This window comes from Notamacropus eugenii, chromosome 7 (assembly GCF_028372415.1).
Source record: "Notamacropus eugenii isolate mMacEug1 chromosome 7, mMacEug1.pri_v2, whole genome shotgun sequence".
Taxonomy (NCBI): domain Eukaryota; kingdom Metazoa; phylum Chordata; class Mammalia; order Diprotodontia; family Macropodidae; genus Notamacropus; species Notamacropus eugenii.
In genome coordinates, this window is record NC_092878.1 from 1,766,991 (window position 1) to 1,839,079 (window position 72,089).

General features: G+C 39.2%; 1 protein-coding gene across 1 annotated transcript; it reads left to right on the top strand.

Annotated features, from left to right (window-relative positions):
* Positions 1 to 18,302: 18,302 nt before the first annotated feature.
* On the top strand, positions 18,303 to 44,844 carry CYP19A1 (cytochrome P450 family 19 subfamily A member 1). Its single transcript, XM_072625029.1, has 9 exons — positions 18,303 to 18,603; positions 21,795 to 21,945; positions 31,819 to 31,973; positions 34,173 to 34,349; positions 36,377 to 36,491; positions 39,025 to 39,139; positions 40,940 to 41,102; positions 41,531 to 41,772; positions 43,879 to 44,844. Exons 1-9 carry the CDS (start codon positions 18,459 to 18,461, stop codon positions 44,122 to 44,124), a joined length of 1,509 nt encoding a protein of 502 aa, XP_072481130.1. The 5' UTR covers positions 18,303 to 18,458; the 3' UTR covers positions 44,125 to 44,844.
* The last annotated feature ends 27,245 nt before the right edge of the window (positions 44,845 to 72,089 follow it).

The following is a 72,089-nucleotide window of genomic DNA, read 5'->3' on the forward strand; positions in this document are numbered from 1 at the left end:
CTTCTACAGAATGAGTGTGGTATGAGGTGACCCTGACTTCATTTTTCAGATGAGATCCAGTGTAATTCAGTGGTTTTCCATCAACATAAATGCTAGTCTATAAGCCTCCAGAACTCAACTCAATTCAATTCAGTTAACATTTATTTAGCATTTACCATGTGGCTGGCAAAGTTCTCAGTAATGGGGATACAATGATGAAAAACAGAGCCCCTGCCTGCGAGGGGCTTCCAGTCTAATAAGGGGCAATGACATATACACAAATAACTGTAAAAGGTAGACTGTGATGGGGCAAAGGAACGATCCAATATGCTCTATGAAGATTTGAGGAGATGAGTTAGGATATGTTGTAGTGGATTCAGTTTCATGACTTCTCCCAGTAACTACGATGGCTGAATGGAAAGAATACTAGATCAGAACCTAATTTGCCCTAAAGCTGTGAGTGGCAAGATTCGAATTTCTGCATCCACACATGCATATGCCTCAGAGGGCTCCTCTGTAATGGGCTGCACAGAGTTGGAACAAGCAGCTTGTGCCATCGGTGTTGATTGACCAAAGCCATCAAGATACCAGCTCTTGACTTAATGGTTAGGCGTTTAATACATATTTGATCCATAATATTAGCTACTTTACACTTTCAGGTTCACAAGGCACATCAAATACATTATCTCATTTGATCCTCACCACAGTCTTGCAAGGTAGCTACTCTTATTATTCCCATTTTACAGATTATGGTATGTAGAGAAGTTGTGACTTGCCCAGGATCATATAACTCTTAAGTGTCTGAAATAAGATTGGAAATCCAGTCTTCTTCACTCCAAATCTAGTGTTCCATGCACTCTTGCAACCAGCTGCTTCTGTCCATTGACAGAATGGACTGAGAATAATTCTGAAGGTGGAAGGGGGTAGGGGAAGGGAAGAGGAGAAGTCCCAAAAGCTAAGACAAGGTCAACATAAAAACCAGAGACTGAAGCAGCTGACTGACATCTACCCAGTTTTATGGAGAGCATTGATTTGTCATCCCTAGGACCATAATTTTGAGTAGTATAGTTCCCGCGGTGAAAAAAATAACTATTTCCCGAAAATCTATGTGTGTGAATGGAGAGCTCCCTGGTAATCACACCACTGCTCATTAAACAGAATTTTGCCTCCAGGGTACTTTGCTACGAAATCATTACCGATATCCTATCTCAGCAAACCACCGGTTAACCCTCTGTTTTCCTGAGTGACTTTCTAAGACTTCTTATGAAGATACAATGGAGAAATTGATGTGACTGGAATAGGCGAGTCAAAGATGACTTTGGATGATGGTTCTATACCACAGGTTAGGCTACCTTTCAGAAGCAGGGATACAAACTGCTAACCTCTATTCTTCTGCCTGCCCTCCAGTAGAAATAAGCAAAGTTTTCTGAATCATACGAAAACCAGGGATATTTTTTTTTTGGCTTATGTTTGGGTTTGGAACTTTGCTTTCTGGCTCAGGCTTCATAGTCCCCAAAGCAGTGGCTTATTTCTGGAGCCCTGGAAATGGAGGAGAGAAAAGTTCTGACCCAGCTCCTCTACTTTCAGGAAGTAAACATTACTCAGCTGTAGGGTTGAAGTTTGCTTTCAGACTTTCTGAAGAGCCAATAAATCAGGTTTCAGCCTAAGCTACACTTAAAAACCAGTTCCTGGTAGCATATACTCATGGCCTGTGACCTTCTAGGTCCAACCCTGACTCCAAGTGTGTCTGAAAGTATAGAGGACAATCATAGCCACAAAAGGAAGACAAGGACCAGCCCTGGGCAAAAGCCTCAATCCCATCTGCTGGGGCATCCCCAACCTTTTTTTTTTTTTTGCATCTACCCAAGACACCTATCCAATGGTGAAAATATTTGCTCTGACAGGTCAGTCGGAAAGGGCTATGTGGGCTAAAGAGAAATTGTGGTGTATTGGAAGGAATGTTTAATTGGGAGTCAGGAATCTTGGCTTTGGGTTCTAGATTGGTCACTACTTCACTTAACCACTTTGGGCCTCAGTTTCCTCATATGTAAAATGATGACAGAGGTACTGGATGATCTCTAAGATATCTTTCCATTCTGACATTCTAAGTCTATGAACTCATATTGCACAGGTAGCTACATTTTCCATATTGCTTCCCCAGGAACAAGACCGTCAAGCTATTCTATTATACTATATTCTAGTCTAATCAATAAACTTTAAAAAGTGTTTACTAAGTGCAAGCCACAGTGTTAGAGACTAGGAATACAGAGATGAAAAAAGAAAATAGCATAGTTTCTGCCCAACTAATAAGGAGCATGACGCATACCCAGATAAGTATGGCACAGTACATGAAATTGGGGGGGGGGGTAGGGTTTGACTGTAATGTCATTGACATAAAGAACTCCTCAGGAGGAAACTCTCTTTATCAATACAGACTGAAAAAGTACTTTGCAATTTATAGTCATAGAGGGTTGTCTGGGACAGTTAAATGACTTGCTTATGGTTAGTTACATGGCCAATATGTATTAGAGCCAAGATCTAAAATCATGTCATCCAGACTTTGAGGCTCACCAACCATTATACCATGTTGCCTCTCACGTAGTATGTACATTGCATTGTAGGTACTTAACAGATGTTTTTGAAGTTGTATATTTTTTTTCTCTAATGATAAAATTTATATGGGATGAGGGCAAAAGCATTCTCTATGCAAAGTATTTTAGCGAATGAGAAAGGAGCTCTCATTTTCACTGGGGGGATCCTTTCATGAATTAGAGGACACCTAAGCTAAGGCCTTTAAGGAAGAGAAGGATTTCAGTCGGCAGTAATAAGGGCAGAGAAAGCTGTAATTTTGGGGGAAATGATCCATTCAAATACATTGAATCAAAGAGGGCAGGACAAGATCAAGGTAGTTTAGTCTGGCAGGAGCATAGGATAGATGAAGAGCAGTCTGAAATGCAGCTGGAGAAATAGTCTGGAGTCAGATTTTGGAAGGCCCTAAATGCTAAACTAAGTCTGTATTCTATACTAGAGACAATAGGGAGCCACGGAAGGTTGAGGGCAGGGGGTGACATAGTTATAACTATGTTTATTTTTGAAAGCTGTGGAGGACAAAGAAGAGAAAGAGGAGGCAGAGAGACCAGTCAGAAGGCTACTACAATAGTCCAGGCAAGAATTCTGAACCAGAGTGATAGCAGTATGGCTATAGAGAAGATGAACTCAAGAGATACTATAGGAGTAGACATCAGGTCAATGAGTTGAGTACTTTCCTCTGTGCCAGTTACTGTACTAAGTGATGAATAGGAGTTGGCATTTTCCTGCATATACAAGATGTGGGAAAAGGAAGATTAATTAATGACTGAGGTTCTGAGCCTGGATGACATTAGAAATCAGAAAGTAAAAGAGTTTAGGCAGGAAGATGCTGGGTCCATTTTTGGACATGTTGAGTTTCAGTTGCTACTTGTACATAAAGGTGAAGATAGTGAAAAATGCAGGGCTTCAGGGAATAAGTTGGACCTGAATATTGAGATATGCAATTTATACATAGAGGTGGTCATTGAATCCATATCACCAAGATTCTCAAGGGCAAAAGTGTAAAGAGAAGGGAAGGCTAAGGATAGAAATCTTGGGTGGGTGGGGGTATACCCATACCAAGGAGCTGTAAAGTGTAAAAAAACAGGAAAGGAAGGTGAGAAAGCACAGTTAGATAGATAGAGGAGAACCAGGACTAGGGTAATATGGAAGAGGAGTTCCTCCTTGGTAGAACAAGGAAGCAGGAGTGTGAAGGACTGTATAGTCAACAACAACAACAGTAATAGTAATTACAATAACTCACCTGGATAGAAGCAGAAGATGGAAAAACAAATGGGTGGGAAGAAAACAGAGGTAACCAGAAGAGCACATAGTTTCTTAAATTTAGCCAGGAATGGGAGGAGGAAGCTATAACAACAGATTAATGGGAAAGCAAAGTCAACAGAGATCTTTTCAGGTAGGGGAGAAAGATTTGAGTATATTTATGGCCAAAGGGAATGATCCAGTACAAGACTAAAGATGAAAGCACTCACTGTAGCAAAATACTTAGAGAAAACAGAAGAGAGAGCAGAGGGCACAATTATAAGGGTTAGTGGTGGCAAGGAGAAAGGTCTCATCCTCTGAGACCAGAAAGACAAGAAAACAATGATACAAAGAGGCTATGAGGTACGATGAAGGAGAAATGAAGATATTGAAGACCAAAATAGCTTCAGTCTTCTCAGTAACGTAAGCAGTCAAAAGATCATTAGATCAGACTTGGAAAAGACCAGAAATTACATGGTTCTTCCCTTTCATTTTACATAAGAGACAACTGAAGTGACTTTCTCAAGATCATGAAGAAGATATTAAGTAGTAGAGTTGGGATTTGAACTCAGATCCTCTCACTTCAAATCCAACAATCTTTCTACTACAAGTCCTAGAGCATTTCCTGAGGCACACAGAAGCTAGGGGACTTGTCCAAAATCACATGGAAAATTAGTGTGAGAGAATTCCAAGTAGGTCTTTCTGGCTGTAAGCTGAACACTTTATTCACTATTTCTCTGTTACCTTTCTGGCAACAAGGTCATATGATGGGAGAAAGGGTTTAGGACTGGGATTGTGGAGCTTGAGGTGAGAGTTTTGGAATAGACATGGTGAGGAATACAGTACTGAATAAGAGACAAATAAAAAAATTTCTGTATATTGGTGAAGGCACAGTTGAGGTTAGCCAGGATGAATTTTTGGTGAACCTAATAGGTTGAGTTTTGTGACTTCCTCCCCTAACAATCTCAGGCTTAGCAGATGGTAGAGTTGGCTCCAGGCTGGAGTTTAGAAGAGCAGGAAAACTGGAGAAACAAGGGATTTTGAGAAGCAGGGAAGGAGGACCATACCCTATTGGAATGCCTCACTAAACAGTCAAATTTCTGAAAGAAGAAAATGGAATAAAGTGCAGGAGTGACAAATTATGAGAACATAGAGTAAATAAAGACTGGAGCTTCCAGTGAGATGGAACATCAAGTTCATTAGGGAGATGACAGAAAATTCTGTTCAGAAAGAGGAATGCCACTGTTCATTGTATCTAAAACAATGAGTCTTCTACAAATCCAAGTAAAAACCATAAAACTTTCTCTTTTTTGCATTGTGGGCAAGGGCTCCCATGCACTAGGATTGGGTATTCAACATGGGAGAGATATGGTACACTGGCTCTGGAGACAAAAAACACGGGTTCAAAAGCCACCTCAGGGGCTTACTACCTATGACTCTGGGCAAGTCCCAACCTCCCTAAGTTTTAGATTCCTCACCTACAAAATGAGATGGTTGGATCAGATAACCTCTGAGGTCTCTTCTAGATGAAAATCTGTGATCCTATATGATTATTAAAGACAGGGAAGCTTTGTTTCTTTCAAGTACTAGGGTTGAACATAAAGTCATTTAACTGGCATAGACAGTGCTAAGAAGTATGAAGTGACCTTCCCAAGGTCACAGGAGTAGTGATTAACAAACCAGGATTCAATCCCAGATCTTTTTACTCCATATCCACTACACTACACATATTAAATAATTAAGTTTAGATCTAATAGTCATTTCTTCAGGGTTTTTAAGAAGGAAAGAGTATGTATATTAACAAACTTATAATTATATTCTTTAAAATATAGATTGTGTTATGTACAAGTTCATGTGTGTGTGTGTGTGTGTCTCAATGGCTACAATTATATATGAAGACCTGTCTGGAATATCCTCAATGCCTATTAAAATTCCAACCTTTCTACGGGGCAGGAATCACCTGCCTATATGATATGTGGTGACTACTTTATCAACACCCTTCAATTTTCTGTCACCCAGATGTTTCACAGTGAATGAAATTCTCCCACCTGGTCCCACACTACCAATCTTTCCAGACTTTTCCCTCTTTATTCTTGTATTCAAATCCCTTGTTGCAGTCGATCCACATAACATATTCATTCCTGCCTCCTTGCTTTTGCTCATGCTGTGCCTTATGAAGCTAGTCCTTTCCAAATGTGAATGCTAAATGGTATATTCTAATGATCTTCCATCATGAACTATGTATGAAAAATTTTAAGTTAAAGTTTCTGATAAACAAGATTATAAAAATTTTATTGGTAGGAAAGTGCCTTAGCAATAGCTCTTAAAGCCTTTTTCATTTTGTTGTCTTTACCCAAGGGCTCAAAACCATCCTTTACATATAGGTACAGATATACTAGAGCTCTCAAGAGCAAATTTTTAAATTTTCAGCGAGCATTTTCATGTCAGAAATCGGCAAACACTCTAGGTTCAGGTCTGACATTGTTTTGTTGATTATCTAGACTTAAGAAAGTGATATTAATAATGCAAATTAAACTTAAAAGAGTGTCAGGGGTACAGTTCCCCACCTAGAGATCTGGTTGTTAAACATTTGCCATCACACAATCTTTATAGGCATCTCTTCAAACATATTTCTTTTGCTTGGACTAATAAACTAATAGAAAATAGGAGTAGAAATGAAGTTGAATGTTAGAAAATTAGAATTCCACTAGACCTTAAAGATGCTCTCCCCTATTTTATGATGAGGAAACTTACGCAAACAGGTTACGTGACTTGCCCTCAACTAGTTGAAGGTAGAACCAAAGCCTAGGTCTCCCAACTCCTAATCTAGTACCCTTTCCATTATTTACCTCACTGCTTTTTATATATATGGAATGCAGCATGGTGTAGTGGAAAGAATGCTGAGTTTGGAGTCTGGGTTCAAATCCCAGTTTTGCCACTTATTATCAGTACGTCTATGAGAAGACGATTTTTCTGCTCTGGGCCCCAGTTTCTTCATGTATAAAATGCTAGAATTGGCCTCGCTGATCTCTATATCTGTGACCTCTATATTTATGACCCCATGATAAATGCTACTAAGTGCTCAGAGAAAAGAGAGAGCTCACTTGGACCTGAGATAAGAGACAGCTTTTCAGGAAAAGTGAGATTGGAGCTGGACCTTGACAGATGTGGAAGGTCAGTTGCACAGACAGTAATCTAGGAGACTGTAGGAACAAAGTTTAACTGTGAGGAAATATTGTTTGTGTTCTGGGAGCAGTCCAGGTAAACTGGAGCCCATGGGGTTATAGCAGAGACAAGCCTGAAAAGTCAGGTTGGAATCAGATTATTAACAGTTATCAATGCCAGGTAAAGGAAGTGGGATTTCTTAAAATATACAATAGGGATATACTGAAAGGCTTGATCAAAGAGGTGATATGATTGGAGTTGTACACTATGAAGATTTATCCATCATTTGTGGGTTGAATTGAAGCGAGGGAAAGATGGAGGTGGAGAGAATGGTTAGGAGGTTAGTGCAGTAGTCTCTTTAGAGCCAATGGTGGGGGATCTGTGACCTTGAGATCACATGTGGTCTTCTAGGTCCTTGGGTGCAGCCTTTTGACTGAGGCCAAGTTTTGCAGAACAAATCTTTTTATTAAGGGGATTTGTTCTATGAAGTTTGGATTCAGGCAAAGGGCAACACTTGAGGACCTAGAGGGCCACAAGTGGCCTCAAGGCCACAAGTTACCCATCCCTGCTAGACAATAATAATACTTTTGACTGGTGACCTCAAGTATGCTGAAATTGTAATTTAGAACATATCAGTCATATCTGACTTTTCATGACCCAATTTGGGATTTTGTTGGCAAAGATATTGGAGTAGTTTTGTCATTTCCTTCTCTAGCTCCTTTTACAGATGAGGACACTGAGGCAAACATGTTTAAGTGACTTGCCCACACAGTTAGTGTCTGAGGCCAGATTTGAACTCAAGAAGGTGAGTCTTCCTTGCATCACCTATCTGCATTCTTTTATTTCCTGAGTGTGCTACCACCAGGTCTTGAGCAATGGCTCTGGTCCAACATTTGTAGGCCTCCAGGTCTAACTTCCGAGGGCTTGAAATCTATTCTTCACCTGCTATACTACACCCAAATTTGAATACAAGGACTTCTTCCTCTTAGTGTAAGGCTTTGATCCCCATTAAAACATAAATCCTCCTTGGGCATTTTATTAAGCTGTCATCAGTCCTATAGATTTCATTCAAGTTTCAGATCCTCTTTTGGACAGATTTCTTTTTAAAGAAAGCCTGAGATCTCTGTACACTTGAAGGGAAGTGGTCAATCATGGGAAGAACTGGGAGTATAAAGCTAAATCTTGTTCATTTAACAATTAATTTAGATGCCTTTAGAAACATCTAGGTGGTGCAGTGGATTGAATCCTGGGCTTAGAGGCAGGAAGACCTGAGTTCAAATCTAGCCTCAGACACTTATTAGCTATGTAACCTTAAACAAGTCATTTAACCTCTTTACTTCATTTTCCTCAGTTATAAAATGGGATAATAACAGCACCTAACTCTCAAGGTTACTGTGAGGCTCAAATTAGATAATATTTTTAAAGTGTCTGGCACATAGGTGCTTATTATGTTTCCTTCCTTGGTCTAAAAATGCCCATGGGGGCTACTGAGAGATAGAAAGCATAGGAATGAGAACAAGTATAAAGAAAATAAGATAGGAGAAAGGCAAGTATAGTTAATAGCAAAAAAGGGAAAGAAGAGGAAAAGGGACTGGGGATGTGGCTTATTTGACTTGGAGAAGTCCTGCATGATTGGAACCTTCTCCGGAACTTCATCTTTAGAGAGCTGTCTCGAGCAATGAGAAGTTAAGGCATATACTCTGGTCCATACAGCCAGTACGAGCAGGAAGGACTGGAACCTAGGTCTTCTTGGCTCTGGGGCCAGCTCTCTATCCACTATACCACAGTGTCTCTCATGGTGTGAGGGAAAGAGACAGAAATAAAGAGACGACAGAGATACAGAAACAGAGAGGAGAGGAGAGATAAACGTGGCAAATGGTAAGGTGCCCCAAACACTTACATTGTCTCCTTCGCCAATGTATGTCATGGGTTGTCTGCCTACCCCTTGCCATAATACTTCTATCTGGCCTCACACTGTTCATTAAACAAGAGATAAACCAGTAAGGAAAGGCTGGAAACATCTGCAGCTTTATCTTACTGTTTGGGTGGTGGCTATGGGGGCAACTGTGTTTCTAGGACTCAGGATTTGTAATGTCAGATAAAATGGGGAAACGTTTGTCTGAGGGTATGTGCCTGTATTACTCTTCAGTGACTAGACAAACTCTAATTGGAAGTGCTAACTCCTAGCATTTTAGAATGGTTATGCATATATATATGTATGTATGTATACGTATACATACATACAATACACATATGTATTTTTTAAAATAAACTAAGATAATCCTATAATAGTAATAACCCAATTATTGCCGAACATGAGTGGGGCCAAAATTTATCCTTAATAGTGTAAAGGAGATTCCTTTACCCATTACAGTTAATCAAGTACTGATTAAATGCCATGTGCCAGGCACTGTGGCTGGGGAAAGAAGGAGAAGAAGGAGAAGGAAGCAAAAACTGCCCTCAAGGAGTTTATAATTATGTGTGAATAGATATATACAAGATACATTTAGAATAGATGCACCCTAGAAGAGAAGGCACTAGGTAGGGGGCTAAGAAAGGCTTCCTTCAGAAGGTGAAATTTGAGCTGAATATTGAAGGAAGCCAGGAATTCTAAGAGGCAGAATTGAGCAAGAAGAGCCCTCCTGAAATGGAAAGTGACCAATGCAAAGTTACTGGCATTGGACAAAGAGGACAGTGGCACCTACCGTGGGAAGTATGAGGTGCAAAGATTCAGAGAGAGAGGAACTGTATTCAAACCTGTGTGCTTCATCATTTACTCCTGGACTCAGCTAATTCTCCTCTGTAAGATGAGGGGGTTGGATGTCGAGGTTCCTTTTCAGCTCTAAGCCTTTCGAGGGTCATATCTATAACTGCCTTAGTGTGCTTAGATAGGAGAACTGCCAATAAGACTGACCAGAGCTGGGGCAATGGGTGTCATGATGGACCGCTGGTCTTGGGGTTAGGAAGATCTAAGATACTTACTAGTTATGTGACCCTGAGCAAATCTCTTCATCTCTCTAAGCCCATTTCTTGACCTGTATAATGACAGCTGGAGGAAGGGAAAGGCAGCAGGAGTAGGGAGAAGGCTCTGAAAGAATAAATGGGTGAGGAGAGAAGTGATAAATAGAAATGTCTTGTTGGTGCAGTTACTCAGTAAGTTCATCAGAGAGAGGAAGCTTTCACTTACTATTAAAGATGAGATATGCATTTTCACAAAACCAGAAAGAGACCAGCAAACTAACCCAACCTGTACTTGGGTTAACAATCAGTTCTACAATATTCCCATGAAGTGCACATTATTTTTATTTTGAACTTAACGAAGAGACCAAAAAGCAGAGGCATTTGTATATACCTCAGATGGGGGTGGGAAAGAGGATTGCACTTAAATATTATGTACAGCTTGCTTTGCTTCTTAATTAAATAATAAGAATCACCTGTAGCCACAAGTGATCACTTAGTCTGTGTTTAACCATTCCAATGAGGGGGACTCACAAAGCAATCCTTTCTACTTTGGGATAACTCTCCAGTTGGTAGGAAATTTGTCATTATATCAAGCCTAAATCTGCTTTTTTGTAACTTCTACCTATTACTACTCCTCCTCCTGAACACAGGAAAAGAAAAAGGAAAAGAAAAAAAAGTAGTTGTATCATTTTTCCACATGACAGCTCACAAAATTATTGAAAACAGCTATTATAAACCCTCTAGTTCTTTTTTCCAGGCTAAAACCCCCAATTCTTTCAAGTGAATTCTGATATAACTTCCAGTCTTCTCATCATTCTGGCTGATCACTTTTAGATATACTTCAGTTTGTATATATCTTTCATAAAATGAGGTCCCAAGAACTGAACACAGTGTTCCCTATGTGGCCTGACCAGAGAGGGTACAGTAAGACTGTCATTCCCTTTATTGGAAACACTATGCCCGTCTTCAAGAAAACAGCATTAGTTTCGATGGCATATCATACTGTTGACTCATACTGACTTTGAAGGCTCCAAGATCTTTTTCATGGAAATTGTTATCTGGCCATATCTCATCCATTCTCTATTGTGATGTTTACTTTAAAAAAAACCAAACAGCTATAGAACCTCGCATTTGTCTCTGCAGAATTTCATTTCCTTCAATTTTTCACACAGCGTATCACTTTAGCAAGTACATATTTCTAAAAGATAATTAAGCCTGGCTGGCTAATTGACACAGTGGTGAGAATCATAAAAAAAAGCCACTACCCTCAACTCCTCGAGACCATCCCTGGAACTCTAAGGAGACATAATAGTCACTTTCTGGTGACCCAAATTGCCAATAATAATGATGAGAATAATATTAATGATGATGAAGATGAAAATGATGATAAGTACTAGTGGGTGTTGAGACAATTGTCCCAGAAATTGTAGCACATAAGGAAACCATATCTACAGCATTCTTCCAATGAGGTTACTTGGGTATGATCTGTTCTCAACTAAGCCATACTTGTTTCTTTTTTAAGTGCTCGCACACAAAAACATCCTTTTGTTTTAGATATTTGCCAGGAAATAAAATATTCTATAATTTTTAAAATCTGCACTTTTCTTTTTTAAAAGTTGAGACATTTGCCCTTCTTCAGTAATGCGGCACCTCCAGTACTCTCCTAATATTGTCTAAAGCTTGCCAACATCGGCTTAGCTATCCTTTCTGCTGGTTCTTTCAGTTTGTAGAACAGTGTTCAACAGGACCTTGTGAATTAAACTCTCTTACCTTTGATTTCTATTTTCTCTTAGCCCTTTCCCAGTACAAAGATCATTCTCCTTGGAAAAGCAAAGCAGGGAGGGTGGAGCCAAGATGGCGGAGTAGAAAGACACACATACGCTAGCTCCGAACCCACAGCCCATAAAATATCTGTAAAAAAGAACTCCCAACAAATTCTGGAGCAGCAGAAGCCACAGAACAACAGAGCAGATGAGATTTCTGTTCCAGAGAGCCCTGAAAACCTCTCGCAAAAGGTCCGTTGCGCCCCAAAGCCAAGCCCAGACCTGCCTTGGCCACACAGTACTGAGAGGAGTGGATCCAAGCAGGCTTCAGGGACAGAATCTCCAGCAGCCGTGCAGGTCCCTCCATCCATGGGCCCCAAAGGTTGGTGAGAGGGTCTTCTCGGCTTGCTGAGAGGGGAGTGGGGTGCCCCCATAACTCACACCCCCTCTGGAGGCAGCAGCGGAGGAAGCAGCAGACCGGGGCTCCCCAAGCGGGCAGGAGCCCGGATCCATTGTTGAAGGTCTCCACATAAACCCCCCACCTGAGCACCTGAACTTAATCTCACATTGAATAGCAGCTCCACCCCCACCAAAAGCCCTGAGACTGAGAAGCAGCACTTGAATCTCAGACCCCAAGTGTTGAATGGGAGGATCGGGAGGCAAGGTGGGAGTGAAGAGAATACTCAGAAGTCAAGTCACTGGCTGGGAAAATGCCCAAAAAAGGGAAAAAAAAATAAGACTATAGAAGGTTACTTTCTTGGTGAACAGGCATTCCCTCCCTTCCCTTCTGATGAGGAAGAACAATCCTTACCATCAGGGAAAGACACAGCAATCAAGGCTTCTGTATCCCAGCCCACCCAATGGGCTCAGGCCATGGAAGAGCTCAAAAAGGATTTTGAAAATCAAGTTAGAGAGGTGGAGGAAAAACTGGGAAGAGAAATGAGAGAGATGCAAGTAAAGCATGAAAAACAGGTCCACATCCTGCCAAAGGAGACCCAAAAAAATGCTGAAGAAAATAACACCTTGAAAAAATAGGAAAAGCAAAACAAAAGTACAGTAGAGGAGTCTTCCAACCATCATCTGCTATCATCATCTCTCCATCTTCCCCAAGCATCAGTCTTATTCTTTCTGTGGTCCTTCTTGTACCCCCAAACAAAGCTTATTTATCTATTCATTCATTTAATTACATTCTTATAATTCCTCATCAGCATCAGACCATTCTGGGTTTCCACACTTCTAACACTGGTACCTCTAGGACCATCTGACTCTTTTGTATTCATGCTCTATAATTTGCCCTTACTTTCCTCTCCTACACAAATCTTTTTTAAATCTGAGCTTTAAAAAAAGAAAAAATGAGTCCCAGTCACATTGTCTTTGTAGGCAGCCCCTCTTTTTCAAACTAGAGGACCTATTCTCTCTCTTTTCCTTTCAGAAACACGATTTTAGAACTATGGAATTGGATCGCAGATAGAAGCAGACCGCTTTCTTTTCTATTATGTTTTCTTTTGTTTTATGATTTTTCCATCCATTTTGGAAAGGGGACGGAGGGGGCACGGGAGAGGGGGAGATGGTTCCATGTCCTCTCCCGCCCTTGCAGTCCTAAATCCCGAATCCTAAGGACGCTGTGCCCAGGGCGCCCTGGATAGATCTCAACACGGAATTCAAGAACTCTAGGCCAAAGGGGAAAGAGGGCTGAACGTGAAGGCCCTGGGTTCGAATCCTGCCTCTGCCATTTAACTAGCTGGGTGGCTGGCCCTGGGCCCATCCTTCGAGGGCTAGCCAGCCTCTTGGACCTCGTCCTGTCCTAGGCTGGCAGCCCCAACTGGGGCAGCCCCAGGGATGAGAACCCAGGTGGCCAGGCCGCCGTTTCTCCACTGCTGGGGGACCCGAGAGGGGACGGACCCTAACCCTGACCTCGCTGCCCTGCTGCGGGGTGGGGCACAGGTGGGGAGGAGGCACGGGGATGGCCTCCCCTGGCCTTGCCCACACAGCGTGGGCCTGGGGCCAGCCTGGGCCTGGCTGAGCTGCCTCCGGGGTCACCTTAGAAGGAGCCTCCAGCAGGTTCCAGAGCCCCCCCAACCCCCTATATAAAGTATTGGGGATCTCAGTGTGCCCACACACACACACACAGAGGCAGATAAGGCTTCTGGAATCCAGAAACCCAGGCCTCACATACAGCCCCCCGGATCAATGTCTCCCCAGCACCCACAGATACTGATAGGGTTACAACCACACACTGTGGTTTTTAATTAGACTTGTGCTACATAGCACATAGCAGGTGCTTAATAAATGCTGATTAAATGATTCCACTGGTATACAAAATTCTATCTATCAATGCCAATGAGAGCCTTCTCTGCAGTTTATTGTCTTAGAGAGTTGTCTGGTGCACTAAGAGATTCATTGACAAGCAGTATGCGTCAAGGGTAGGGCTTGAACACAGGTTTTCCTGATTCTTCACTGAGTGTGGAGTTTAAAAAAACATGAAATTTAAGTTTAGCTTGAATGACAAGGGAAAAGATTCTAATATAAAAGATTATAAACACCTTGAGAGGTCTGGAAGACTTAGGCTCAAGTCCCCTCTATGCTATGCGACCCTGGGCAGGTCATTCCGACTCTCAGTGACCCAGGAGTCTAAGACTGTAAGTTACATTATGGTTTCTGATCTACATTGGTGGAGGGAGTTTAATTCCTCACAGCATACAGCTTGGGCATAACCACAAGTTGAGATCTCCCCCATCACCTCTACCAAAATCTCTTATGTGCCCAACTTAGTAGGCACATAATTAATTATTGTTGAATTGAATTTGGGACATGACTATGCACACTATTTTATTTTTAATATAGCTTGAGTTAGAAGAGACCTTAAAGGCTATGGAGTCCAACCCTCTTAATTTATAGGTGAGAAAATGAGATGCAGAAAAGTGTGGTGACTAGCCCAAATTCAGATAGTGACTAGCAAGACTAGGATTTGAACACAGATCTCCTGACTCTAAAGCGAGCATTCTTTCTGGTGTTCCACTCATTGGTCATTTCTTTGGGTGACCTTGGACAAGGCTCTAAACCTTTTGCTAGGCCCCAGTTTTTCATCTCTAAACTGAGGGTGGCCTAGAAGTTCCCTTCCATCAGTGACTTTTACCCTCCCGTGTAACTTAGAATTTATGATACTTTTATTGGGATTCTGGTACTTTTTTGTTGTCCTTTACTCACATAGGTAATAATGACAATTTGAATTCATATGTTGCCTTTTATTTATGCTGTGTTAATAACTTTAGCAGCAACTGATCAGTACTTACAATAAGATAGGTAGGTGACTGTTTCATTAGTCAGCATTTGTGAGATGCCAGAGAGATACTGAAATGCTGAGCCACACGCAGACAGATCTGCCTGTGTGGTGTCTAGGCACAGAGCTGGCCTTAGTCTCTTACATGATGGAATTGTCGACACCATGGAAGTCCTTCTTTGCCCTCAAATATTCCCCCTTCCTTATCATTTGTACTTCTTCTGGGAAGTGTAACACTTTAAGCCCTTACTTAGCAGCTAACTTTTTATTTGGAATTACTATAAAAACTAAAATCCAGGCCTCAAAGAATGAAGCACAAAATAGGCTTGGGTCTCCTAGGTAGGGGAAACAAGCCACAGAAAGGGGTGTCAGGAAGCACTTATTAAGGACTTACTAATGTCAGACATACAAGCACTGGACACACAAGAAAAGGCAAAACTTGGTTCTTGTTCTCAAGGAACTCACGTTCTAGTTGGGGGGGCCAACCTGCAAACAACCATGTACATACATGGGCACTGTAAATGGAAAGTATTCTTCAAGGGAAGAGCCTGGGGGTAGGTAAGGCCTCCTGTAGAAGGTGAGATTCAAACTGAGTTTTGAGCAAGTCAGGGAAACTAGGAGATGGAGGTAAGGATGGAGAGCATTCCTGGCATGGGAGAGAACCAGTGAGAATGTGTAGAGGTGTCAGACGGGAGTGTCCCATGGGAGAACACCAAATAGACTAGTTTATTCAGGCTGGAGTGTACTCTCCCATTGGAAAGGAGTAAAGTGTAAAATGACTAGGAAATTACAATGGCGCACAGGATTTTATTTGTGGCTCTAGAGGTAACAGGGAGCCACTGGCATTTACTGAGGAAAGTAGGCTGGGTTGATGTGGTCAGACCTGAGTTTTAGGAGAGTGTCTTTGGCAGCTGAGTAGGGGAAGGATTAGAGAGGCAAAGGCTAAGAGGCAGAGAGACCAATCAGAAGGCTGCTACCGTTGTCCAGTCATAAAGCAATGAGGGCCTTACCAGAGTGGCGGCAGCGTCAGAGAGAGAAGGAGATGTGAAAACAAAATTAAAATTTCACAACAGATTGGACGGTGAGTTCAAGTGAGGAGTCTAACATAACACCAAGGTTTCAATTCTAGGTGACTAGCCGGATGGATGGTGGCATCCTCAACATTAATAGGAAAGGTGGAAAGGGAAAAAGGTTTGTGTTAGGGACATGCCAAAGGAAACTGTACTCCTTCATAGTCTTGCCTTAAAAGTGACACTCCCTGGATGCCTTAATGAGGTGACGTAGAACTTAGAAACAACATAAGAAAGGAGAAAACAGTCCTCCTGTTCCTAACTTCTATCCCTGTTCCTGGAACTAAAACTAAAAATTGTAGAAGTCAATGACAAGCGGGAACTAATTTTATTGTTCATGGCCCCCTGTTTGTCCTCTCCCACAACCTATCACATTTTAATTCATTTAAAAAAGAGATATCAACACCATCCTAGTGGCACAAAGAAATGATTCCAAATCAGCGACAATTTTGCCTCAGAAATTAGAACATAAAAAAATGAAACAAACACAAAAACCAAACCCTGGTCAAACAAACAGCTAGTTTTAGTGATGGTTCCAGAGGTTCATTCCACTCAAATATTGAATTTCCTATACTATGTAACCAAAAGGCAGCTCAGTGGCATAGTGGATAGAGTTCTAAACCTAAAGTCAAGAAGACTCATCTTCCTCAGTTCAGATCTGGCCTCAGACACTTTCTGTGTGACCCTGAGCAAGTTGCTGTTTGCCTCAGTTTCCTCATATGTCAAATGACCTGGAAAAGGAAAGGGCAAACCACTCCAATATCTTTGCCAAGAAAATCCCAAATGGAGTCATGATAAGTCAGACCGGACTGAAAGACCTGAACCGCAGCTTACCATGTAACTCTGATGCATTCCAATGAGGTCTTATTGGGGGGAAAAGTATCCAGCCTTGTACTATGGAAATAGTGCTGGATTTGGAGCCAAACTATAGGAGTTTGAAAGTCAGTTCTACCAGATGCATAATCTTAACTTCTCTGGGTCTCAGAATATTATTTGCAAAATGAAGAGTCTAGACCAGATATCCAAGATCCTTTACAGCACTAAATCTGTGAACCTAGATTAGGGTACAGCACAGTACCTTGTTCATAATAACTACTCAATACATGAATGAATGAATGAAATGAATGAAAAAATGAATGAATGAAAAAAACAGATTGATTTTTTAAAAATCTTTATATTCCAAGCAATTTAGATGGTTGGTGTATTCACAGCCCATGAATGATTGAGATTTCATGACTATTTTTGGTATTTCATAGATGTCTCCCAAGTCTATTCCAGAGTTACTCTTTATCACTCAAGCTGGGACAATTCCTAAATGAGGTCAAACATTGTAGCATGTGCTATATGTCATTGAGAAAACTACAGACCTTAATTTTGTATCTCTCCTCAGGATACAGATCTATCTAAGCAACTGAGCCTTCTAGACCAGTGCCTGTAATATTATATTCGCATAGAACAGATGGCATAGACCTCTATTGAAAAGACAGATTGAGTGGATGAATAGCACAGGATAACCAGAAAGTAAAAGTAAAATGTGATTGCTCTAGTAGAGAGGGCATGTGGCATGGATTTCACTGAGTGACCTATAAGTCGTTGGCACCCTACCATTTCCTAGAATGTACTCTGCCTATTCTCATTCCTCTCCTCTCCTGCCCTTCCCCTCTTTTTTTCTCCCTTTTTTTTCCTTTTCTCTTTTGTCCATTTATCTTAGGCCTACTAGTGGCTCCCATTGGTATTGCTTAAGATTCAGTAATGTCCTGAAGGTTTTGGACCCCATTGAAGCCAAGAGATTTTTCTGAGTGAGAACTGTAGAATCGAGTTCAAATTAAATCATCTGAGGGCCCCGAACAAAATCTCTTCAGTATCCTAAGAAGCAACGTCTTATCTTGGAAGCTCACAGTTTGTAGACCTGGGTTTGGACAAGGGAGTGAAGGGAGAAGGCTTTGGTTTTGGTTTTGAAAGGCAGATTTTCAAAATAGAACCTTCATTTGAGCTCACGAGATGATTCAATCTCTGGAATGAACTTCATCTCCTTTTATTTTGGTTAGAAATTTGGTGCCCTAGCTAGTGTGCACGTCACTCTTCTAACTCAAGGGCAATTGTAAAGATATCAAAGTCTTATCGGGTCAAGTGTCTAAAAGAACCTGAAAAAGACTACCAAGGTCAGGAATTATTTCAAGCCAAGAAGTCTATCTTCTAATTGCTTGTTTTGACTTGTAACTACAAATTTGTCTTGTCTAAGTGTCCAATCATATTATAAATTAGAGCTTACACTTGGTGGGGATATCTGTACTATAGGGTACTTTGCAGGGGAATGTGAGTTGTAGCTTAACTTTAATTGGACTTCTCCATGACTTCTGCCATTCTGTAGGCTTTCAAACAGTATTCCCCGAAAGCAAGAAAGACAAGATGATCCTGGAAATGCTCAACCCAATGCATTACAACCTCACTGGCATGGTACCTGAGGCAATGCCAGCTGCTATTATGCCCATCCTCCTCCTCACCTGCTTTCTCCTCATGCTTTGGAGTTATGGAGACACTTCCTCAATACCAGGTAAAATGGAGATGAAAAGTATTTCTTTTTGTAGCTTAGCAGAAAGTTTATTTGGGCTTTGGGGCTACAGAGATGGAAAAATCTTGCACAATAGCATAAAGGCAGGATAAAAGACCACCAGCTCAGTGTGAAACCTATGGCCAGGGTTCTCCTGTAGAACTGTGGAATTGAAGTAGTCTTCTAGATAATCCAAGTCAAATTTTTGTTTTTAAGTCAGTTGTCAGGACCCTTAAAAATCCATCCAGTCCTTTAAAAGCACCTATATAAATGCCTCAGTTCTACACTTCACTCTTTCCTAAGGTACATTTGTCAAAAGTATCCTCTTAAACTGAGGCTTGAGATGAGGTAGAATGAGGGGATGTTGAAAATTGAATTCTAATTCCTTTTTTTTTTTAATGACAGCTTTCATTTCATTCCACTTTTTCTTAGCAGGTGAACTCTGGACAGCCTTCAGCAGCTCTTTCAACTTTCCCTCCCACTTTGCCTCCAAACTCCCTCCCTCTTTTCCCACTACCCTACTCTTTCCTCTTCTCTTTCTCAAGAAGGGTGGTCAGGCTTAGTGATCAAGGCTGGATGGGTGCTGAGATAGAGAAGGGAGGGAAGGAATTGTCTTCATTCCTTTCATTTTCCATCTTAAGTTCTGCTATGAACTACCACAATGAAATCCATAGAGAGAGAAAACTAGAAAATTGAGACGATTATCCAGATTTTGCAAGTCACAAGCCCTACAGAGCTGTTGTTTTGGGGATTGCCCAGATGATTTCCTGTGAGTATTTGTCTTTAGTTTTTAGCTAAAACTTCTCATGGCAGGACTCTCAAAATGTGTCAAATATTGTCTGTAACTGTGGATCACAATCATGTTTATTAAGCTTTTGAAAGTCTGGTCTGCACAGCCAGAGATAACTAGGCAAGTTAGGGTAGAACAAAATGCCTAGCCTTGGCAGAGTGGCTAAATAATTATGGAATTTTTTCCCCTGAATTATCCAAATAATTGCCTGCCACTCCACGTGCCTCAGCCTGGTACTTTGGGCTAGTTTAACAGCTGATTTTGACAAGAGCACAATTTGGTCAGTTGACATACAACTGATCGTTAGAGTGGGCAAAAAAATCTGATATTTCTGTGTGACTATCAGTGGATTAATTAAGCCGCATTGGGATGATTAGTTTCACAGTCTATAAGTTCCCAGTGCTTTATTTGGTTTGCTGAATTAAGCTATGGCTTTTATTAACTTTATCTCTCCATTTTAAAATTTTAAGTGATTTTTCTAAATAAATATTAGGGTTATGGTGACACAGTGCCAAACATTAGGATGAAAAGTGAAAAATTTAGAATTTCAGTCACTTCTTTCCATATCTCTAGATGTTATCAAATTATATAGGTTAAAACATCCAGATATTTTAATGTATTTTTGCTTTCATTCAGATGGTTAGCACCATGTAAAAATAGCCTAAAATGATTCCCTAAAGTGTAAGTACATGGAAATCTTACCTCTTAAGACATATGCATAAATCTAGTTATAAAAATGCCTTTAGAATTTATTATTGTTCATGTTATAAAATAATTGCTTCTATTAAAAGCTGATGAAAACTGGTTGGTCAATTCTTTGATAGAACTGTGTGGGATGATTGAAATATAAAAGCTGCTTGCTGAGTTCAAAGACTTGTGCTATTATTAAAAAAATCTTCTATAAAAACAACTATGTATCGTTTTCTTATTTTTTAAATTCACATGTCTGTGTGTATGCACATACACGTGTGTGCATGTGTGTGTAATGATCATTTTGTTTCCTTGTTTTTTATCTGATAGAAAATGACAGTTATCTTCTTAGGGGATGGAAGAGAGGCTGTCTTTGTGGCTACTCTAACCTAGTCATTGTAAAACTAAGTATTGGTAGCTATTTGGTGAATCGAGAACTAAACAACCAGTTCAGATAATTTAGATCAAAGTTTATATTAGCAAGACTGCTAAAAAAAATTGAAAAGCACCAACTTAGAATCAGACAAGTTGGATTCTAATCCTAGGTCTGCCACCAGTGAGCTATCCGACCTTAGGTAGGGGACTTCACGTCCCAGGGCCTCTGTTTCCTCATTTGCTACACGAAGGGGTAGGACTAGATGATCATCCAGCTTCAGAATTTTATATTTCTGTGACTGCACATTTAATTCTATAAACTTCAAGTTTATAGGCTGGTGATGAAAAGGATGTTTCATAGCACTCCCTTCCCATTAAATGCAATGTAATTGATAGTTTGAGATTAAAAGGAAGAAAATTAGAAAGCTTATTTTATAATAAAGCCACAAAACTATCTCAAAATTTAAAAAATCTTTTTACTACAACTAGTTAAATTCACATCACTTCTTTTTGAGCTTTAAAATGAACAGTATATAAATTTTTTCATCAGTATGATGAATTAAGTTCCCTTGTAATTCTCTGGATGTGTTTGCATAAGCAATGTGAAGAGTGAATTGAGTCAATTATTTGAATTCAAAACATGTATTCTTTGGGGAAGGGGGGGAACAGGGTGGGGAATAGATTGTTGGACCCAGATTATTCAGATTGGGTGGCATTGATATTGGCGTTTATATTGGCGTTGATCAGGCATTGGATACTTTGACCTACTTTGTTTAGCTTAAAGTTTTCCTTTACCAATGAAACAGTGTTTAAAAGTGAGATTACATGCCTTAATAAACATTATTATCATCACAGAGTTGTAGGACTTACTTGATCTGTTAATTCAATAATCTGTTAATTCAAACTCTAAAATGACTATTCAGTTTAATCTGAATCTTTTGTTAATCTTTTTAACACAAAAGCCAGACTTAGAGTATTATTAGACAATTAAAATGGTTTAACTATCTTTCTTTCACTAAGATTCCTGTGTTTGTTGCCTTATCAGCTATAGACAAAATTATCCAAAATGAGAAATCAATGTACCTCCAGCTCATTTAGGCTTTAGTAGGACTGATATTAAATTGAACTACTTCATTTACTTAATTATCCCTTATTTATGAAAGAGAAAAATCCATCAAAGTAATACTGCTTAAATTAAATTAAATTTAAATTAAATTTTCATGGGAGTTCAAGAATTCGCATTAGAATTCAGATGCAAAAAAATTTGCATGATGTAAAAATAACATCTTATTTTTAATGTGGGCTAAGACAGCGATTATAATTTGAATATTTTTTCTAGGTCCTGGTTACTGTATGGGAATTGGGCCCCTCCTTTCACATGGCAGATTCCTATGGATGGGAATAGGCAGTGCCTGTAACTATTACAATAAGATGTATGGTGAATTTATGAGAGTATGGATCTGTGGAGAGGAGACACTCATTATAAGCAAGTAAATATTTTTTAAAATCTTTTAAGAAATAATATTATAAAGTTTTAATTTGACATTTTATCTTGAATAATAATTATTTCGTTATCTTAAGATGTTTTCTATGTTTGTGTAATTACAAGTAAAGTAAGATACATAGCTGAGCAGTTTATCTGATAAAATTGAACAGTATAGACAGACTGAATAATTTAGGTTTTACTCAAATTGACATCTTTATAGGCAAAACAACTGGAAAGTTGAGTTGTTCTCTTAACAAATCTTGACAGAGGATTTGTAGGTATGTAACACAAATATTAACAAAGGTTTTAAAGCCAATGTTACAAGTTGAATTAACAGTACTGTTGGATTATAACAAAAACAAATCTGAGTTTGTCCAGTTTGCTTGAGGGAACGACTTAATGTATTTACAATTCTGTGCTACTCTGTTCTGCCAAATGGACAGAAAAACGAGCCAGCTGCACTTTACAGTTCAAGTTGCTTATGTGGAAAACAGGATTGTACATGGTCTACCTGATGGGTAGAAGAAAGCAATTTCTGAATAAATTACTGAGAAAAAAGTTTTGAGAGATTGAATTGTCGAAATTGCCTTTCTAATGCTGGTCTAATTTTGTCTGTGATATGGCAGCCAAAATAAGTTAATATGATTTTAGGCTACTTTAAGAGAGGCACAGTGTTCTTCCTGACCCCAGAGAGAAGAACTAGGAACAATGAAAATTGCAGAAAGGTAGATTTAGACTACCTATAAGGAAACATTTCTTAATAATTGAAACTATCCAAGAATGGGTCACTCTCTCAGTAGATAAGTGATCAAAGGATATGGACAGTTTTCAAAAGAATTGCAAACTATAAATGGCCATATGAAAATGTGCTCCAAGCCACTAATAGTGAGGGAAAGGCAAACTTTTAAGTCTCTGAGGTTTCACTTCACACCCTAGGAAGCAGCAAAAAACATGGGGAAAAAGTGAGAGAGTGGACAGAACACCAGGGCCTGGAGTCAGGAAGTCCTGAGTTCAGATTTGTCTTCAGACACTTACTAGTTGTGTGACAGCAGGCAAATTACTTAGCTTCTGTCTGTCCCAGTTTCCTCATCTGTAAAATATTAATGTTGAGAGAGCTGTGAAGTGTTCCAGCCTTTCTAGATTTCATTATAGAATTAAACAAACAAAATGTTTAAACCATCCATATTCTTTGACCCAACAATACTCTTATTGGACATGTATTCTCAAAGAAATCAAAGGCAAAAATGACTGAATATATACCAAAACATTCATAGCAGCATTCTTTGTGGTAGCAAGAATTGGAAACAAAGTGGGTAACCATCACTAGGGCATGGTTGAAAAGGCCATGGTATATGGATGTGATTTAATGTTATTGTGCAGTATGAGATTATGAATGAGGAACTTAGAGAAACATGGGAACCTGTGTGTGTGTGTGTGTGTGTGTGTGTGTGTGTGTGTGTGTGTGACTATGACGATGTACATGGAAAGATCACTCGAAGGAAGATGATCCTGGATGATAGGAAAACCAAGGAAAGTTCTATAGAAGAAAGAAATGAAATTTCTTTCTTCCCTCATGGGGGGTTTGGGGAGGAAAGACTACCAGGGAAGAATATTATATTGCAGAATATTGTCAGACTTGATCTCTATTACCAGATGCTTCTGTTTAATTGCTTTTCTTTGTCTCAATGGAAGGTTCAATTTGAAGAGGTGGGCTGGTAAACGAATGTGATGGAAAAACAAAACTCAACATAGATAGAGAACCGGAAGGGACCTTACACACCATCTACTCCAAGAGTTCTTAACTTGGAGTCTATATACTTGTTTTAAAAATATTTTGATAACTTTATTTCAATATAATTGGTTTTCTTGGTAATATATTTTATGTATTTTTAAAATTCCATGGCAGCTAAGTTGCACAAGTCATTGAATTGCTTCCTGCCTCAGTTTCGTCATCTATAAAATGGGGATGATAATAGAACCTACCTCCCCCATGGTTGTTGTGAGGATAAATGAGAGAATATTTGTAAGGCACTTTGCAAAACTCAAAGCATTATATACATGCTAGCTATTGTTACTATTACGAATTTTAAAATGTTATTCTGAGAACGATGGTGGTCACGTAACCACTTAGGGCCACAGCAACTCTAAGACTGCCAGTTGCAATGCAAGTGTTGATCTCCATTTTTAGAAAGAATTTCCTATGCCCATGAAATTATGGGTCTGTTAAAAAAAAAGTAAGCAAAGCACTTTTGCAAATTGTCTTACTTCAGGTCAAGACTATCAATTAATAAATTGGTACTTCAATATACTAAATAAGACCTTCATAGCCCAAAAGAATTATCAAATGTTAGTGCTGGAATTTAGCGATATCTTCCTGGAAGTAGTCATGCGGAGGAAAACTGGGGAGGAGGCAGAACTGATATCTGGATGTTTGAGCTTGGTCTACAAGGCTTTGACTATCTGAATTATTTTCTTTGATATTCAGGTGACATTGTAAATCCCAGAAATGCCTATTAAAAAATGTTTATGTGATTTCATGCAAACAGCCACCTTAAAACATCTTAATAGCCAAAACGTACTGATTGATTTTTGCCCCATCTTCCTATCTTGGACAGACTTCGGGACAGCAAGTTGAAACTCATTTTCTATCTGAACTACTAATTTATACACATTTAGAAAGTCAGTATTTTGGCTACTTATGTCATCAGCTGTTTTAAGAATGACCCCTTCACTTTGGAACCTTGGCTGGTAGAGGAGGATACCTACTGTGGCCCACTCAATTTCCGACCCCTCACCATTAGCCACTCTTGCCTGCCCAATGTCCTGCCTGTCCCACCTGGGCTTCTGTCTACCTTGACATCTTCTTTCCTCCTCAAACAGGTGAAATGGTCCCCTTAACTTCAGGGTTTCTGGCCTGAGTTGATGGTATCTACCAGATTCTCAAGGGCTAGAGGAAGTTTGAGTCACAGTTCAAAGGTGTGTTGGTTGAACCAATCCCAAGGGCCTTTCATGGGAGGAAGGTTTTTCTAAAAAGAAAGGTACCAGATTCTGAATTTAGACTGCCTGAGAGAGCTTCCAGCCAGGTAACCCTGGCTGTCATGGAATTACCTGCCCTTCTGTATTACTCTGAAAGAGCTTTCTTACTGGACTCAATTGACAAGCTCAATCAAAATCCAGCTTTTTAGAGTTGTGGGGGAAGAGAAGACCCTCACAGGGATAGAATAAAGAAATGTCTCTGAGGGAAGCATTAGCCCAGCAACAGATTCAAGATGAAGCATTTACTCCTTGATTAAACCCTTTGTCTTCTAGGGTGGTTTTTGAAGCCAAATGCAGACAAGCTCTACTTTTGGAAGGAAAGAGCTTGCAGGCATCACAATTTTATTCCTTTTTTAAGAAATATTTTGAGAAATAAGTTATACAGCATCACTAGAAGGAGAGTTCTATAAACAATGAAGCCCTGCTGGTGTGGCCTCAGACAAGTCACTTGACCTCTCTGATACCCAATTTCCTAACCCTAACCCTAACCCTAACCTTCAAGGGTGGAAGCTGGACAAGATGACCATTCTCGTTCTAATGTTACGCTCCGGTGAACCTTAATGGAGCCAGGGAAGCTTATTTAAGCAATGATGTCTTCACAGCCTCCTTGTCCCACCCCCATCTTTCCATTTCCCTTCTTGTCCTCTTTGCCCAAACTTTTCTCATGCACATTCATTTGCCTTTAATCCCTTCCCAGGTATGTCACTCTTTTGTTGAAGGCAAACTTCCTGGGAGAAAGTGTTTGTCTCCATACCTTTTTTTCCTGCTGACTCTTCAAGTCTTATCCAGAGCTGCTAGTACCTCTTGGAAAGACCCCCTTTTGACGCTAAAAGACTTTTTTCTAAGAAAATGTTGTTGGCTTTTTTCCCCGTCTCTTTTGAAAATTTAGTTACATGGAAGCTATGGCTAAACTTGGAGGGAATCAGTTACCTAGGTCAGATTAGTCCCAGCTTTCTATAGAGTTGAGATAGAAATAGAAATACTTTCTGGAAACCACTTCTGTCCTTGCAGAAAAACAGATACATCAAATGCTGAGATGTAAGGCAGGCTTAGAATTGGTTTTGGATGACCTTAAATGGACCAGGTTGATGTGACCATTTATTGTTGAGTGGGTCTCCTTCCCCATCACATTGAAAATGTATTAAGGCTATAAAGAAATAAGACTAATTTCACAGGCTTTGTATCTTACAAGGACAAGGAAGAGGGGCTGGGTGGGCAGAGAACTTGGAGATGGCTCAGGGCCTTCTGGTGTGGAAATTTCCTCCACCAATGCAGATTGCGACTTGTCTATGATTCATTTAAGTGAGTTGTTTGACTGAGGCCCTGGAAGGCTAAGTGCAAAAACAAGCATTTATTAAGTGTCTACCCTATGCTAAGTGCCTTACAAATATTTTCTCACTTGTTTTTCATAATAATCTTGGGGGGAGGCACTATTATCCCCATTTTACAGTTGAAAAATTGAGGCAGACAGAAGTTAAGTGATTTACCCTGGAATATTCAGCTAGGAAATGTATAAGGCTGTATTTTGAACTCAGATCTTCCTAACTCCTGGCCCAGGGCTCTATCCCCTCTACTACCTAGCTGGCTAGGATAGCTAGCACTCCTTTAATACTTGAACATTTTCAAAGTTCTTTACAAATGTTTTCTCATTGCAGCCTCATCCTAACCCTAGGCAATGGGTGCTACTATGCCTATTTTACAAGTGAAGAAACTTAAGCAGACAGAACTTGCCCAGGGTCACACAGTTTGTAAATATCTAAGAATGGATTTGAACTCAGGTCTTCCTGACTCCAGGTCTAGCAGTCTGTCTAGCGCTCTACTTAGACTTTCTTTACCTAGCAGACAACTAGTTATTCTCAGAGGCAGAATCTGAACCCAAGCCTTCCTGACTAAATCTAACACCCTTATCATGTTGTCTTTCCAGACCAAGGTCTTCATAACAATGAAATTGTCAGGTTATATAAAATGTAAAAATATATAGAAATCAATCAATTAGCAAGGACTTACTAAGTTCCTCCTCTGCGCCAATCTCAGTGGAAGTGTTAGTGATACAGAGCCAAAAGCAAAGCAGTCCCCGACCTCGAGGGGTTTGTTTATGTTCTAACAAGGTAGACAACATGTGTGTATTTATATATGCACGCAGTTTATGGTAGGTACTTAATAAATGGTTATTGAGTACGTATATACAGCATGTACTATATATGTGTATATAATGACCATGTATACACTGGCTGTCTATAAGGGTGTATACCGTCCCTAGAGAAGAAAGCTCTAAAAGTGAGGGGAATAAGACAATACTCCTGAAGAAGGTGGTCTCATGGGAAGCAGAGATTCCAAGGTTAAGAGGCGAAGACGCGTGTTCCAGCTATAGAGAGCAACCAACCCAAAGGCACAAGGCAGAACACAGAGTGTTGTGTGGGTGGGCCTGGGGGGAGTGGGGATTGACTCATACAACTGGACTACAAACATGTGATCCACCCATATCGAATGCTTCTGTTGCAAGAATTTTGTCCAAGACATTAGTAATGACTGGTGTGTGTGTGTGTGTGTGTGTGTGTGTGTGTGTGTGTGTGTGTGTGTGTGTGTGTGTGTGTGTGTGTACACAGTAGAAACTGGTTATAAATAATAGAGATAGCCCTGTAAGGAATCTCAGGGACCATCTCATTTTATCCCCTCACTTACAGTTGAAGAAACCGAGGCCTGAGGGAGTTGAAGTGACTTGCCAAAGTGTACAGATGGGTGTGCATTAGATGTAGGATTCAAATCCAGGTCTTCAGACCCCAGGGGCCATGCACTATGGTTTTTGTCAGTTCCTTAGTAGACAAAACATTGGATATGAAGTTAGAAGACCTCAGTCCAAATGGAAATTCCGCTGCTTACAACCCACATGGTCTTGGACAAGGTCTTCCCCCATACTGGGCTGCAGTTCCTTTAACTGTAAAATAAAGTGATTGGACTACTAAAGTAGAGCTCCAGCTCTGAATCTGTCATTCTACAATCCCTCTCTTTTTTGTTCTTGATTCTTATTTAGTTTCTGACTCAGCATTTTTAAGATGTTAGCTCCCTCTATTGGACGTTATTTTCAGGCAACAGAACAATTTACTGACTGAAGGAAACATACAGACAACCAAAACAAAAAAAAATTATCAATTCTTTTTTTTTTGCATTTTTCTTGCATTTCATATATATATATATATATATATATATATATATATATATATATATATATATATATATATATATATATATATATATATATATATGTGTACAGAGAGAGAGAGAGAGAGCACAGGGAGTTCACCACCAAATCTCTGCTGTCATTATAAGCAGTATTGGGGCAGGTAGTAAATCTGGGATCTCTGATCTCTGTATTTTGAAGTATCCAGGTCCCATATAGGGTGGCTTTTCCATCTGAGCCAACAGTTTTATTCTATTTGCTGTACTGTCTACATTGAAGGAAGACCCTAGAATGAAATACAAGAATTTTTGTCATCTTCATTTGTTTGTGAAAGAGAAGAAAAGACTTTACAAAACTCGGTATTGTTTAACACATTAGGTTATTTGGGATGAAGCAGGAGAATATTATCTTTAACTCTCGGTGCTTTGATTCAAAGATGGAATCTTTTTTCTGAAAGATTTTTGTTTCATTAGGATTCAGACTTTAGGTTACCTATGCCTTCGATTGTTTTCCTTTATTTATTCTGCTATTAATTCAAATGTTTGTTAAAAGAGGCATTTCAGTGAGGCTGATTAACCAGGATGAAATTGTTCAGGCTTCTAGCACACACTTAAATCGAGGCATGGGTAAGTAACTGCATAATTCAAGATAAAAAACAACTCCCAACGTTGCCAAACAAAAACGTGTCCATTTATGTGATGAGGTCTGCTGAAAAGACATAAGTGATATCTGTATGGACGTGATCTGATGTTATTTAGCCCATCTCAACCATAGTTTCCTCACCTGTGAAATAATGGCGCTGAGGTTCAGCCAAGCTAATACGTGTAAAGTGCTTTGCAAATCTCCAAGCCCTATATACATGCTAGCTATTATTATCAAAAGAATTCTGATTAATGTTAAAACTGATGTCGTCCTAAGGGTAACGAATGTTGTGATGAGGGGTTAATTGTATTCTTTAAATTCGGTTTCTTTCTAATTGTACCCAGATGGGATAAGTTTCCCTTGATTGATAACTGTTCTCATCAAAACGTTCAGTCTAGGTCTCTACAACCAAAATGATAATGGAAGACTGAAAAAAAATAACCTCTAGGAGTTAACTCATAGTGCATATGGCAAACACACACACATACACATACTGTTCATTTTTCACAATATATGAATCACTACCTCCATCCTTCATTTTACTTTGGTCATGCAGAGCTGGCCATGCTCTAATTCCCTTTGCTGTGTCTCCAATCCAATGGAAGAACTGCCTGCTTTTCGCTGATACGTATCCATTTCTGGTAATTCTTCCACAATCTTCCCCTGTGGAGTTTGGAGCATGGGCCAAAAACTGCCTCTACTAGTTTGTATGGCCTGATCTGTAGCAAAATTGTATCCATGAGCACTCTGCGGGTTTATCCTTCATCCTTGGTAGAGCTGTTAAGGATAGTAAGTGGCTCATAAATGTTTTTTGATTGGTTGATTGATTGATTAACTGATTCAGTCAGAGCAGAGCTGTCACACGCCAACAGATTAACTGACCTCTTCCACAGAACTTTCTCAATCAATTAGTCAAATCAATAAGCACTTATTAACTTACGGTGTTCTAGGTACTGTACTAAGCCATGGGGATGTAAAAGCAAAGAATGAAACAATTCTTACTCAAGGAACTTCCTTCTTAGAAGATCTCTTGCCCACAGGAATTTACTTTCATTCTCGATTTCTTCATCATGCAGGGAGTCCATCTAAGAACTGCTAGCTGGTGAAAGCTGGTACTTTGGATTTGGAAAATAATGGGACCGCAGTGGTCTGCATTAAAAAACTGACCTGAATTATTGACCTTGCTCTGTTTTATTTTTATTTTAGTTTACCCTGCTACAACAGAGTGATCATTCAAGTTCTCATTTCTATCATGGACATGCGTGCCATTATCATGAACCACCTACTATACTATAGGGTTCTATATATACTATACTCTATAACCGGTGGGTCACAATGGGAATCTTGACACCTTGTCATTGTCGTATAGCTCACGAGACAGTTCCTCCAGATGTAATTTTGGTTCAGCTTCTGAGCCACCAGGCAGGGCATGTTGCCAAGGAAACAGGAAAAATTCCTTAACAGGAAAAAATTCCTTCAACCTTGAGAGACTGAAATATGATGGCAACCACTGTAACAATGCCAAAGGCCCCCTCTTTCCCTCCTCTTCCTCTCTATCTATCTTTATAATTCTTTAAAATCTATCTCAAATCTGAATAGAAGAAACCAAACTTGACTAGAAACTATGGGTAGTGGATGGTGGTATTAGGGGGACAACTTTTGGTGGAAGACTAAGACAGTGAGGTCTTAACCACGTAAGTGTCTGCTCATTGTCTTTTCCATTCTTACAGAAGGATGGATAGAGAATCTTCCGGGTTGTCTTAGTATAGGGATCTCCAATCTGTCAGAAAGCTTAAAGGAGGCAGGGCACCATCCTGCACGTAGCAGGCAGCATTTGAGGAGTTGCAATTTGGTTTGGGGTTTTTTTTTGTCCACTTGGGGTTTGTTTGTTTGGTTTTTTTTGTCCACCAAAATGTCTGGGGATAAGTTCAAGACTCTTTTGCATTTCACCTTATTGTTCTTTTCACCAAACTGTTTCCACAATCTTTACAATTCTTTACAGCATCATAAAATATTTTCTTGGTGTGTTCTAAAAAAGCTGATTTAACCTTTAGTATCAATCAGAGCATTTATTAAGAGCCTACTGTAATCCAGGCACTGTGCTAGCTGCTGGGTATACAGACACAAAAAAAAATGAAACAATTTTACTCTCATTGTGTTTGTGTGTACGTCCTTCATTGCCAAAGAAGACCATGCCATCAGGGAAAAAATGACATGACTTGAACTTGACTTAGTTTTGAGTGAGAGGGCTGTGCAGGTCACCAGCCTCACTTCTCCTCCAGAGCCATCTGAATCCAGTGACCAGATATTCATCAGGATGACTGGAGATGACCCAGGATGAGGCAGTTGGGGTTAAGTGACTTGCCCAAGGTCACACAGATAGTGAGTGTCAAGTGTCTGAGGTGAGATTTGAACTCAGGTCCTCCTGACTCCTGCACTGGTGCTCTATCCACTGCACCACCCAGCTGCCCTGCACTCTCATTACTATTTACCAATAAATGCATGATACTTAATTACAGAGTACTTAGGGAGAGAGGTCACTAGAAGCTGGAAGGGAACAGGTAGGGCTCTGTGTAGAAGGCAGTATTTGAGCTATGCCTTGAAGGAAGGACAGGAATCCATCATATGGAGGTAAAGTAGGAATTCATTCCAGACGTAGGTGACAGACAGTACAAAGTCACGGAGATGGGAAATAGATTGCTGTAAAAGAGGAAGAGAGTGAAAGCCAATTTGGCTGGACCATAAAGTATAGGAAGAAAGTAATGTAAAAGCCTGAAAAGATGGATTAGGGCTGGGTTGTGAAGTGCCAAACAGAGGAGTTTAAATTTTATCTTTGTGACAATAGGGAGCCATTGGAGTTTATTGAGTAGGGAAGTGGCATGGTCAGACTTGGGCTTAAGAAAAATCACTGACAGTTTGTGAAAGATAGCATATGTATGAGTCAGTTGATATTTGTAAGATTATGTTTGTTAAAGAGAATTTCCTAATAATAGAAATTTTCTATATTTTTTCTCTATTCAGGTCTTCAAGCATGCTTCATATAATGAAACATAGTCACTATATTTCTAGATTTGGAAGCAAACTTGGGTTACAGTGTATTGGAATGCATGAAAATGGTGTCATATTTAATAACAACCCAGCTCTCTGGAAAGTTATTCGACCTTTCTTTACAAAAGGTAATCAAGTTATTTTAGGCTTACATCCTTATTTTACTTTTTTCCCCTCTGTGGATGAATTTTAATAATTCTACTGAATCCTGTTTTTTGTGGACTGAGGTGCCAATCTGAGTTTTAGCTTTCTCTTTGGATCAGAATGGCTCCTTCACGGGACAGAAGGCGAGAAAGTCTCTGCATGTTTGATTAGTTCAATTTAGAATTGTTTGTCCCTAGCAAGTTTTCTCTTTATAATGACAAATAACAGGCTTGATCAAATTGATCAGATGTTTTGGAAGTAATAGAATAATGAATGACAGATCATAGAAGTCATAGAGCTGAGAGACATTACAGGTGAAAACATACAACTTCCTCATATTACATATGACAAAACTGAGAAACAAAGAGGTTAAGAGATATGTCCCTCTTTATTTCAAATCTGCTTCTGAGATATATGGGTTGTGTGATTCTGGGCAAGACGCTGATCATCTCAATGACCCAGGCAAATGTCTGAGACTAGAAGTTTCAAAGAAGGTGTTCCTGTGCTCTGGGAGGGGAAGTTCCTCACCGAGAGCTTCCAATATCTGTGAAATCACACACATGCTCCCTTCCCTGCAAAACACTCAACCATGGCACAGAGTCAGCACCTGAGCTCACCCCTAGGAACTCCCAATCCAGTACTCGTGCCACTGGACCACTGGAGGCTTCAGAGCAAACTGAGATGTTCTCAGTATACATTACTTTGAGGTAAATACTGAGGAAGATAGGTATGCCTTGGTATAATTCATTCTTCAATGCCTGTGTCCAAGACAAAATACTGTTCTAGATGGACCATGGATCTGTACTTGTATGGTTATTTTAATATTCAGATGTTGTGTAGGTATAACTGGAGTGTACTGTGCCAAATAGCTGTCTCCCTTTTAGCTAAACTATATAGCAGATGAGACCCCATTTCCATGGCTTCTAGAATAGGAGAAAAGTGAGCAAATGTCAAGCAAGCCCTCATCCAGATGTTCATCTTCATGGCTACTGAATTATAAAACTGCTACAGCTCTCCTGAAGACAGCCCTGCCTTCTCCCAGACCTGACACATGTTGGAGAAAATGAATCTTTGAGGGCTACACTGATCTAAGTGAATGCAATGGGGGGAAGGGCATATTTCCGGTATTTTCCTTATGAGTATTTATGATCATCACCCCTCCCCCTGCACCAGGGTCATCCAAGTCAAAAAGGATCAAAGGGTCATAGATTTAGATTTGTCAGAGCCATTAGAAGTCACCTAGTCCAATGCCTTCATTTTCAAGATGAGGAAACTGAAGCCCAGAGAATTTAAGTGGTTTTCCTAAAGTCACATCTGTAATAAGTGACAGCTGGAATTTTCCAACCTAGGTCTCTGATCACAAATTCAATACTCTTTGCTCAGACTTATTAAGAGCAGCTAGTCTTCACCAACAACTTTCCTGGCACTAAAGAGATAATCGGATTTTACGTTAATTATCAGGCTCCCTTTGACATCTTTACCGTAGGCCTACAAGAAGCCTAAGAGATGCATGGATTATAAAGAGTCCACAAAACTGGACCCCACCTGACTGTGAGATCAAGTCAATTCACATTGCCTGTTGAAATTAAACTGATGTATTGGTGTTTTAAAGTGATCACTAAGAGTTAACTGTATTTCTTGATGAAACGATCTTTCATTCCCCAAGGTAACAGTTTCAGGGTTATCCTCTGGCACAGCAGAATATTCATTTGGTGGTCTATCCACTGTGTGGCTATGTCTTCTGTAGTGATAGTGAAATGAAGCTGAGGGAGTGTTTCAGGAAACTGGGCCAAGATTCTTGTTCCTGAGGAATTTTTCCCCTGGAACATCCTAGACTCTGGATATCTATCAACATTCATAGCATGTACTATTTCCTTGCTCCACTCTTAACTTCCTGCTGTTTCTGTCTGTGTTGATCCAGCCTTTTGGAGCAAATGCTAAGCATTCCTCTTAAAATTCATGCCTGCCCCGACCACTATTTGTAAGTGAGACAAAAGTTTGTCTTCACAGTATTTCAAGCTCTTTAACACACTAGCAAAATCCCAGAGTGCTGGATGTGCTCAAGCCATTGAGTAACTGGGAGTCTTTAGTTCTATTTCTGGACTGTGGACTTCATCTAACTGAATTATTTTTTATTTTAATTCTGGTTTACTAACTGTTTTATATATATATGTACTTTTTAGCTTTGTCTGGGCCAGGCCTTGTGCGCATGGTGGCTGTCTGTGTTAACTCAACTGTAATTCATCTGGACAAACTAGAGGATGTCACCAATGAATTGGGTTATGTCAATGTGCTGAACCTCCTGAGACGCGTTATGTTGGATACCTCCAATGTCCTTTTCTTGGGGATCCCTCTGGATGGTACTGAAAATCTTGTTCTTGTCGCATTACATTTTGTTCGTTTATTGATGAGAGAGCCATATTCTTCCCTCTGCAAAGAGAAAGGAGAGATCGGAGAAGATTCCTGTATTCATGTTCTGCCCTTGATTATATATTTAACTGATCTTCTGGGTTTTGTTTTTCCAAGTGTATATGTTTTGCTTCCCATATGACTGTGAGCTCTTTTAGGATGAGAACTATTCCTTCTATTTATTTTATATCTGTGTGCAGGTCTGGAATATATATTGCTCTGTCCATAGTGGAAGTTCAGTTCATGTTTAACAAACTGGTACTATTTTGGCCAAATGCTGAAAACAAAGGAGTCCAGTTTGTTAGTTGAGACAGCCTGCTGCCAACCAAGCTGAACTTTTATATACCTCCAACCAATATTTGGGGGGATATGTGCAAGTACCTACCCCCATCCTCCTCCAAAATATATAAAAATGATATCTATATGATTTGAAATGGAGAGCATTTATGTAACAAATGACATTTTAACAAAGCCAAAAAACCTGCAGCTATCATAGGTTGTGACTACGGAAGCAGGGGCCAGAATGATGAGGGCAAGAGTCTCACTATACTCTGCCCTTTTTGTGCCACATCCAAGCCATTGTGTCCAGTGTATGACACCACACTTTAGAAAGGATATTGACAAGCCAGAGCATGTTCATATATGTAAGTGGCCAAAATAGTAAGGGAGTTCAAACCTCTCTCACAAGAGGATGATCTGAAAGAACTGGGGATGCTTAGTCTGGGAGAGAGAAGGGAAAGAGATAGGATGACAATTATTTGAAAAGACTTGAAGGGGTGTAATATAGAAAAGGAATTACACTTGTTCTGCTTGCACCAGAGGTCAGAACTAGGACCAGTGAAATCTGCAAGGAAGCAAATTTCAACTGTATATGACTAAAAGCTTTTTAGTAATTAGAGCTGATTCTGTAAGGAAAGAGCTGCCTCAGGTTCCCTCTCACCGGAGACCTTCAGAGCAGAGCCAGATGAGCACCTACTGGCAATGTTCCAGAAGGGATTGAGCTCTGGATAGAGGCTAGACTGGATGACCTCTTAAGATTCCGTCCAGCTCTCCGAGTCCGAATTCTGTATACCATTCTCCCATCCATACCTCCCTTAGACAAGGAATCCCATGTCCAGTTTGTCTATGCTATATAGCAGTTACCTAATTCTGAACAACCTTAGATCTCAGAAGCACCTGATAATTAATTCAGATAAAAGCTTCATTTTGTATAGGATATTTAAAAGGAAATGAAGCATTGTCAGTTATCTCATGAATGGAGGAAACCTTAATAATGCCAGATAGATTATTTACATTCCTTCATCTTCTCAGGTCATTCACCAAATAGTCATCAACTTCACATTTCAGTCTGTGTTGAAGAGGTCTGGCATCATTTGAGAAAGATAGGGTTTTTTCTCCACATTATTGTGTAATTTGGGCTGTGTAGACATATCTACCTTATGGCTATGTAGACATATCTACCTTATGGCTGTGTAGACATATCTACCTTATGGCTGTGTTCACCTAACAGCATCAAGTGAAGTAAAGATTTTGCAGTTCTCCAACAGCAGAAGAAATAGCGGTTCTCTGCCCCTCCTAGTCTTGGTACCATTCCTGGGACCTTGCCTCCTATAGCTGCCGATTTCAACTCTTCTCCTAGAGAATGGATTTGAATTGTGCGGTCATGGAGGCTTGTCCTATGGTGCATGCGAGACTCTGGCCGATGTCAACAGAACCCAAACGGGAAGCGCTGGCAATTAGCTAGTTCATTTGGCTAACGTAGAGGCATAGATAGGTGAACTGGATAACGGAAAATCTGAATGATGTAGTGTTTCTTACTTGGCTAAAACTCCTACTGAAATCGATATTGCTTTGCCTAATACGGAATCACAGGTAGCTATTAGCTTGCTATTGGAAGTCCTTGGGGAATGTGCTCTGCTCAAAGTAGCCTTCTTCGACTCACATATTACCTACACTGGTTTCTCATTTTTATTTGCAGAAAATGCCATTGTGGTCAAAATACAGAGCTATTTTGATGCTTGGCAAGCTCTCCTTCTCAAACCAGACATCTTCTTTAAAATATCTTGGCTATACAAGAAGTATGAAAAGTCTGTGTAAGTAACACTAACTTTGAAAATTTGGGAGGTCAGATTTCTTTCTTTCTAACCTTGCTTTGTTTGCCTTTCTCTTATAAATGGTATGTCTGAGAGCTGTGCTATAAGTAGGTTATATCATTTTAGCTGTCTTAGACTGGACCACAAAGCAAAGGATGCTATAAGTAGGTTACATCATTTTAGCTGTCTTAGACTGGACCACAAAGCAAAGGATGCTATAAGTAGGTTACATCATTTTAGCTGTCTTAGACTGGACCACAAAGCAAAGGATGCTATAAGTAGGTTACATCATTTTAGCTGTCTTAGACTGGACCACAAAGCAAAGGATGCTATAAGTAGGTTATATCATTTTAGCTGTCTTAGACTGGACCACAAAGCAAAGGATGGGTGTTTTTGATGTGGAACTATATGATATGTTTGCTCTGGAGTTTGGGGCTAGAACACGGTGGTTTTGCTGGAGACTGTGACTGACTCCATTTCTAATATTCAATAATAACTTTTTTCCCTCTAAAGCAGGAGTTCCCAGCCTTTCTTGTCATCATCTCCTTTTGCAGTCTGCTGAAGCCCATGGACCCCTTGCCAGAGTAAAAAAAGGAAATACATAGGATTAAAAAGGAAACCAATTGTATTGAAATAAAGTCATTACCAAAATATAAAAACCCCCAATCATAAAGATCCCAGTCTGCGGACCCTAGGTCTAAAACCCTTGCGGTAGACCACCACTTTTTTAACTCTCAAAAATCAAGCCACTGAGTCAAGTTACAGTTCTGTTACTTCAGAATTAATTTTCAATAACCCAGTTTATAGGGATTTGTAATATTATTTGAGGCTGAAATAGTTCAGGTTAAAAGAAAATGACTAAAACTATAAACAAAACCATGGCACTATGAAGAAATTATTATATGCATGTGTTTTGGTGGTTTTTGGTAGAACTTGAAAATGTCAATAAATTGGGGGTAGTCAGCAGTTTTGATCATGGCCCATCACTTACACTGGCCTAGTCCATTGGAAAGTTGAGCAGTTACAGATCATGGGCTATCTATATACTCAGGAAGACCTGAGTTCAAATATGGCCTCAGATACTGAGCTGTGTGACCCTGGGGAAGTCACTTAACCTCTATTTGCCTTAATCTACCGGAGTACCTCAATCTACTCCAGTACCTTTGCCAAGAAAACCCCATGGACAGTAGGATCCAGGGGGTCACAAAGAGTGGGACACAACTGAACAACAACAACAAATCTCTGACTCTAGGATCAGTGCTTTTGGAAAGCTAGGTGGTTCAGTGGATAAAGGGCTGGGCCAGGAGTCAGGAAGTCAGTCATCTTGCTGAGTTTAAATCCAGCCTCAGACACTTACCAGCTGTGTGACCCCAGGCAATTCACTTAACCATGTGTGCCTCAGTTTCTTCATCTGTAAAATGAGCTGAAAGAAGGAAATGGCAAATCATTCCAGTATCTTTGCCAAGAAACCCCCAAATGGGGTCACAAAGAGTCAATTTTGTATGTGTGTATTTCTATATCTCTATTATCTGTAATTTCATCTTTATGAGTACTCACTCCTCTAGCATACAACCCCTCTATAGATTACCACGAGAGAGCCTTCAGGAGAGGCTGTGGATAAAAAATGAATCACTCACCATCTCATTTGGTGAAGAGTCTTTCAGAATTCAGCTAAGATGCCCTTCATGGAAAAGAAATACATTCTATTACCTGACCTGCACCTAAAAACTTTCCAAACTGTGCTCCACTAGTGTAACCACAGAGAATCCAGAACCACTTCCATGTATAGTATACGTGCATTTTTAGACTATATATTTGGGGAGGAAAGGCTGTGTATTCACTCACATGCATATACTTATGCCCCTATGAGCATTTTATTTGCATGTTATGTATATAGGTGAGTTTATATAGTGTACATGTGTTCTGTGTTTATATATATACATACACACATGTATTATATACACATGCATATACACACCAATGTATATCAGTAGCCTCTAGCTGCTCTAAGTCAGAAGTGTGTCACCCCAGGAGCTGAGTGATAAAACACTCCCAAGAAAAGCTGAAACCAGATTACGATGGGAAATACAATGGCCCATTTCTATTTTGGTTTGACAGCACTGTTTTAGGGATTTCTCTAAGACTATATATATGCAAATATATAAACTTACATACATATATATGCATGTATATATGTTAGCTTTATGAATGACAGGTCATAGCAGTCATATACACATCTACAAACATATACGTGTTAATATTCAGGGTGCCTCAAAAGTCTCAGTGAAGTTTTAAGCTATTAAAATTTCACTAAGATATAGCTTTAGCATATATAAGAATAAACTGGCACCGAGTCTCTGTAATAAAATGAAAAATATATGGAATTCAAATATATTTGTAAAAGTTCAATTTCACTTACTTATTGGCACAAGTGGTTTTAATCAAGATTGAACACCTTATTTAAACAAATGGCAGATTTGGTCTAAAACTGAGATGCACCAGGGTAGATTAATTTTATTTATTTTTATTTCAGCAAAGATTTGAAGGATGCCCTCGAAATTTTAATAGAAGAAAAAAGACACAGGCTTTCTATAGATGATAAACTGGAAGACTGTATGGATTTTGCTTCACAATTGATTTTTGCCCAGGTACAGTCAACAATTTAGCATAGAAATGGGCTCTTACACTTACTCGTATTACATGTGTCTACTTAGTCAAAGTGAAATAATGGACAGAATCATTATCCTACAAGTTTGTAAGAGAGAGGATGATAATCTATATAATTCAAACTAAAATACTTTTTTCTTCAATAAATTTTTTTTTGGCTAAATTATCTAGATAACTGTATGAACCCTACATTTTCGTAAACAATAATCTTAATGTGATGACTAATTTTCTTTGTAGGATATAGATGTGTATAGAGAAATGTATGTATCTATTATGTATATACATATGCTTGCTTATGTACAAGTATTCACATATATATCCATAAATAAGCAGATAGTTATGAACATTAGATGCGGTCTTATTGGAAATTCTTAATCACATACCAGTCTCTTCACAAATCAGATTTCAAAATGCATTGTCTCCTAGCTGGTCTATTTCTGTGCTTCTATAACAAGTAATGAAGACACAGCTAGTACAAGCTGCATTAAATCCATTTAACAACTGGGCTGAAAAAATTCTTTGATTGGTTCTTCAGAAAGATTTCTTTTTTCTAAACAAATATTACTCTCAATTAGCAGTTTGGATTTTATTTCTTTTTAAATTTTGGAGATAAAGGAACTTTTTATCTGGACTAACATCCAAGATTATGAGTCTATAACTAGCTAGACAATGCCTCAAAAACTGGTCGAAATGTGAACATTTCGTTTAACCAGCTGCGTCTTATAAACTATGCCAAACATTTAATTGGACTGCTTCTTATCGAACAGGCTGTGAACTGGCCCAACTGACTATGCTCTAGCATTGTCTAGATATAATCTGGAACCAGAGTAGATGTCTGAGAAACCCATGGAGGGCACTTTTCTGGTTTGTGCATGTGTGTGCACCCATGTTTGCGTGCACATGAATGTGAGCATGTGCATGTGCACAGGGTGTGTGTGGATGGAATGTGTTTAATGGGATCATAAATCTAGTGAGGAAGGGACTTTGGAGAGGTCATTCTAGACCAATACCCTCATTTTATAGAGGAAGAAACTGAGACCTAGAGAGGCTAAGTGATTTAATTTAGGTTATCATACAGGTAATAATGCAATAGAAGCTAGAACTCAAGTAGTCTGTCTCCAAAACCGCTGTGTTTTTCACTCATGTTAGGTGGAAAGGATCTGAAAATGTTGTGTTCAGTAGTCTGGTTCCCTTCTAGTTATCCCTAAAAACCAAGATTTGGGGTACACAATAATTGTTATCTGAAGTCCTGTTTCCAATCACCATGAACACATTTTGTTCTGGTTGCTGAAGAGCCTTCAGTGAAAAATCCTATAACCTTTGGCCCTGGTCACGTTGGCGATGCTACACGCCCTCACTTTATTACATGCAGTAGAGAGCCCCTTTCTCCAGTGTAAGGACCTGCATGCTCTCAGGTATGTACATGCACATGTGCAGACACACACACACACACACACACACACACACACACACCGTTTTTCCATTTCACAATTGAAAATATGATTATGTTATTACCTCACCAAACAAAAGAAAGCCAAATCCTTAAGCTAGACATTCAGGTATTTGGCCGGATGGCTGAATTTTTGAGTTTGCGTCTAAATCCTCAGCTTCATGTGAGTATTTATTACTGTTTAATTACAATGAAAATATGGATTTCCTTGGTTTTTAAACCATTCCCAGATATTTTACAGATTCTCGTTCTGAATGTTAAACCTCGCTCAACTTTCCTCAGCACTTTGATGTTTCCTATCATTTTTTTTTAACTTCTTTGCATTTTCCAGGGGCGTGGAGAGTTGACAGGTGAGAATGTGAACCAGTGCATCCTGGAAATGCTGATTGCCGCCCCGGACACGCTGTCTGTCAGTGTGTATTTCATGTTACTGTTGATCGCAAAGCACCCAAAGGTTGAAGAAGCAGTAATAAATGAAATCCAGACCATTATTGGTAAGAATTATAAAGGAAAGTGTCCATTAAATCAGTGGCGCTAAGAAACGATTTGGTCGGAGGGTCCCCTTCTAATAGCTGAAAAGCTTGAAGTTAAACATAAGACTTAACTTGTCCAGAGAGCAAAGTGATAAAATGATTTTTTTTGCCACTTGATGATCAGACCCTTTAGGGGATATCTTGGGACACTGAAACTTAATTTTCTTTTTCACCAGATAGAATGAAATTATGTGGATGCTAAAAAGCAACCTTATTGGCCGTAAAGTTGTAGGTTTAAAACCAGCAAGGGCAAATGTCCACAAGATTTAAGAATAGACAGGCAACTAAACTCTTCAAAACCCAATCTTTGCAACTGTGATAGATCAGGGGGTTATATTGTAATGAAGATAATATTAACTGCCTGTATTCTTTTTGCAATATTCCTACAGGTGAGAGAGACATTACAATCGGTGATATACAAAAATTAAAAGTGATTGAAAGTTTCATTTATGAGAGCATGAGATACCAGCCTGTTGTGGACTTGGTCATGCGCAAGGCTTTGCGAGATGACGTGATCGATGGTTATCCAGTGAAAAGGGGCACTAACATTATCCTGAATATTGGAAGGATGCATAGACTTGAGTTTTTCCCCAAACCGAATGAATTTACTCTTGAAAACTTCGCAAAGAACGTAAGACACTCTGTCTTGGGCATTTAAACAACTAAAATGTGCCTCTCCTTTAAGTGTCAAATTGAAAAATATTAAAATGCTGACTATTCTGAGTAGGTATTTTTACAGCAAATAGATGTCACCCTTTTTGACTCTTTTTCCTCTCAAGAAATGCACATTTTCCCTTCTTTGGAGCAGAGGCTAATCTGCCCTGTTCCTACTGCCCACCCCAAACCAGCAACCTTTTCACACATTAGAGAAGGGAAGGGGAATGGGGGAGTAGAGAAGAAGAAGCCAGTTACTGTGCTGAGTACTTTACAAATATCTCATTTGCTCCTCACACAAACTCCGGGAGGTAGGAACTATTATTATCCCTATTTTACATTTGAGGAAACTGAGGCAGACAAAGGTTAAATGACTTGCCCAAGGTCAAACAGTTAGTAAATGTCTGAGGCCTGGTTTGAGCTCCATTCTTCCTGATGCCAGGCTCAGTGCCCTATGCACTATGGCACCACCTAAGCAGTGTGGTCCTGTGGAAAGAGAACTGAACTGGAAGAAAGACTCCCTGGTTTACATCTTAGCCCTGTTGCTTACTAATACCCCCACTCCCACCTCCTGCCTATGGCTCTGGATATTTAGCCTCTTTGAGACAGTTTCATTTTCTGTAAAAATGAGATTGGACTAGATCTGATGTGTCAAACTCACTGCCCAGAGAAACTCCTAAGTGTTGCTGGAATCAGATTAAAAATATAATGGGGAAATAGTTAACAAAATGAATAAAATACAATATGATGTAGATAATGTGAGTTTGTGGTTGTATAAGTCAATGTATAACAGGCAGGGATCTGTTTCTATTTGAGTTTGATACCAGTAGACTGAGATGACCTCAAAGGTTCCTTCTAGTTCTCTATATGATTCTCTGATGTCTGAGTACAAATGGTTAACAACAAAAACATTCTGATCGATGTATTGTTTTGTTTATACTATGTCAAACAAGTGTTTTGACTATCTTTTTACACAGAATTAATTTTTTGTCTCCACTTACTAGATATATAACTAGTCATTAAGCCTCTGTGGATCTTAGTTTCATGCTTGTTCTGTAAAATGAAACAGTTTTAGTAGATAAGATCCAAGTTTCAATCTAGGTCCAAAATCCAGTGATTCTATGAATTAAATGGTTATTTTGGTATTATGCAGAAGTAAATAGATCTTAGTGAAAATAAGCACTCTGCCTTAACATAGACTTCATGTATTCATTTGTGTCCGATGGAACAAAAAGTTTTACGTCATTTGATTCATCTTGACTCTTTAGAATGGCCCTAGGAGTAGCAGGTTCCTATTATGTAAATAAATTGTGCTGTTGGGAAAAGGTCAAATTTTTTCATCCCATCTAAATTTACTCATATAGATCCTGATTTGGTTATTTCATGTTTCAGGTCAAAGAATGAACTTAAGTTACTTAGGCAATGAGATTACTTATCCCTCATATATGGAATATAGACTTAGCCAATATGTTATTATCCAGGTAATCAAAGTAAAAATATTTGGGTCTTGAATTAATTGGATTCTGTTTTATGAACTTATTTCTAAATAATGCCAATCATCTGGTTAAAAAATGAGGAAAATCAGTTATTTCCAAATATTTCAAGTTTGGCATTGTGTAGATCAAAATTCTACATATTTGATTTTGAAGAAATTATCCAGTTGTCTGGTGTCTCATAGAAACTGTTTCTGTCTTAGCGATTTAGAAATTAGTGGTGAATCTGAGACATCTTCCATCTTGTTGCCATAAACTTGCCATATTCATTAATATTAGTTGTTAGGAAATTATCTGTGCTGTTTTGCTTTAAAATACATTCATTTGAAAAAAATGGAAGAGCCCATCCAATACTGAAGCTTATATTAGATAAATCAAACTGAAATGGAAAAACTTTTCCAGCTTGATTCACTGTAATTCATACACTAGAAAAGAGCTATATGGCCAGATGACTGGAACCCTGACTCTTGATCCTGATTTGCTTGCTATTAAGATAACCCTTCACAAATCAGACCACCCAAATTTTTTGGTGTTCGATAAATGCCACTTGCCTTTCATATACTTGTCTAATTGTCTATTTGTTCTCACAGGTTCCTCATCGTTATTTCCAACCATTTGGTTTTGGCCCCCGTGGCTGTGCAGGAAAATATATTGCCATGGTAATGATGAAAGCCATCCTTGTTACAGTGCTCAAGAGATTCCGCGTGCAGACATTGACAGGATGTTGTCTTGAACGCATTCAGAAAAAAAATGACTTGTCTTTGCATCCAGATGAGACTAGGGACTTTCTAGAAATGATTTTTATTCCAAGAGATACAGAAAAATGCCGAGAATAATAAAGATGATTATTCAGCATCTTCTTGAGAATATTCCTCATCTGTAGTTCATCTGACAAACATCCACCCTTCCCAGGTAGTATCATTCTTATGGTGAATATTTAGCTACCTATAATATTTTTCAGACCCAGGACTTACAGGTTGTCAGCAAACTGGAATTCTGTCGGCTTCAAACCTCGATAACAAATTAAGGGAAAAAGCATTTTGTTGTTTTGTTTTGTTTTGTTTTGGGTGAAAAATGTTAACAGAGAAAAACTAGCCTTTTTTAAGGACCCAATTCCACAGATGTACTTTGGGAAGGATAGACCCCCAGTAAATCTCAATTCTGAATTGGTATGGGATCTCTGGTGACCTATCTTTAAGAGCTTTTGGATGACTTGCAGATATTATTTAAGGCTGTATGTACCCAAGCAGAATGAATTGGAGATCTCAAGCAACTATCTAGGTGATTTGGGCAAAAGAAATCTGTTATGGATAAAAAAGGATTTGGGCATGAGTCATCCAGCTTTTCCTACACAGATTAAATTTAACAGACAAATGTTTAAAAATGCAGCATTTGACCTTATGTGTACACAACCACAAACTATGTACAGTTAATGCTTGATTATCCATTGTAGAAGGTCAATCAGCTACAGGGGGGGGAAAACACATGTTATATTCTCAAGTTGAATATGAAGACTTTTACATTATCTAAATCTTATGGCACTTGTATGGATAATGGAGAGTTGACTATGAAATGTTAAAATTATAACTATATTGAAATCATTTAACATATGTCTATATACTCACTCCTTGAGGTTGGAGGGGAGACAGGAGAAATGAATTCTAATTTTTCTGTGCCCTGACTCTTGAGTTGGTACAAACTCTTCCAGAATCTATCTCCTATCCTCTTCATCTACTCTCACTTATCCTCCTTTTCCTCATGCCATCCTTTCTTCCTAGCTTCTTCATCCTGTCCCTGAATAACCCCAAACATAAGGTGACAAATGAACGGAGAACCAAGTTAAGGTGGAAGCCGTTCCAGTCTTTTTTTTTCCTACCTCAGAGCTTCTGCACATCAAAGAATGAAGTAAAGATTTGGCAGTTGCATGGTTAATTTCACCACTGTATAGACAATGAACAAGATTTGCACTTAAATGTGTAGAATGGCTGTCCACAGTAATCAAAATGAGTAATTACTAAAGATCCACTTGAATTTCTACCCTGCAGACATTGTGGCTACAGTTAAATAATACTACGCAAACATGTAAAACTGAAAATGTCACTGTTCCCTAGACATTTGTAAATATTCAGATAGTTGGCATTAAATAGACCAATTATCCTGGTATTTGACTGAATTGTTCAGTTTTCATCCTGAAGACTGGTATTGTATAGACCTAGTTTATGTAAGGGAAAAGACTATAAGCTCCTAGGAGGCAGAGAATATGTTCTGTATTTTTATTTTGTATTCTTCATGCAGCATCTAGTACAGTGTGGAAAGTACTACACACAATGAGTACTCAGTAAGCATTAGTGACTGATGCCAGGAGCCAAGTAAAAGTGCAGAGCTGAGGCAATTATCCAGAGAATTCAGGGAATGGGTACCAGCTACTTAAAAAAAAGATGGTTTTATTATCTTAAATTGTTTAGATTGCCTGCATGACTCAGGTTCACTAGATAATTGCCCAACCATTCACTTACTTATGTCTTCATAAACATGGGTACATCTGGAGCCAGAGTGATAAAGTCACGGTTCTGTAAACAATTCGGACCCTCAAAAAGAGCACTGGCATTTTAGATTGGCATTAGTCTCATTGTTTGCTATGCTTAGATTCACTCAGTGCTTACTGCCCTTATCTTGTCTTGGCTTCTCTCTGGATCTACATAATTCAGACGAGGCAGGCTTGGAGTCAAATTACTACTAGTTTCCTACCTTGTAGCAGAGACTTAAAGGATAGTCATGTTAAATAAGATGAACCAAATGTATTGGTGCCCTACAATCTAGAAAGAGTTTACGTTTACACGTGCATTTATAATGGAAAGTTGAGACAATTTTATGGATAATGCAGCCCCAACGCCTACTGAGGAAAAATGTATGATGTTGCCATCTTATCAAAACTGACTATCAAAATCAAATAATCTAAATGACTGTTCAGCTGTTTGCTCTACTTTGCCTGTCCATACAATACTTGCACATTGTATTGGCCTGGCTCAAGGCATTTGAAATACATTGATTTTTCAAAAGACTGTTGAAAATTCAATTTTCTTCATAGAATTTTGCCTCGTGTTTTCAAGGTTATCTTTGAATTTACTCTGATCTCTATTTTATCATCAGTTCCATAAGTATCTGAATGTATATAGTATCAATGAAATGCATGCACTACGGGCTTTCTCTGTGGTCAGATCAGGTCTCCCTGAGCTTGCCATGAATCCTCCATCATGTGTTTCCATATTGGCACTCCAAGGAGCCTTGTTCTCAAGCTAAGGCAATATAGAATATGCTATCTCCTTGGCATAGAGGAAGGAGAGACTTCTCCCCTATATTTCACAATAGTAAGGACTGAAGTGAAGAACACACACACACACATGCGCACACACACACACACACACACACACGCACACACACACCCCTCTAAAAGCTCCTGCCATCACTAGCATCCTAGCATAATTGGGAGCTCGCAATGTATCATTGACCACAGAGGGAAGATGAGCTCTTACAGAATAGCCAGAGTTTTGCTTTATTCTGTAGTAGGCCTTGTCCACTAAGCCCAGGATACTGGTGGAGACATTCCTTCTATTGTACAACATGGCACATGTGGGCAACAATTTTCCCTCCAACTTAGTAGTTTACTAGAAATCCCCCAACATAGGCCTTTTCCAGAAGAAAATACTCAAGTAAAATTCCTGCCAACACTTTCTAAGAAATCGCCTTTACATTTCATGGCCCTATAATCTACCTCTAGCACATTGGATTGGCTCACTTGTAAGAGTGAATGTGCTTGTTTGTAACATGTTAAAGAGTAGAACAAGCCTGTGAAATAGTGACTTGCCCACCATGGTCACATAGCTAGCTGAACCCAATCTTCTGACAGCTAATTCAAGGCGTCTTCATTGCTGCCTTTTACAATGTACAATGTGGAGATGCTAAATGGGCTCACTTTATCCAGTATCACTTCACAGATGTAGAGGCTCTATAGACCTGAGAGGTCTTCCTAGTCCTATATTCTCATATCACAAATGAAGAAATTGGGGTCAGAGAGCTGAAAGATACTAGATGACAGAGCCTGGATTCAAGCCAACATCCCCTTCCTCCAGAGTTAGTGATCTTTCTACTGTACCTACATAGTGAGTCTATAGCATTCCCACACCTCAGTGAGCATCCTGTTGTTTACAGGGAGTACCTCCAAATTAGATTCGATATAAATAATAAATTGCTTGGCTTTGATATGGTGCTTTTAGTTAAATTGACTTCAAAGAAACCCAGTCAATGGCTAAACAAAAAAACAAAATCCGATATTATCCTTATCTCAATTACCTCATATTTGTCAAAAGCTTTCCTATGTTTTGTGAGAAGACAAAGTTTCTTCAACAACAATCTGACTGATCCATAACACATTCTGATCAATCCCCAAAAGATTTTTTTCCCTCTGAACTAAGCGTTCAGAAAACCCAGGTTTTAAGGCCAGATCTGAAACTGACTAGCTTTTTGATCTCAAGGTCTGAGGTTCCATTTTCCTCATATGTAAAACTGAGATACTGATATTTTCTCTTGCCCCTTCACAGAATCATTGTGGGGCTCAAAGGATCTCAAACAAAATCATATGTGTGAAGGTGTTATAATCAAATGGCATGATTTTATTCATTTGAAAAGACGTTTTCAAGAGTGAACCATCAGGTTCAGTTCAGCTACAACCTGACAACCAGAGACATTCCCAATTGGTCAATGATTTTTGGCAGTCATAATACAGAAAAAAAATAGTACTTTCAATATTCCCACATCCAATCAGCAAACCAGGACATAAGAGAGTGCATTTCCTTAATTTTAACCCCAGTGACTGCAGCAATACATCACACCAGTAGCTAACGTAGCCAAGATAACTGCACCAATAGTGGCACCGTGCCTTTATTTTAGCAGGACACCAAACCTGAAATGTTCAGTTTTTAATCCAGCAGATTTCCCAGTTACCCAAGTATTTGTCATTGGGTAAATAAAACCAGATACATACTTTTTATTTCTGTAAAATTGTAACTGTGCTGAAATCACTTCTGCCAACACACCCTTTCCTTGAGCTTTTGCACACATTAATAAATTAAAAGAGCATGGGCAGTTGAGTAGGTATTTTGTATCTCCAGCAGCTAGCACAGTGCTTTGCACTTAAGAAGGGCTTGTTGAATGATTATAAATGTATCTCTAATGTGGCATTTTATTACTAGTAAGGTAGAAAATTAGAGTGAGACATTGATTTCTTAGGTCTTAGACAGGTCTTAAGACAAAAATTGAGAAATTTGCCTTTTGTACTCTTTACAAATCATTTCTTTGCTCATTGTGCCCCCTTGTATATAACCCTTTATCCCCTCAGTCACATGTTCAAGGCTGCTTTTCTCACCCTCTTATCAGCAGTCTTAACAGAACTCAACAAACCAATTAAAAGTTTCATTGACACTAAAGTATAAATAATGTGTTATCTCTCCTATAGGTATTTCCCCTCCCATCTTGGGGTTCAAAAGAAAATTGATTGTTCAAGACACCGTTCATATAGAAACAAAAAGCTTTGGAGATTTTAGTAGATTACAAGTTCAACATGAAGCAACAGTGAGATATGGCAGCCAGAAAAGCTAATCTTGGGCTGCATTCAAGAGGTATGATGTGCAGAAAAAGAGAAAAGTTTTAAACACATTATATTCTCCCTTCGTTATTATGTTCAACTCAGACTGCCATGTATCAGGAAGGATAGTGACCGACAAGCTGGAGCTTATTCACAGTAAAATCAACTAGGATAGTGAAGGGAAGGCATCAGGAACAAGTTAGATGTTTTCAAGTCTTGAAAGGACTATCATGTGGAAGAGAAATTTTGCTTATCTGCTTGGCACCAAAGGGCAAAATAAGAACAAAGTGAAACTTTAGAGGGGCAGATTTTAAGTCCAATATAAAGATTACCATCCTAACAGTTAGCTGTCAAAAAGTGGAATTTACTAGGGGATGCCTAGGGAAGTACTGAGTACCCATCACCAGAAGTCTTCAAGCAGGGACTAAATGACCACTTGTTTAAAAATATTATTGAGGAAACTCTTGCTTAGTTATGAGTTGGACTATATTCTCTTATATTCTATGATTCAAAACCTGGAATTTAAAGCAATGATTCTCTCACTGCTAAAGGATTTGGTGATTTAATTCACAAGGGCATAGTATAATTCCTTTCCAGTCATTAATATCAACACTAGCCTACCTTGTCTCCTTATAATCATGGATAAATCTTTCCCACCACATCTAAGTTTTACTTTGGTCAAAATTTAGTCATAAAAGGAGATACATTAACTTTTTCCATAGAAAAAGGTATAATTTGTTCACCAAGCCAATTTGGGCCAAATGGTACCAAATAATCCCAATAACTAGCATTTATAAAATCCTTCAAAATTTACAAAATATTCAGCATTTGCATTTGAGCTACACAACAGTCCCATGAGATAGACACCACAGTGATTATTACCCCCATTTTGTTGATGTGGAAATTGAGCCTCAGAAAGATGAAATGACTTGCCTACCATCACACAGCTAGCATCAGGCAAGATCTGAGTTCAGGTCTTCCTGAGTCACTGTTCCATAATAGCTTTCTGATGGCACCTACTGACCTGAAAAAAGAAAATTTTATACAGCTCTCTGTATTTCTTAACTTGCTACTGCAGGGGTGATATTGGCTATCTATACACAACCTAAACTTTTGCTTATGAGATATTTCAAATGGTACTTCAAAAATGATTCTTTTGTGCTTAACTGCAAGGGAAATAAGGAAGGAGGAAAGTAAGGGACAAACTTATAGACTGAATTCATCTGGAGCAAATGAGGAATGATACAGATGATCCTCACTTTCATGGCCAAACCAGTTAAATCGCTAAGATATAAGTCGCACCTCTCTCTGTTGGCACTGGCATGTTCTCCTGCCTCCTGATAGTCTCACCTCAGCATCCTCCTCCCTACTTCTAGAGCAGATGTTTAAAGATTCTTCAAAAACAGAGAAACTCACATACAAGGGAACAAAAGCTATGACTTCAACAAAAAAAGCCAAAACAACAGGGATGGCTGATCCATAGCCCTGGCACTGGATAGAACATGACTGAGCAAATACAAAGAGAAAATGAATGCCATTTTCAATTGTTGTGATGCTATGTTTAAAAACATAGTACAGTGAGTACTTGTTTGGGAGACAGACAACTTGGGTTCAAAGCCTGACTTCACAGCTTGCTACCTTTCTATTCTTTGGCAAGTCATTTTTACTTCTCTGGATCTGTTTTCTTGTCTATAAAATGAGGAGGTTTTACAATATGGCTTCTGAGTTCCCTTCTACCTCTTCATATATCACATTATGATTGTGAATCCCCTAAGAAACATTTGTCTGTTCTACTTAGCATAATGAATCAGAATAAAAAATTTGAAAGCATGATTGCATCCCCCTGTTGAAGAGACTAATGAATTCTGGCTTCTGTCTTCAACTAGGTTTGTCAACCTTACACGAAAATAGCAATCATGATGTAGTGGACAGAGTCTGTAGTGAGAGGACGGAGGTTAAAATCCTGTGTAACCTTCGGCAAGTCATTTAAATCTCTCTGTGCCTCAGTTTCCTCATCTGTGAAATGATAAGGCTGGAGAAGATGATCTTCAAAGGTCCCTTCCAGTTTTAAATACCATGATCCTATAAAATGTAATAAACTAAGGCTCTGCTTTTCTTCACCACCAATTAATAATGAGCTATGTCAATACATAGGAGAGAGGAGGTGAATGCTAGGCTAGCCATATTTATTCATCCATGTTAAAGTCTCAAGATCAACTATTCTTGGTTAGATGTAGGGACAGACACATTTGACTTTGTTGGCTGGCATCGCTTTGAGCAAAGTCTAAATATAAAATCTGACAACGTAGGTTTGACTATCTTAATGACCACGCATCAATATTCTATGATCAGACTACTCAACGATTCTTTTGGCTTCCACATATACACCTCCTGCTAGATCTCTGATCCTAGTGCCATCTTTTAGTAGACATGTCATAGTAGTTATCCTTTACAGTACCTGGCACATAGTAAGCACTTAATAAATGCTTTTTGACTAATTGACTGACATTTATATGGTATTTTACATTTTTCAAAGTACTTCCATATGCACACGAGCTTCACAGGCTTTTTTTTATTGGATAGAATATGTGTATGTATGTGTGTATGTATATATTTGGAGGAGTTCTAGATCTATAATTTTATCCATGTAGAAAACCACTATTATGGAAATCCCTCTACCAAGATGTAGTCAACGATTCCCAGGAAATTCAAAGTCTTCTAGAGTAGATTGAGAGGCACTGAGAAGTTTAAGTGACTTGCCCATGGTCACACAACTAATACATGTCAGACACAAGTCTTAAACCCTGATCTTCCTGGCTCCAAGGCCACCCCTCTGTCCCCTATGTCCATTGCTCCACATATTCACTGTTCCTCCCTAAAGACTGAATAATTATTTTTTAATTCCCATATTTCATCACATTTCAATCCCTTATCAATGAACAAACTTCTACAGATTTTCATTCCCTTCACCTATTTTTCCACTTCTTTGTTCACAGTTTTATAAACTTCCTTCTGCATTCTTATGCTTTTCATATTGTTATTATTTCAGTTTGTGCTTTCTGTCATTCATTCTTCAAGACTTCCTTAAAATACCTTTCTCACTCCCTCCATTTGTCTCTATGCCTGACCTACTCCAGCACCAAGGACAGTGCCTGGCACATAGTCAGTGCTTAATAAACATTATTGACTTGACTGTCTTGACTACCCACCTACTTCCTATAATTTTTCTTGGATTCTTTCTATAAGATTGTTGTCATCCTTATCTTTGGTCTTTACCCTTCTCCCCCTCATTTTCAATTCTCCTCTAAACTGGCATATAGTTAAATATTTGTTAAATGAATGGACTATATCATCTCAGACAAGGCCTTTTCCTCCAAAGCAAGCCTGTTCTGTATCCTTTCCTTATCAAAAGTTGCCGTCTCTCTGGTATTTTCTTGTTATACCTGTTATTCTGAGCCAGCCACCTTCTGTCATTTTTCCCCTTTCACTTCATGAAATCTACCCTTTTTTGTAGAGGATAGTGTGGTATATACAATGAAGAGTGTTGATTTTGGACTCAGAGGAGCTAGATTAAAGCTATCCTTGTGCCATATCACCCATGTGACCTTAGATACTTAACCTGTCTGGGTCTCAGTTTCTTCCTCTATAAAAAGAGGGGATTAACCTCTTTAGCCCTTTTTGGGCTATAAATCTAACACCTCTCTCTATTTCTTCCCCAAAGTCCCTATTTACCATTTTTTTCTTTTTAAATTTTAATTTATTTATTTTTAATTTTCAACATTCACTTCCATAAAATTTTTGTTCTAAATTTTCTCCCTCTCCTCCCCTTCCCCCCTCCCCAAAACAGCATGCAATCTGATATAGGCTCTATACATGCATTCATATGAAACACATTTCCACATTAGTCATGCTGTAAAGAAGAACTAGAACCAATGAGAGGAACCATGAGGAAGGAGAAACTAACCAAAATCCAAAAAAGGGAGAGCAAATCATACGCTTGGCTCTGCGTTCAGACTCCCTGGTTCTTTCTCTGGCTGTGGATGGCATTTTCCATCATGAGGCTTTGGGGGTTATCTTAGATCCTTGCCTTGCTGAGAAGAGCGAAGTCTATCAAAGTTAGTCATTGCACAATGTGGCTGTTACTGTACTGGTGTTTCTTATAACGCCAGGTGGCTTCTCTAACATGTTTCTGACAGATCCTGTGGGTCATTTATCGCTGAACCAGCAATATAGCTATAAAGCGCTTTGCAGAGGACCTGGCACATAGGTGATGCTACAAAATGCCAACTAGCATTATTAGTATGTTACCTCCCTCCCTCTGATTATTACAGGAGAGTGGAAATTTGGCAGAGATTCTACCCAATCCAGATTTTATAAGAGGTAATGAGGCAAGGGTTCTCAGTATTTGATAGTCCCTGTTCCCCTTATCTTCCAGTAAATCTTCCCATATCCCCTATTCATTATGAAAAGAGATAAATTCTAGAGTTTGCCATGCATCTGCACATAGGGAACAAAATAGATAAGTTTTCATAAAGAAAAGTGTATTTGGCACATAGCATTTTTCACTAACACCATACTTTGGAAGAATTGCAATAGGGTACTGTCATTACTTACCAAAGGTGCTATGTGCCCCCTTGACAAGCCTCTCATACCTCTTAGGGGTAAACATATCCCAGGGAATCATCATTCTAGCTCTTTATTCTCTAGATCTCAAACACTTTTCTCAACAATACATTAACCTCTGATGATTTAGCTGTTATCTGGATAGTTGGAGTTATTAAAATAGGTTTAACTCATGTCTACACCATGAGCGTGAGCCACAATTGCTCATGTGATTCAATGGAGAAATTAACAAAATCTTTCTTCCAGTTTCCTAGATAACTGAAGGGGAAAAATGGGATTTCCAGCTTGGATCTCCTAGTTGGTTAGTGTAATTACCAGTCCTCCCCTTCACTTGGTGCCGAGGAGAGTTGACCTCAGTGTCTGATATGGTGTCTGAAATAAGCAGAATCCAATATGGTGAACTTACTCTGTTCATTTCACTATGATCCATTGACTGCAACTAGAGGACTAAGAGATGTTTCTCATAGTTTTCTTGTCCCATCACTGTCAGTAGCCATGCCCCTTTAAAATCTCCAGGCATTTTACAGATTTCCTGAACACTGCACTCAAATGTTCATTCCACAGTGCTCATAAATGGGAATTCTTTTTTAACAATTAATAGTCAAAGGTGAATCTCTTGAACTAAAACATGTCTCTGTTATTGTGCAGACTAAATCCTTCCAAAAACTTGAAGGCTATTACTGAGGTCCTACAAGGCATAGGGTCAGAATTTTCTGGAATCGTGTTGAATAGCTGGTTTAATGAGACTGAGAAAATTAGATCTTTTGGCTGATTCAGACAAGTCATATAGATGTCACCCAAGCTACTGAGGGCCTCAGTTTTCTCATCTATATAATAGGAATAATAATGCTCTCATTACCTATCTCACATGTGACTTGTACACACACTGTACAAATAAGAGTTATTGTTACCTAAGTGTAAAAATGCTTAATAGCTGGGCATAGTGGGTCATGCTTGTAATCTCAGTTACCAAGGAGGCTGTAGCTAGAGGATATTTTGAGTTTGGGAGCTCTGAACTACAGTGAGGGGTTTTGGCACGAAGTTTGGCATTGATATGGTGACTCTCCTAGATGGGGCACTAGGGTGGCTAAGAAAAGGCAACCTAGCCCAGGTTGGAAATAGAACGTGTCAAAGCTCTTGTGCCAGCTGGTACCAGGGAACAATATGATTTTACACTGAATAATTCCAGACTGAAAATGAATCACTTATGGAGTATTTGGCTTTTTATCCTGCATCATAGAGATGAAATATCAATGCTTATTTTTCCTGAAAAGTTATAGTGTTATGATATTTATTCATAATTCAGTAAAATATCCAGCAAAAACAGTAAGATGGGTCTAGTCATTTTAAAAGGTGACATCAATGAGAAGAAAATTTTTAAACATATATAATATATATATATAACTTTTAACTACCACCTCCAAAGTAATTTCATTTATAGGTCATGAAATATGATGTAACAATATAACAAGAATAGGCTATAACAAATATATCTTTTTCTTATTGATATCAACACTTTCTCAGAAATTCACATGGAATCCTAACATTTTAGAGCTGAGAAGGAACCTTAGATATCATACACTATGTTACTGATAGGAGACAGGTAGTATAATGGATAGAACGTTGGACCTAGAATCATGACAGCCTGCTGCATGCAAGTCTTGGCTTTGTCATTGACCAACTCAGTAACCTTTCTAAGCCTCAGTTTCCTGAACAATAAATGAAGATAATAATACTTGTATTGCTACCTCATGGGTTGTTGCAGGGAAAATTACTTGTAAACCATTCATATGAGTTATTATAGAAGGGCACTGGACATAAAAGTCAACTGGATTTTTAGAGCCTTCTTTCCATTAACTCAGTGCTTGTCTTCATTTCTTTGATCCTCGATGTCTTTACCCTAAGTAAGTTGGTTGCACTAGCTCTCTTCCAGCTTTCGTATTCTATCAGTGTAGATTGTGACTTGCCCAAGATCACACAACTGGCTAAGAACTCAGTTTTCCGGACCCTATTGCTCTTATTATGACAGATTGCCAGCTGAGGAAACTGGTTTATTTCCATTTGAGTCAGAGCTGCCAACAGTTGTGGGACCCTAGTGTCAGCTTCAGCACCGGTGTATATAAGAGAAAGTCACTGGTAGGAAAGATGCATAATACCTCTGTATCTTCAACTGCTTTACCCTTGACACATATTGGCTATGTGACCTTGGGGTAGGTATTTAACCCCTCAGTGTCTGAAGTCATTCTCTAAGGCTAGAAGTTACAGAGAAGGTGCCAACCTACACAAGTGGAAGGAGTTCCCATACCTGAGAGTCTTTTATGTCATTGAAATCACAGATTTTTTTTTTGAAATGGTAGCTTCTTTTCCTTCCGCGCCCAGAATGATAGAGCTAACAGCTTTCAGAACCCAGATAGGAGAATCAGCATTTAAGACTGTCAAGCCAGTCAAAATAAAAAGAAAGGAAGGACACTGATCTCTTACTTCATTGTACCCCTGAACTACTCAGCTAATTGCTTCAGTTCCCCATTTCATTGGAGAGCACCATTTCTGTCTAGACTTAGCATACAAAGACTTTAGCTAAAGCTACTTTAGTCTCTCAGTTTATTTTCATTTTTACGTATATCTGTGTGCAGTTCATATAATATACATGTAACCTCTTTAGTGAACAAGGATTTAAGCAATACTTTTCACTTATCCTTGAGTTTCTGAATAATTGCTATTGATTCTACTGGAACTCATATGGTTATAGTAATTTCCATAACTAAACCATGTAGTGAAATAGTGATGAACTAGAGATGCAATCAATATTCTCCAGTTGGGTTCATAAAAAATTTCCAACATAGAGACGTAATCATAATCTTTGTTTAAAAGGAAGAGGTAAATAGAGATTTGAGTTTTCTTCTGATGGATTCCATTACTATTGACATCCAGTCTAGATGATTCAAGCCCTGCCTTTCCCAATCATCCTTTTCCTCAGTAGCTAGTGAGCTTTCTGAGTTATCTTTGCATCAATGCCTTACCTCTGCCTTTCATTTCATATATATATACACACACATTCCACACTTACACAAGAAGTACCCTGGTATTACTTGGGCTTTTGGGGAAGGGGTCTAGGTGAGGTTATCACCAGATGAAAACTGAACCTGTTTTCAATAGATCAATAGATTAACATACTTTCTCTGCAGATTATCAGTGAACCAAAGGAATGTCTGGAAGAAAAGAAGGAAGGGAGAGAAGTATAAAATGATAAAGAAGCGAAAGACAAGAAGAGGAGGGACAGAAGAGGAGAGGGGAGAAGGGAAAGGTAGGAGAAGGGAAAGAAAATAAGAGAAAAGAAAAAAGGAAACAATGGAAGCAAAGACAGGTTTACCTGAACCTGGAAGATCTGGGAACTCTAGGAAAGTCTCACGTCCATTAATGCTCACCAGTGATCTCTAGGATCTTCTCCACTTGCCTCCTTCTTTTATTATAGGTGCAAAGCTTTTGCCGACGATGCCTAACTTTCCTCCTTCCTTTCTACAGAACTCTACAGGAACTAAGAACAGAGCAAGCCCAATAGCCAAGGCAATTTTCCTGCCAAAAGAAGGCATCATAAGTTACTAGTTTCCTTGTGTCTACTAAACCTAATACAGTCTTCCTCTGCAGGCTTCCTCAGATATAATGGCACAGACAGTCTTCCACATCTCTTTTAATCAAGACATCTTGAAGCTTCAAACACATCTGGTTTTTTAAGATGGCCTTTCCCACAGCCATTGCTACCCTACACTAGTATGCAGAGCAGACAGAGCCTCAGAGAGTTGAATCAACATCAGGAATGGACATTTCTCTTTCCAAATGTACCTAAAGAGGCCTAAAGTATTGTGCCATTTCTTAGAAAATAGGTCATGGAATCGTAGAGCTAACATGAGAAAGCACCTCAAAGGATAGACTGTCTAGTTCAGCCCCCTCATCTTGCAGATGAGGATATCCAGACCAGAAAGATTATTAATGAAATGAATATTGTCACATCTAGCTAAAATATATTTATTTATTTTATAATGGATGATCTAAAAGAATCCATTTCAATTTATGTCTACCCAGGCAAAATCAATTCAAAAGTTGGGACAGTCAAACAAAATATTCCAAAAAAAATATCCTGTTGTTGAGAGGCAATATAGTATAATGCAGGAGTGGGAAACCTGCAGCCTCGAGGCCCCACGTGACCTTCCAGGTTGTTGGGTGCAGCCTTTTGACTGAGTCCAAGTTTTATAGAACAAATATTTGTATGAAAGGGATTGGTTCTATGAAGTTTGTATTCAGGCAAAGGGCTGCACTTGACCTAGAGGGCCACATGTAGCCTCAAGGCCACAGGTTCCCCACTCCTGGAATGCATAGCCAGCCACCTCAGCATCATGAAGACCTGAGTTCAAGTACTGTCTCTAACAAATCTTGGCTAATTGATCTAACCAACAGTATCAGCACCCCCAAAGCAAGTAGGCCTCCAGCTACATTGGTTGGAATTTTCTCAGTCACCAGGAGCTTCCTGAACCAGTGAAATCACATTGTTAGGACATTTTTTTATTCTTTTAAGAACGGAGTAGGAAAAGTGATCTATTGGCATATTTACAGATACCAGTAGCTTGTGGACAAGTCTAGACCTTGAACCATTTCAGACATAAGCACTGTAACCAGAAGAACTCATTAGACATAAATAAGGGGGGAAATCCTATTTTTTGAAATCTGGCATAAAATAACCCAATTCTCTGATATGTATGTATATAGAGAGTCTTTCATTCCTTGATCTCCTACTCATTCAGACTTCTCCCTTCTCTCTCAGTGCCCTCTCCTCCCCCTTCAAGTCACCTGTTCCTAACTTGGAGCCTCTGCTCCCTTATATCCTCAGACAGCTGCCTCCAGACTAGACAGAAAAGGAAGGAAATATGTGATTAGAAGGGGCAAAGTCAAGGGATTGGAGCTAGTTTATTGTTGTTCAGTTGGGTTCAACTCTTCATGGCTCCATTTGGGGTTTTCTTGGTAGAGACACTGGAGCGATTTGCCATTTCTTTCCAGCTTATTTGGCAGATGAGGAAACTGAGGCAAACAGGGTTAAGTGATTTGCCCAGGGTCATGCAGCTAGTAAATGTCTGAGGCTGGATTTGAACTCAGGAAGCATCTAACCGCTGCCCCCTCAGAACTAGTTTAGCCCTGGAGAGAATGAAAAGAGTAACTGATAGTCTAGATGTAAAAAGGTGAAAATAAAATGGCAGGAGGGATAAGGAGGTTGTAAGGGTTGCCTCTGAAGCATTATCTTGAAGTTCTTCTACCCTCAATGTCTCTGTCCTAGCTACCTGGTTTTTCAGGGTCCTGGCTTCTGTATCAATATATGTTGTATATTCTGGGTCATGTCATAATTCTTTGTGCTCAATCAGGCATGCACGATCAGACATGCAGATCAATGTCAAACCCCAAACAGATGGACATTGAAACACACAAAAGATGTGGGTTTTCTGATCAGAATCATCCATGTACAATATTTAAATTCTGTAGACCAATGATTCTCAAACTTTTTGGTATCTGGACTCATTTACACTCTTAACAATTATTGAGGACCTCCTCCCATGAGACTTTTTGTTTATGTGGGTTACATCTAGCTATCTTCACCATATTAGAATTTAAAATATCTTGTTACTATTATGAAAACAGTTTTGACCTTACAGACCCCTTGAAAGGGTTACAAGGACTCCCAGGGTCCCCAGACCACATTTTCAGAATCATTGCTCTAGACAATTGTCTAGTGTTTCTTTTACCCTTTCTTGAATGAATGTGTTCCAGGGATGGTCCTCAAATCAAAGTTTCTTTCACTTTATTTTTGTCAAGAAGTTGGAGTTTGAGTTCTTGCCACGTAAATAAGCAAATCATGAAAAGACCTATTGAAAATGCATTTAATGTCATCAAAGTTTCCTTTATTCCTACATCACCAAGATCCTTCATTTCTTCCTCAGAATGGATTACTTCCTGATTAATTGAGTGAGAAACTGGCCTAGCGATGACAGGTAGCTGGATCAGACCTATGTTTCCTTTGGTAGTTTGATAGTGTCATTCTGTACCTGGTGCTTTACCATAAAGGAAATTTGTGCCAAATAAAAGCTTTCGAAAAACAAAGAGTTTTGGGTCTAAGGCTATGTCTACACAGGCAACAGGGTCAAAAAGGTTCGCAATATCATGGACTGATGACATTTCTTCTTCATGCCCGTGGGGTGAGTTGATGTACAGACATACTCAAAGGTTGACTGGCAATCTCTACAATGAAATTCAATCTCATATTGTTTCCTTTTAAAAAAAAAAAAAGAAATGCTATCTTCTGGGTCCTCCAAGCAGTCTACAAATGGTTAATCATTGTTTGGAAGTTTTAGGATAAGTATCTATTCAATTACCTAAAAATATGGTGTTCTACTGTTGTTACTATGCTTTTATGATCAGGTATTGTAAAAATGTTTGAATTTAGAATGAAAAAAATGATAGTTTTAGTACGTTAAAAATTCCAATACCATTCTTCGGAATTTAGTGACTATCCACATACATGACCATTATCTTTTCTGTGAATGTATTTTGACCAATGTAATGAACTAATAACAAATAAAAGGTTATGGCTTTGCCTCTTCCATTCCCATTAAAGCTGTTTTGACTTTTATTTTTTTTCAGTCTTGTCCTCCATGAATCCCCTACATATCCCTCTATACTTACAGATTCAAAAAAAACTGCAGATTAGTAAGGGACCTCAGAGGCCAACTAATTCAAACCAGACCTGAGCAAAAGTCTCATTCGTGACATATCTGACAAGTGGTCCTTCAGCCTTTGCTTGAAGACCTCCCATGAGAGGAAACCAACTGCCTCCAAAGGCAACTGAACACATTTAGAAATAGTTCTGATTGTTTGGAAGAATTTCCTTAAATCAGATCTAAACACAGTTCTTTACACCTTCCTCTCATTTTTTCCCTAATTCTGTCCTCTAGGACCAATCCAGATAAGTCTATCCTTTATTCCACTGAACAGCCCTTTCATGTTTGAAGACAGATATCCAGGCCTTCTTACTCCCACCGCTATGCCCAAACAAGTCTTCTCTTCTCCAGTTCCTTGAACCTATTTTTATGTGGTATATAACCTTCACCAATCTGGTCAGCTCTTACAGCTATTCTGTACCAAACAGAGAGTTCCTCAGGCCCTGAATATGCCTAACATTTTCCACTCACCACATCTTTTGTCATCCTGTTCTCTCCACTTCTAATGTCTGCTCCTATCGAAATTCTATCCATACTTCAAAGCTCACTTTAAATGTCACCTCCTCCATGAAGTTTTCCCTCATTCCCTAATTAGATTTGGCCTTTCTCTTCTCTGTACTCTCAGCTTGCCTCTTGGACTTCTTATGGCGTTTATCTCATCTTACCTTTTCCTGTAATTTACTTGATGTATTCCCCTCATCTCCCTTATTACAGTATAAGCTCTCTGAGGACAGGGGCTCAGCCTTTCTTATCTTTGTTGTGTTTTGCACGTGGTAAATGCTCAGCCAATAGCTTAGATCAAATGCCAGGAGGTAACAGGGAGGAAATCAAAGCAGTACAGAGAATCACAGAATTGCAGGGTGTTAGAGGTGGCAGGAACCCTCGAGACTCTTCTGACCTTTTCATTTTTACCGATGAGGAAAATGAAGCCCAGAGAGATGAGGAGAACTTGCCCAAGGGAACACAGATAATGGAAGGAACCAAGTCTCTTGCCTGGCTTACTTGTTTCTTCACTCATGTCAGTCCATTTCCTATCTCCAGGTTTTTGAATATATTCTTTTCTGTACCTGGAATGCAGTCATTCCTCACCCATGCCCCTTAAAATCCTGAGCTTCCTTCAGACCTCAGCTTGCTTACTTTCCTCTCTGGCCTAAATGCGCTCCTTCTGAGCCCCGCTACTGCTGGTATCTCCCCCTTGCTTCTGTCGGGTGAAATTACCTCTACGTACTTTTATGTCTATTGATGTGTGTGTATAACTCATTTCCCTCTGATGGAATATAGAGGGACTTTCTTTTTCTTCTTCCCTTTCTTCCCTCCTTCCTGCCTTTCCTCCCTTCCTCCTTCTTTCTTCCCTTTTTTCTTTCCTCCCTTTCCTCTTTTCCTTGTTTCTTCCTCCCCTCATTCCTTCCCTCTTTCTTTCCCTCATTCCTTCCTTTCCTCTTTCCCTCCTTCCTTCCTTTTCTTCTTCCTTCCCTTCTTCCTTTCCTTCTTCCTCCTTTTTCTCTTTTCCTTTTTTCCTTCTCCCCTTCCTCTCTTTCTTCCCTGATTCCTTCCTTTTCACTTTCCCCCTTCCCTCAATTCCTTCTTCTTTCCTTCTTTTCTTCTTTCCCCCTCCTTCCCTCTCTCCCTTTCGCCTTCCTCAGATACCATATTTCACTGCATAATCATCACAGATTTCATGACAATTTTTTTTTGCAAAAAAGTGGAGTAAGAACATTATGCAAAGCTTTTAAAAAAAATTGTGCCAGTAGGACTTAAAAATTATTCATTACTAACCCGCCTTTGACGCAAGATTAGGATGCACAGAACACTCGGGAATATATATTCAAATTGGGAAGATGAAAGTCTTACCATATCACATGACTTCCTCCTGGCGGCCTCGCTTGCCCACTCGCTCTGTCCCCTCTGGCTCTTCATTGGGTCAGTGGCAGTACCATTAGGACTGCAGTACTTTAAACAAACCACGCAAGTCGGCTTTTGATAATATACTGACAATGCAACGTGAGTGCCCTCAGAATTCTAGACAATGTGCAAGAGATAAATGCGTAGCCATATACCACTGGTGAATACGTTGACACGTAGAATTATACCATGTGATGATTACACAGTGAAAGGTTATAAACCAATTTTTGGACTGAAAAAACAGGGTTCAGTGAAATATGATACTTCCTAGCTACGTGCTCTTGGTCACGTCGTTTAACCCTCTCTTCCTCAGTTTTCTGAAGTGTCCAATGGGGATGATGATGATAAAGATAATAATACCTCCTTCCTCTCTTCCCTTTCTCTTTCCTTTCTCCCTCCCCCCTTCTCTCCTTTCTTTCTTTTCTTCCTTCCTGTCTTCTTTCGGGAAGAAAATTGAGTATTTTTTCTGGAAATGATTTTTCACCCAAGTACTACTTGGTTGCTTGGCTTCCTCTCTTACCTCCTGACATTTGATCCTGGTCGGAACATCACCTTGAGTCATAGCTTTTGACTGAGCATTTATTATGTACAGCAAAGATAAGAAAGGTACAGACCCTACCCTCAACTAATGAACAGACCACTGGACCAGGAGTCAGAGACCTGAGTTCAAACATGGCCTCAGATTCTTACTAGCTGTGTGGTCATGCTATACACATGAAGCAAATATTGCCTTATAAAAGCAATCTGATTGTGAGGTGGTTAAATGGCGCTGTGGTGCTTGGATCCCTAAAACTGGGGGAACATGATCTGTGGAGGTTTGAGACAATGACAGAGAATAGACACCTTCCAGCTCCCTTAAGGGTACAGGAGAGCCATGGTAGTCACCATTAAACACTATTAAATCTGACGAGGTCGCTCTCCTCCCAAGCCTACTCTAACTGGGTCTTCACAATGACTTTTAAAAGAGCAGAAAATGGCTTAACTGTGGACTTCTGGGAAGTATGATACACAAAGACTGTGTTTCCCTATTCTCACCTGGTAGAAGAAAGATCATGAGATTTGAAGGGAAGTATGTGGAACTGAGGTGGCTGAGGGTGACACTCTGGGTTCAGCACCTAGAGAACCCCATATGGAGGCAGCAGTGTAGTGGGGCTATGATCTAATAGTCTGGAATGTACAAATGGCACAGCCCATGCTCTGATTGGAGATTAAAACAGAGGGTGTTATTGCAACTAAAACTCTCACTTTTATTCAAGTTACTGAGAAGAAATGGGTGGTAGGAATGGATAGCTTCACCCCACCATCTAAGACAGGGGCTATTGTGCTTGCATTGTGGCTGTACTCCCTATGTCAAGCCGCTACCCAATAGTTAACACAGTGGCTAGAGCTCAGAGTCCTGAGTCAGGAAGACCAGAGCTCCTAAACCAAACTCAAAGATTTAATAGTTGTGTGACCCCAGGCAAGTCATTTAACCGCTCTCTGCCTCAGTTTCTTCTTCTGTAAAATGAGGTTAATAATAGCATCTGCCTCAAAGGGTTGTTGTAAGAATCAAATGAGATAATACATAGTGCAAGGCACATAGTGGCCACTTAATAAGTACTTATTCCCTTTCACTTTCCATCCAGCTACCATGTGACCACCCCCTCTTCCCCCCATAGGCTCAGTAAACTCTAGTGTCTCCCCATTACCTCCAAGGTCAAATATATAATCCTCTGATTGGCTTTTTAAGTCCTTCATAACCTGATAACTTGGCCCCTTTGTGTTGTTATACTGAGTGTCAATCCTGTCCAACACTTTGTGATACCATTTGGGGGGGGGGGGGGGAGGTTGGCAGAGATACTGGAATGGTTTGCCTTTTCCTCCTCCAGTTCATTTTACAGATAAGGAAGCTGAAGCAAACAGGGTGAAGTGACTTGCTCAGGGTCACACAGCTAGGAAGTGTCTGAAGCTGCATTTGAACTCAGGTCTTGCTGACTCCTGGACTGGTGCTCCCTCTGCAGCATCACCTTCCTGCCCTTCCAATTTTCTCCCTTTCAAGCACTCTATGATCCACTGACACTGGTCTCCTTGCTCTTCCTTATGCAGCCTTTTTGTTGACTGTCCCCCATGCTTGGAATATTCTTCCTTCTCACTGCTACCTCCTGGCTTCCTTGGCTTCCTTCACATCTCAGCTAAAATCCCATTTTCTGTAAAAAGCCTTTCCAACTCCTTAATCTTAGTGCCTGGAGATTACCCCCAGTGTACCCAGTTTGTTCATAGTTGTTCACATGTTGTCTTCATCATGGGACTGTGAACTCCTTGAGCTCACACTTAGTGCGTTACACTTAGCACAGCACCTAGCATGCTAATTAATTAATAAATAAATGCTTGGGGACTGACTTCCTCTTCCCCTGCCTTCAGTCTGGCAACCATTTCCTAATGGATTTATCTGATCTCTAAATTTCTCCGTGTTTTCATGTAAAGCTATAACTGGTCATAACTTCTATGTGACTTTTGTCTCTTATTTTGTACAGGGGAGGGGGGTGAAAGTAGGGAAAGGCAGCGGAGACAACCAATGAATACTTTGTGATATATAGAAATGAAATGCTACAGATTTTTCCTTTTCCCCTAGCTGGGGGCCGAACTAGATGGAAATTATGTGGTTTTCAAAATGTGACCCATAACATTTACGAGCTTCTAAATAGCAGAGAAGAGCCATAGGACGAGGGAGTGTTTACCCTAAGCTATTCAGTAGTTCTATATAGATTGTAAAAGGCTTCAGGATAAAGAACACACCCAAGGGAGGTCACTCCACCCTCCCCTACCTTTGGTCCTGTCTTTTGCAATTCCAAGGCTTCCCTCAAGGATATGTTGGAGAGGTTGGTTTAAGAAAGATTCTCCCACTTCGGCCAGCTAAGATAGGAGCAGGGAAAAGATTCTGATCTGTACTCAAAATTCCAAAGAGGAGGAAGAGGAGAAGGGAGAAGGAGGAGGAGGAGAGTGACTTTTTTTGGCTTTGGTTTGCCACCTAAATTGCCAAACCTTGCTAGACATCGCCACCTGGTGGTGATACCTAAAGTTTATTCCTTTCTCCTCTCAGCTTGTTGAAATTCTTTTTTTTCTCTTGGGCACAAAGTCTGGTGCCAACTCCTCTATGAAGACTTCCTTGATTCTCCAACTGTAAATAATCTCTTTCCTCAGATTTTCCTAGACAATCTGCCTTGATTGCTCTTTCCCCCTATTCTTTTCACCTTGGACCATAGTAATTTGTGTACATGTCAAAGCCCTTTCTATCAAATGAGATGAAATGAATATTTGGTAAAGCACTTAACATAGCGTTTGGCATATAGTAGGTGCTATAGAAATGCGGATTATTATTGTTATCATTACCATTGCTGTCATCACCGTTATCATTATTGCAATGATGTGTATGTCAGACTAATTTCTAATATATATATAATTTATAAACTCCCTGAGAACAGAAACTGCTGTTTTTCATCTTGGCACTTGGCACAGAGTAGGTGCTGCATAAATGTTTGCATTGAATTTAATCCTAAAAAACTTTAGGATGAGAATGTTGAAATAATAAATGAGTATGAAATGCTTATTTCTCCACCCCACCTCAGACTGTCATTTCTGGAAGCAAACTCCAGCTCTCCATGTAACATCTACTTCTCCTCTATGTTCAATATTCAATCCCACATGGCTCTTAAAACTTTCCCCTAATCCCTCTCTTCACCTATGGCATGGATCATGGAAAAGAGGAGCCAGAGGAACTGCATTAAGTCCCATTTCTGACACTACTTTGTGTAGTGTCTCATTGGGCCTCAGTTTCCCTATTTGTAAAATGAGGAGACTAGCTTCTAAATCTAAATCTATAATCCCACAATGCTACAAAGGAACATCATTCACTCAATGATCAAATAAATGTTAAGGATCATTGTATGCTTTCTCTCTTCCTTCTCATCTTATAGGGGCTATAAATTCCTGTTTCAAGACATATCTATTTAAGGAGATAAATTATTTTAGTGAGAGGAGAGGGAAAGGGAGACTAGATGCACTAAGTCTCAGGAGAGACAGCTACCAAGCACACTATCAGACACTGTGATAGACAGGTGAGAAGAGGGCATTGCAGGCAAGTCTTAGGGATCTCAAGCCTAATTCTGATAGCATCCTGAAGAGTATAGGAGATTTGTAACCACAATAAGAATTAAAGGCACAAAATATACTCCTTATGTAATTTTGGGAGTTTTTTTTAATAGAATTGTCATAAATTTCTCTCTGAAAAGTTTATTACTTAATTTTTAAATGAACTTGAAATTACTATTACGTAATCAACCAACCAACATATATTTATCGAGTACATAGTACGCCGCTGGTATTGTTAGGTGGGAGGGATACAAAGACAAAAATTTAAAAATCCCTGCCCTTAAGGACTATACATTCTATTTATAAAATATGGTGAGTTTTTTAAAGTTATATTTATTCTTCAATATTTTAATGTCTCTGTGATTTCAATATCTGGCACATAATTAAGGCTTAGTAAATATTTATTAAATGATTGAGCTCATTGATTTTACTACTCTATCACATGGAGTAGATGACCTTAAACTGACTGCTCTCTGAAGCCCATAGACTGGGTCCCTGCCCAAACTCCACTTAAGAGCTGTTTCCTGGACCTCTCCTGGCTAAAGAGTGATTATCAATTGTAACGGTTTCCCTTCCCTTCCAGCTTGATTTAGTTATTTTTCTTTTTTTCATTAAGGGGCTACTCCCTGACTACTTCTTAAACAGATCTAATCATTGTATGGGCCTTACCTCCCATCCTGGGCCATCTCCAGTCATCCTGACGAATATCTGGTCACTGGACCCAGATGGCTCAGGAAAAGAAAGTGAGGCTGGTGACTTTGCACAGCCCTCCCTCACTCAAAACAAAGTCAAGTACAAGTCACGTCATCATTTCTCCAATGTCATGGTCGTCTTTGAAAACGAAGGATGAACACAACCACCACAACAACAACCTGTGAGATCATAATCCCTGGCTGTGATCCATTCTCTAGATTTCTTGGTATTGTATGGATTCCAATAGACTTAGGGACAGTTTGTTTTATAAATAGATAAATCTATAAATTAATTAAATATTTATTTATTTATATTAATATTAATTATTTATTATATATAATGTATTTGACATATACATTATATATATTAATTATTTATAAATTGATTAATCAACAGAAAAATTTCCAAACTGAAATTACAAAAAAAGTTACCAAATTCCAATTATTTACAATTTTATCTTTTAATATTTTGTTTAAAATCTGCTTAAATTATAACAAAATAAAAAGGATATTTTATTTGCTTCTATGTTCCTTTCCCCTGAAAAACCTTAGATTTTGCTTTGTTATTGTTTTGTATGGTTAGTCAACTTATATGAAGTTTTTCTGATTTTATTTTCTTTCTCTGCATTACTTTCTATGTCTTTCCATATCCCTGTGTATGCTTTAGAGTTGTCATTTCTATGATGCAACAAGAATATTCCAGATCATACTGATACGCCACCATTTATTCAGCCTCTGTCCAATCATTGGACACGTAGGTTGTATCCAGAGTAGGGTAAAGGCAAAGGAGGGGAAAGGTTTGCTTTGCTTATTTTATTTTATCTGAAACCCGTTTTCTCATCTTTACAACAAGGGAAGGGAGGTTAGACTAGGGACTCCAAGCTTCCCTCAGACAATGAAAGTCTAGTCTACTTTGGTCTAGTCTCCAGTCAGGTGTATTTCATTTGATTTCATTTGGTTCTTATTCAGGTTGTTTTTAATGGAAGCCCTGTCATCTAAACATTGACCAGCAGGTGGCACACAGTGAAAGTATATTGCAGGAAAAAAAACAACACAGCATTCCTACAGTTCAAGGTCTGCTCTATTGTGCTGGCAACTACTCACTAGTCCCTCCTACTTTCTCATATAATTCATATGATAAATACTTCAAAAACAGCAGTTGTTCAGTGAACAGATAACTTCTGTTTATCTATACAGAGATACAGATAATCCAAACCATTTGATTTGGGGAAGTATCTTTGAACTAACATTTGAATATGAGCATGTTATATATTCTGGAAATTTACTTAAAGGTAAATATTGGTTGTCCAACTCCACGTTACAGCACAACCAATATAGTTCCCCCAAAACATCTTTATTAGAATCAAACCCCACCTAATGTTGCAAAAATCCTAATATGACAATCATAGGACCATCATTGGGGAGATCTCCCCAGCAACAAAATTGTTCCTGTGCAACAAATGGAGCTCTGTAACATTTCACTTGTCAAGTTTTTGAAGAACCCACTAATTTATGTTAGCAAACAAGTTCTGCTTATATTAAAGGAAAAAAGATGAAGACTTCTTTTTATAATCTTAGAGAACTGCCTGGGGCACTGAGTTGTTAAATAACTTTTTGGGGGCACAATGCCAATGTGTCAAAGTAAGGAATTGAACCCAGGTCTTCCTGACTCTGAGGCCAGCTTTCCTTTTTTTTTTTTCAATTGATTCTTTATTTTTTTTTATTTCTTTATTTTTAGTTTTCAACATTCATTTCCACAAAACTATGAGTTCCAAATTTTCTCTCCATCTCTCCCCTCCCCCCACCCCAAAACGCCTTGCATTCTGATTATCCCTTCCACCATTCTGCCCTCCCTTCTAACACCCCTCGCTTCCCTTATCACCATTTTCTCTCTTGTCCTATAGAGCAAGATAAATTTCTATACCCCATTACCTGTACTTCTTGTTTTCCAGTTGTACGCAAAAACAATTCTCAACATTTGTTCCTAAAACTTTGAGTTCCAACTTCCCTTCCTTCCTCCCTCCCTACCCATCCCCACTGAGAAGGCAAACAATTCAATATAGGCTATATGTGTGTAGTTTTGCAAATGACTTCCATGATAGTCATGTTGTATAAGACTAACTATATTTCCCTCCATTCTATCCTGTCCCTCATTTCTTCTATTCTCTGTTTTGATCTTGTCCCTCCCCAAGAGTGTTTACTTCTAATTGCTCCCTCCTCCCATTGGCCCTCCCTTTCATCATCTCCCCCACCCTGCTTATCCCCTTCTCCCCTACTTTCCTATAGTGTAAGATAGGTTTTCATACCAAATAGAGTGTGCATGTTATTCCTTCCTTGAGCCAAATGTGATGAGTAAGCTTCACTTTTTCCCTCTCACTTCCCCACTTTTCCCCTCCATTGAAAAAGATTTTTCTTGCCTGTTTTATGAGAGATAATTTGCCCCATTCCATTTCTCCCTTTCTCCTCCCAATATATACCTCTCTCATCCCTTAATTTTATTTTTTTAGATATGATCCTTTCCTATTCAACTTACACTGTGCTCGCTCGCTCTCTCTCTCTCTCTCTCTCTCTCTCTCTCTCTATGTGTGTGTGTGTGTGTGTGTGTGTGTGTGTGTGTGTGTGTGTGTGTATAATCCCTTCAACTATCCAGATACTGAGAAAAGTCTCAAGAGTTACAAATATTATCTTTCCATGTAGGAATGTAAACAGTTCAACTTTAGTAAGTCCCTTGTGATTTCTCTTTCCTGTTTATCTTTTCATGCTTCACTTGCTTCTTGTGTTTGAAAGTCAAATTTTCTTTCCAGCTCTGGTCTTTTCATCAAGAATGCTTGAAAGTCTTCTATATCATTGAATGACCATTTTTCCCCCGAAGTATTATACTCAGTTTTGCTGGGTAGGAGATTCTTGGTTTTAATCCTAGTTCCTTTGACTTCCGGAATATCACATTCCAAGCCCTTTGATCCCTTAATGTAGAAGCTGCCAGATCCTGTGTTATTCTGATTGTGCTTTCACGATACTCAAATTGTATCTTTCTAGCTGCCTGAAATATTTTCTTCTTGACCTGGGAACTCTGGAATCTGACTACAATATTCCTATGAGTTTTTCTTTTTCAAATCTCTTTCAGGAGGTGATAGATGGATTCTTTCAATATTTATTTTGCCCCCTAGTTCTAGAATATCAGGGCAGTTTTCCTTGATAATTTCATGAAAGAAGATGTTGAGGCTTTTTTCATCATGACTTTCAGTTAGTCTCATAATTTTTATATTGTCTCTCTTGGATCAAGGAGATCCTCTCAAAGTCAGTTGTTTTTCTATTGAGATATTTCACATTATCTTCAATTTTTTTCATTCTTTTGGTTTTATTTCATAATTTATTGCTTTCTTATAAAATCACTAGCTTCCATCTACTCCATTCTAATTTTTAAAGAACTATTTTCTTCAGTGAGCTTTTGAACCTCCTTTTCCATTTGGCCAATTTTGCTTTGTAAAGCATTTTCCTCCTCATTGGTTTTTTGGACCCCTTTTGTCATTTGGGTTAGCCTATTTTTAATGGTGCTATTTTCTTTAGTATTTTGGGGGATCTCCTTTAGTGAGCTGTTGACTCACTTTTCATGATTTTCTTGCATCTCCCTCATTTTTCTTCCCTATTTTCCTCCATCTCTCTCACTTCATTTTCAAAATTTCTTTTGAGCTCTTCCATGGCCTGAGACCATTGCAAATTTATTTTGGAGGTTTGGGATAAAGAAGTTTTGACTTTGATGTCTTCCTCTAATGATATGCTTTGTTCTTCCTCATCTGAAAGGATGGAGGAAAATACCTGCTCACCAAAAAAAATAACCTTCTATAGGCTTATTTTTTCCCCTTTTTTGGGCATTTTCTCAGCCAGTTACTTGATTTTTGAGTCTTTTGTCAAGTGGAGGGTATACTCTAGAGACCTATAAGTTCTCAGTTCCTCTAAAGTAGCACAATCACAGGAGAGGAGTTTACTCCTCTCCTAGCCTGAGCTCTGGTCTGGGAACAACCACAAGTTTTTCTGCCTAGGATCTGCAAGTAGGTTCCCTCTCTACAATGGCCTCCAGCTCCACCATGCCAGTGCTCCTCCTCACCCCAGGGCAGCCACTCAGGGCTGAGACTCAGATCAGCTACTTGATTCCCCCAGGATCTTTAAGCCGAGGCCTCCAAAAATGGACCCTGCAGTCTCCTGGGGCTGGGGCTAGGGGAGGATCCTGCTCCCTTCTCACCCAGGTGAAGAAGCTTTTTCACTGACCGTTGAAGCTATCTTTGGAATTTGTGGGTTGAGGAATCTGGGAACTGCAGCTGCTGCCAGGGATTCCACCCCTTGAGGCCTGCTCCAGTCCTGCCCCTGCTACCACATGGCCAAGGTTGGGCTGCGCCAAGCCTGTTGCGATGGACTTTTCCTGTTGGTCTTCCCAGCTGCCTTGGGCTGGAAATCTCTTTCACTCTGTCGATTTGTGGCTTCTGCTGCTCTAGAATTTGTTTAGAGTCATTTTTACAGGTATTTTATAGGTTATGGTAGTTGAACTAGAGCAGGTCCATCCTTCTATTCCACTGTCTTGGCTCCCTGAGGCCAGTTTTCTAACAACTATCTTATTCTATGCTGCTTCTCTCCCTTATTTATATTGACTGGTTGATGTCCTTCAAAAGATTTAATAATGATCAGCTCCCCTCTATGAATGAAGGGAAAACAGGTTAACCAATTTCTAGTCTCTGAGTTGTTTAGGTTTGATGAAAAGGTAGCAAGCACAATAAATCCATACTGGTTATGTCTGAAAATGCATATACTTCTAGTCTATCACTTGACAAGATGTGGAAAATATCTTTCAACATTAATATTCTGGAGATGTAATTGATTTGCCTCAGTCCTAGTTCTTAAGTCTTTTACAACTGATTTCTTTACAATGTATCATTGTATGAATTGTCCTCCTGGTTCTGCTCATTGTACTTTTCATTAGTTCATAAAAGTCCTTTCAGGTTTCTCTGAATCCTTCCCTTTCTTTATTTCTTACAGAACAAAAATATCCCATTATATTCCTATAC

Bases quoted from the DNA above. Each gene is read 5' to 3' on its own strand.
- CYP19A1 (XM_072625029.1), top strand. From the start codon at position 18,459: ATGATCCTGGAAATGCTCAACCCAATGCATTACAACCTCACTGGCATG. The intron at 18,604-21,794 runs GTAAAATGGAGA...TATTTTTTCTAG, and splicing joins AGACACTTCCTCAATACCAG to GTCCTGGTTACTGTATGGGA. The intron at 39,140-40,939 runs GTACAGTCAACA...TGCATTTTCCAG, and splicing joins CACAATTGATTTTTGCCCAG to GGGCGTGGAGAGTTGACAGG.